Source organism: Calliphora vicina, chromosome 1 (genome assembly GCF_958450345.1).
Source record: "Calliphora vicina chromosome 1, idCalVici1.1, whole genome shotgun sequence".
NCBI classification, from domain to species: domain Eukaryota; kingdom Metazoa; phylum Arthropoda; class Insecta; order Diptera; family Calliphoridae; genus Calliphora; species Calliphora vicina.
In genome coordinates, this window is record NC_088780.1 from 59,086,192 (window position 1) to 59,158,280 (window position 72,089).

At 30.1% G+C, this 72,089-nt stretch overlaps 1 protein-coding gene across 1 annotated transcript; it reads right to left on the reverse strand.

Annotated features, from left to right (window-relative positions):
- Positions 1-359: 359 nt before the first annotated feature.
- Positions 360-22,078, reverse strand: nompB (intraflagellar transport protein 88-like protein nompB). The gene is made up of 8 exons (XM_065498612.1): positions 21,953-22,078; positions 21,405-21,604; positions 21,084-21,342; positions 12,667-13,558; positions 5,172-5,371; positions 878-1,805; positions 674-808; positions 360-609 (listed from the first exon to the last, which is right to left on the reverse strand). The coding sequence occupies exons 1-8, from the start codon at positions 22,076-22,078 to the stop codon at positions 488-490; spliced, it is 2,862 nt and encodes a 953-aa protein (XP_065354684.1). The 3' UTR covers positions 360-487.
- Between the last annotated feature and the right edge of the window lie 50,011 nt (positions 22,079-72,089).

Below are 72,089 nucleotides of genomic sequence, written 5' to 3' on the forward strand. Positions count from 1 at the left end.
TATAATGACCCACACTGTTTTTGTTTTTTTCAAATCTCAACAAAATCCTTAAATTTAAATAAACATATGGGTGCAAGAAGTATTTAGTATAAATATTAAAGTAATTGCTTATTTCTAAGTAAATGTTCAAGTACATTTAAATGTTTGCATGTGCAACTATTATGAGTGTAATAATTTATTGTAAGTAATAGATTTTTTTTCTGCAAAAGATTTTATATTTTCATAGTCATTCTTTTTCGTAGGAGTAGAGATTTAGATAAAAGTATGATATACATACACACATAGGTAGATACACACACATACCGGAGAATGATAAATGTACAATTAAGGAAGGAAACACACCTGTATATTATTTGTATGTTGTGTTTGATATTTATTGTGTGTATTATTTGATTAATTAATCATTTAGTAGGTCTTTAATTGTCTTAAGTGAAATAAATTAAAGCGTATTTAAGGCAACAACAAACTAAATATAAATTGAGCAGAACTAAATGGGTAACAAACTTTCAGCATTTATTTCCTCATCATCGGAATCTTGACTAGCATCGTGTTTTATCATACCAGTACGAGGACGTTCAGCTGGGGGTCCTAGAGGATCGGTATGGTGAGCTTTAAGGCAAAATGAAAAGTATTAGTTATTATTAGAATGTTATGTTTATTAGATAATTGTCACCTGAGAAGGCTGTATCGGTAGAGCGAACATAATGATCTCCATTAAAATTGGCTGTGATGGCATTTGATACAACATTGTCAATAGATGAGTCTGGCAATCTGCCCGTAAAACTGTTCTCATTTTGATTACGAAAAGCTTGAAATTAAAAATAAAACTTGTATTGTACACATATGTAATTGGATGAAATTAAATATGTGATTGTACCTCTTAGACGACTACTGCCAATTCTTCCCGATGCTGCTGATGACAAACGTTGCTGCTGATAACGCTGCTCGTTCTCTCGCTCCATTTGGGCCTTGTGCAGTCTAGCATATTCGAGAGAATATTTCTCATTCAATTCAGACATACCCAAACTTTTTGTTACCTGCACCAAAGCTCTTATGCAATTTATATTATCGGGAAACATGGTGTAGATTTTCTCAAACATGCCCAAATATTGCTTGGGTGGCAAATAGGAATTACGGAAACAGCTGGCAATGCGCAACATTAGATTTGGATCATTAGGATCAGCCAAAACGGCCCTTTCATAATAGTACAAGGCTTTTTCAATGGCCTGCAGTTTGATATAATACGATCCTATGGAACTGGCAATATTAATATCACTGGGATTTATACGATACGCCTCATTGTAGTATTGGTTCGCTTCTTGGTGATCATTTAATTGTTCGTAAATTGAACCGACTTTTTCAAACAAATGTGAGTCAATCTCTCCAGCTGATATGCCCAAAACCTGTAAATATGATTGCAGTGCTGTAGAGGTGTTCGTTAATTTAAAGTTACCTCCACCTATGGTGGTTGTATTCATTTTCTCCTGCAACTTGGCCAATTGATAGTAGACATGACTGTGCTGCACCGAGTGCGGAACTATCAATTGTGTCTTTAAATTCTCGAACTGTTCCTCGGCCAATGCGTAATCGCTTTCATTCATTGCCACTAATCCCAAATTGTAATTAGCTTCAAAATTATCCGGTTGTATTTGCAATGCTCTCTCTAATTTATTTCGTGCGGCTGTATAATTTTGCTTTTGATAGTCAATGATGCTGGCATTAACCAAAGCCATCGCGTTGGTGTGTAAAGCTCCAATTTCATTCATTTGTTGAACACAGTGACTGGCCATTTCCAAGTTACCAAGCTGTAAATTTGAATTAAGGTTTTTGTTAAGTGAATTTTTTAATTTTATCTATTTTTATAGTCTCCTGTAAAACAAAACAACTGTAAAAACTGAGATTCACCCAAAAAATTTTGTAGTTGACCTAAAAGGCAGGTCACACGGCATGTATTCCATATGTATTTGAACATGTATTCGATACATATGAAATTCCATGTTTATGTCAAAATTCTTGTTATACATACGATTCATAATTTTCACGTTCATACGTACATATGTAATTGCGTGTGACATAACCTCTATTAGTTTATAGAATTGTTGTTTTTAACTATTTAATAAATTTTTAAATCACAATAAATATCATAACAATTTTGTATAGAAGTAAAAGTCGTATGTAGACTTTTGCAACGCTTCATATGTAGAATATTGCAATAATTTCCATTTTAACAAACAGTGACCATAGTTTTTTAAAAAAATGTATTGCCCTGATAAATATTTACAAGTGGTAATTTTCAAAGATTATTCGCAAATTAATTGAAATGTCGATATCGTATGTAGAGTTTTGCGACTAAGTGTATGTATATTTGGGATTTCATGTCAATTGAACCAACTTTTGAAATCGATGTCAGATGATCCGACCGATATGAAATTTGCACCAAGGTTTTTTCAACAATATCGGTCAAGAACTCTCAGATTTAGAGGGGGTCAAAATTTGACACAAATAGGTGTTTTTTCTCATCCCAAAAAGTTTAGATAAATAGTTATTTCTTCAATATTTCCAAAAAAAATGTTTTTTTCTTGTGATGTTTTGACGAATATCCAAAAATTCGTTCATAGTGGATCGTTTTGGTGAGGGAGGAACGTACAGTTAAACTTTTGGGATGTGAATCAGTCAGTCTGTAACTTTATTATTTTATATAGTACTAGCTGAACCCGGTCCGCGTTGCTGGCCCTTAGAAAACATCTGTTTGATATTGCAAATATTTTAATATACAGTGTCGGACAAAGTCGGTGATCCAACCTTCAATGTTAATACATGTAGTGGCATTTCGGCTGGTTCCAATGAATTAAAAAATTTAGTATGGAAATTTCTTATTCATGCATCTAATATGCAAGAGTAAACAAAATTGTTTATCACAGACCGAAAATCAAAAATCTGACTTTATACTGTTAACCAGGCTTTTTTGAAGATTCCGTGAAAAAAAATTCTTTCGAATAGTTTTCATACAAGTTTGTTCGAATAATTTTTCCTTCGACATCGTGGGCCAGGCGGTTAATTTTGATGTTTACAACAAAAAAACACTCTCACACAAAAAATAATTGACTTTTTTGAAAACTGATAAAACTATATGAAAGATTATAGAACAGTGCATATTTTGTGTTACTCAGTTCAAAAAACACGGATTTTGAGTTATGACAATGTTCCAGAAATTATGCGATATGTTTACAAAAATGATCTCAAATACCTTATTTGCTGTTTTTTTATGTTTTTGTACAAAAAATTTGTTGTTGTATTTTCAATTTAAAATTAAAATAGAATTATTCGGTTAATCGAATTATTTTAAATTAACCGATTATAAATCTAAACTTCGATTAATTATTTGCTCGATTAACCGATTAAACCAGAAACCCGATTAATTGAATACCCTAATATATAGATAGATAGATTATTAAATAAATAAATATATATAAAATGTCTTTATTTGTAGAAATGTGCAAACATGCTTGCTATTCGCGACGTGTCCATTAATATTGGAAATATTATTAATGAATTTGATATAGATTTCAGATTACAATAACGATCAAGCAATGTACATAAATATGTAGTATGTAGTAATTTGTAAGTTTGAGTATTTGTATTTTGTTGGTTATTCAAATAAACTGTGTGTGCAAATCAGTGTTACCTGTTTTGTTTTTTGGAGGCTGTTAGCCTTTTTATTTGAATTAATTAAAAATAATAATTTTTAATTATTAGGACTTATCACCCTGTAATTCGCAATTAAATTTGTATTTTGTTAAAAAGTATTTTTCTGGCAAATTTTTGTATATAACTGCTAGCAACACTGATTAATATATGTATATTAGGGAGATCTAAGTTTACAGTTTTTATATGCTTCCAAGTTGTCTACATTGTTTGATCTAAAAATCAAATGATGACAATTTGAGCAAAATAGGAAAACGTTTAGTTGTTGCACATTTTATTTGAAGTTTCCAATTTTGGGTCAAAGTACCAAAATTTAAAAAAAAAAAAATAATTTAAAATTTATGTTTTTGTATATCATTTACACATTAATGTTTAAACATAAAATATAGAAATTGTATTTTTAAATTTTTTTTAAAACGAAATTTCAAAAAATTTGAATTTGTTTTTGATTTTAACAAAGTTTGATATTCTCCAAACAAAACTTGATTTGGTTTTAAATTGCATTTCATAAACAATTTTATTTGATTCAATAAACATCTTTCATTGTTTTTCCTATTTTTAAAAATAGTTCATAAAACAATAAAAAAAATAAATTTTGGCAACAAAAAATAAAATAACGAGAAATTAAAAATTTTGTAAAATGAAAATAAAATATCGGTTTTCTTATGTATATTGTCAACATATTTTGTGATTCTTCCCAGATTTAAGGAGTTTTATTAGTTTTTCAGGAGGTAAGTTGTGTGAATTATTGTTGCAATATAAACTACATTATAATTATATTTAAAGACATGACCGTTTCAGCAAATCAAACCGGAATCTCTGCCGGAAATTGAACAACAAAAAACAACTGGGACACAATGTGAGTATTTTCTTATTAATTAATTGAATTCTGTCCAAATTTCTAATAAAAACATTCGCAATTTCCAGATGGACTAATGTTGGACAGAGATAAGGAAGACAATCTGATAGGAATCTGCGAATGATATTTTTGTTTTGTAACATGATAAATGTATTATATGAAATTATTAAATATGTCATTAGAAAAACATGTCATTTATAAATAATTGTTGTTTTTTATTTGTTTAAAGAAAGAAACTAAAATATAAATAATTGTTTAATGGAAAAAAATTTAAAACCAAACATTTTGTTCATTGTTTTTATAAAATTAATTGTTTGAAATTTAAATTATTTTCAAATACTCTCTTTCAATAATAGTACAAATATTTTAATAAAGAAAACAAGTTTCTTTTTTCAATAAATAAATTACGTTTTGTTGTGTTTGATTTTACAATTTTTGTGATAGGTCCTATTTCAGTAAAAAATATGTTTGGTTTTATAAATTTTGTGACTGAATACGAATTTAAATTTTTTCTGTGTAAATAACATTTCGTAGCCTATTTTCAGAAAAAAAAGCAGAATAAGAACTCCCCTAATGTATAGTGTGTTTTTTACATACATTTGCTTACATTGATATAAATGAAAGTTAAATTGGTCAAAGCACTTGCTGTCATGGATCCTTCACATTTGCGGTCGTACATTTGCAGCGTTTCAATTGCCTGATTGACATCGTTCTGACGTAAATATACTAGAGCTTTATTTAATTCCAATTCGCTGGCGAGCCATGACAGATTGGATGTTTTAATGACTTCGATGCACCAGTTGTAACCTGAAAATATAAAAACGTATAATCAGGAATGGAAAGAAGAAATGCATATACATATGCAAATATATAACAGGTGATGTTGTCGAATTTCATGCAACTAGGTATCAATTATAATATGTTACATTGATAAAACACGCATTAAGTGACTATGTGCAGAAGGACTGGCTGACTCCACCTCCAGATTGATTTTGAAAATTCCTCCAACATTTTAAGATATTGTTAAAAATGTTATGAAAAAGTTTAGAGGCGATGTAACCTTTACTAATAACAAACATAACGCGCAATTACAGAGTTGTCAAACAGTAAGCTTTTCTTTTCCTTTCACCACATTTCTATCTATCCTCATGAGACCCGAGGTTATTGTTTTCAAAAAATTGTGTGAATTTTAAAATTTAAATAAATTTATAGGTATCTACACAAATTTCATTCCTAATAAGTTTTATATATATGGAAGTAAATCATGTCATGTATAAGTCCCGTGACCGAAAATCACTTTAAAGACCACAAATCTCTTAAATCTCTATAGACATAAATCACACGACCTAATTTAATGGCGATCAGTCCATAATTAGTCATAGCTCCCATATAAGGCCAACTTCCGAAAATCATTCACTAACATATATTACTGAAATTAAAAGAAAAATGTTTTTACTCATTTACTGAGTGTATTCCGGCTTGAACAGTCGCGAATCCAGAGGCGATGAAATAGGATCAAACCCGAAAAGTTTTCAAGTTAAAAAATTGAAAAAATAGAAAAGTGTAGAACAATTTTTTTTCACGGGAATTCCCGGGACGAGAAATCCAGGGAATTCCGCAATATATTCAATACCCTTAAATTTTGCGAGAATTCCCGGGAATTATTTTCCTTAAATTTATTTGATGTTTTTTGAACTTGAGTTTCTCTAAGAGATGCTTAAAGCTCCAAAACAAATGCAGAAGACTCATACAACAAAAAATATTTAACCCAAATAGACCAATAACAATTTCATTATTCAAATTATTCCAAAAACTCGTGAATGCTCAGGGCTGCCACAGAATTCTATTCCGATCGAAAGTGGAATTATTTTAGTATTTTGCTTTTTCACAAAGAGTAATTTTGGAATAAAATCACCTTCGGTTGAAGGTGATTTTTTTCTTCAAGTTTTAATTAGTCTCTTTACCTACAATTTAAAAATAAAAAAATAAAATATTTATCTTTTGCGAATTACCAGAAGGTAGAACAAAATCTAATGGAAATTGAAACTATTCCGATACAAGTGAAAAATTGTGACAGGTTTGTATATAACCAAAATTAGAAATCGATTTTTTTTTTTTGACTAAGCATATTTTTCCAAATTGTTTATTACGCTACTTAAGCACGCTAAAACTATTCGTGTTAATCATTTGGCTCAGTGTGAGAAAAAATGATGTGGGTTTAAACCAGAGTTTAAAATTACTACTATATTAGTCAAAAAATTGCAAAAAAAATCATAATTTTACATGAAAACTGCAACAAATATTTAACAAGATAATATTTCATTGTATACATACTAAAAATATAAATACTATTTACGAATTCCATATATGCACAAGCTTCATGGTAGAAATATTTGTCGCAGTTTTTCCAAAAATATTTTGCCTTACACAATATTTTACGTTGCAGCTAGAAGACAAAATGAAAATTTTTAATTTTTAAAACATTTGCTGCCTAAATATATGTATATTTTTGGTTAGCAAAAACAAATGAAATTGCTTGTGTATAATATACAAAAAAATTACTACAAAAACATCATACATGCAAACAAATTGCAGCGTGAAAACCATAAACTGCAAACGATATGCGCAGAGAAAAATTCAAACAATGAAAATATGGAAGATGCTAAAAGTAGACTGCCAAACCATACGAAGTTGAAAAATGTAAAATACGAAATTGTGCAAAGTTAAAAATGTTTAAAGCGAAAATGTTTATTTTTAAAATATTTCCGCCGCATATATGGTTTTGTTTTGCCGCATATAGTCATTGAGTAGAAAAATGTGAAAAAAACTATGAAGTTGATTTGGGTCTACAAAATAAAAAATTGTATTGAAATGTGTGTTAATAAAGAATTTTAGTGCAATAAAATAGAAGTTTTATTTTTTGAGGTATGTAATTGTATGTATTGTGAAAGATAGCAATGCAGTGAAAATTAAATTAAATAAGATTCTGGACAAAGGATAGCTAGCGGAGGATATTATTATTGAATTTTTTGATTGATTGGCTTTTTTAATACGAATTCAAATGTATTTATGCTGGTGGTAATAGGAGTCCAGAAAAATTAGTAAGAAAAAAAATAATTTTGTATGTAAAGCGGTTAAAAAAGGATATATAATGCAACAACAAAATGTGACAAAAACAAAATACCATAAATAAAAGGATCATTCATTTTATGAATAAAATCTATCATAATAAAGTGTTGTACATTCAAATGTTTCCTTTCGTAAAATTTGTAACAGGAAAACAAACAAAAAAAATAAGCAGCATAGAAAATAATTGTGAAAGAACAATTTTATGTGTAAGATATAATGCAAAAAAGGCACAGGTATAAGTACAACAGGAGCAAAACGAAATTAACTGCAACAACATCAACTTATACACACAAGTAGGTAATTATGATATAAAATTGCTGTTTGTGTGTACATACAACAACAATTTATGCAAAAATCATAAACAAATACATAAATAGGTTCAATCGTGATCGTGAGTGATTTTGTAGCAGGAGAAAAAAGGATAAAGAGGAATGATAGAAAATGTAAGCATCAACAAAAGAAATGAAAAGAGTTAAAAAGGGATAGAAAATGCAACAACCAGATTATGGAAGGACAAATGAATGAAAGCAAGAATAATTTATCACTACAAATGAATACAAAGTGGTTATAAATAACAGGAGATAAGAAATTTAAGAAAGTTCCTGAAAATATAATTCTGCAATGAAGAAAATTTTACTGTATACAAATATCAAGTGAGAGCGTAAATGATCGACTTTGTTTGTGTTTTTAAATGTTCATTCATATGTATCCATTCGTAGTATTTCTAACAGGAGAACAAAAAAACAAATAAGCAACAGAGAACAAATTATGCAACGAAGGCTCAACAAATTTTTTACATAGGCACGAGTGCAGCAGGAGAAAAAGGAAATACAACAACAACTACTTAACTACTACCTCAAGTAATTTTGAAATACAACTGTGGTTTGTATGTCCTCTAGCTGCATAAAGCAACAACAATACATTCAAAAAATAGGAACAAATTAACACACATTTCAATACAATTTTTTATTTTGTACACCCAAATCAACTTCATAGTTTTTTTCACATTTTTCTACTCAATGACTATATGCGGCAAAACAAAACCATATATGCGGCGGAAATATTTTAAAAATAAACATTTTCGCTTTAAACATTTTTAACTTTGCACAATTTCGTATTTTACATTTTTCAACTTCGTATGGTTTGGCAGTCTACTTTTAGCATCTTCCATATTTTCATTGTTTGAATTTTTCTCTGCGCATATCGTTTGCAGTTTATGGTTTTCACGCTGCAATTTGTTTGCATGTATGATGTTTTTGTAGTAATTTTTTTGTATATTATACACAAGCAATTTCATTTGTTTTTGCTAACCAAAAATATACATATATTTAGGCAGCAAATGTTTTAAAAATGAAAAATTTTCATTTTGTCTTCTAGCTGCAACGTAAAATATTTTGTAAGGCAAAATATTTTTGGAAAAACTGCGACAAATATTTCTACCATGAAGCTTGTGCATATATGGCATTGGTTTATAGTTTGTATATTTTCAGTATTTGTGCACATTAATATGAAAACGATTCATATTTATTGCGCAGTCGGTAGTCAAATGTAAAAAACGTTTAACTAATTTTAAACCCTGGTTTAAACTTTAAAGTTAAAACTAAATCTTAAAAAAATAAAGCTATCATAGGCGTATGATTAATATTATTTATTACCTACATCACATTTATAGTTATCATACGCTCTATAAACATAATTTATAAACATAATGTAAAGTGCCAAAAATGGTGACTTTTTTAAATTATTGTATTGGAACCCCCCAGGGGATTCCGCGGGTGTGCAACTACACCATTTTTCATTGAAATTGAGAACATTATACATGATATTGAGAAAATTCCAAATGAAATTGAGAATTTCCATTTCAAATTGAGAAAATTCCAATTGAAATTGAGAATTTCCATTTTAAATTGAGAAAATTCCAAATGAAATTGAGAAATTCCATTTCAAATTGAGAAAATTCTAATTGACATTGAGAATTTCCATTTGAAATTGAGAAAATTTTATTTTACTTTACATAAATAAATATTATAATATACATTAAACAATAGTCTTGGTATATTAATTTTTGACTTCACAATACTTTTGATTTTGGACCAAAATATTTCAATAGGGTTAAGCATTTGTGAATAGGGTCTCAATGGTAAAAGTATTGCTGAAGAGTTGTCGAAAATTTCACGTAAACGACTCTGGCAAGAGGCATTGTCACATACCACAACGAGTTCAGATAACTGATTACCCAACTCTTGCTATCAACACTTTTGACCCATTCGTTGGCGCTTTCGGCAGTGAACAAACCACTGCGACTATCCATTTGAATAATGCCTGCGGTACCAATAGCACCTATCAGGTGGATGTCGGGGCCATGGGTAGTAGGTATCGAAAGAACTTTTCGGGATCCAACACGAGACCAACCATGTTTTCTACGACAAAATAAATTTAAATTGGTCTCTCTATCCAGACCACCACATCTTTCCACATCTGATATAATCGTTAATTTTGTTTTTTTTTTTAATTTGAAATAATTTATATGTTTCTCAATTTTATTTAGAATTTTCCCAATTTCATTTGGAATTTTCTCAATTTCAATTGGAATTTTCCCAATTTCATTTGTAATTTTCTAAATTTCAATTTGAATTTCTCAATTTAATTTGGAATTTTCTCAATTTAAAATTGAATTTCTCAATTTGATTTGGAATTTTCTCAATTTAAAATGGAAATTCTCAATTTCATTTGGAATTTTATCCATTTCAATGAAAAATGGTGTAGTATGGGTGGGTCGGCCCTCCAAAGTTAGTGGGTGTCGGTCATACATTCAGACTCGATTAGGGCACTTAAAATGGGTCGAAGTGGGATTTTTCAAAATTTGACCTTTGGGTCAAAATAAGGAACATTTTAGAGGTATGGTTCCTTTGCAAAGTTTCTTATTTTGATCCCTAGAGTTCGATTTTTATACCCTTCAGCTTCGTGAGAAGGGTATATATAAGTTTGTCATTCCGTTTGTAATTTCTACATTTTTCATTTCCGACCCTATAAAGTATATATATTCTGGATCCTTATAGATAGCGGAGTCGATTAAGCCATGTCCGTCTGTCTGTCTGTCTGTCTGTCTGTCTGTCTGTCTGTCTGTCTGTCTGTCTGTCTGTCTGTCTGTCTGTCTGTCTGTCTGTCTGTCTGTCTGTCTGTCTGTCTGTCTGTCTGTCTGTCTGTCTGTCTGTCTGTCTGTCTGTCTGTCTGTCTGTCTGTCTGTCTGTCTGTCTGTCTGTCTGTCTGTCTGTCTGTCTGTCTGTCTGTCTGTCTGTCTGTCTGTCTGTCTGTCTGTCTGTCTGTCTGTCTGTCTGTCTGTCTGTCTGTCCGTCTGTCTGTCTGTCTGTCTGTTGAAATCAATTTTCTGAAGGCCCCAGATATCTCCGGGATCCAAATCTTCAACAATTCTGTCAGACATGCTTTCGAGAATTTTGCTATTTAAAATCAGCAAAATCCGTCCATAAATAACGGAGATATGAGCAAAAATACGAGACAACCTCTGAAAATTTCATCAAAAAACACAATGTATTGCATGCTTTGACAAAAAAACAACAAAACGTATGGTTGGATGTGCAAGCTATGCGTATTTTGTTTTTTTTTGTGTTTTGTTTCTTTTGGCGTTGTTGTTGTTTTTTATACAACTAACCGTTTGTTTGGTTGTGTGGATGTGCAAGCTTTGCGTATTTTGTTTTTTTTTGTGTTTTGTTTCTTTTGGCGTTGTTGTTGTTTTTTATACAATTAAACGTATGTTTGGTTGTGTGTTGGATTTTTTGACAAAAAATCAACAAATCGTATGTTTGAATGTGCATGCTTTGCGTATTTTGTTTTTCTTTTGTGTTTTGTTTCTTTTGGCGTTGTTGTTGTTTTTTATACAATTAAACGTATGTTTGGATGTGTGTTGGTTTCATTGCCTTGCGTATTTTGTTTTTGTTTTTTCTTTTGGTGTTCTGTTTCGTTTGGCGTTGTTGTTGTTTTTTGTGTTCTTGATAAATTTAGGATGCTGTACGCTGAAAGTGGGCAATGTACATACATATATACTAATTATAAAAAAATAATAATGCATCCACAACAAAGGTGAAGGGTATATAAGATTCGGCATAGCCGAATATAGCACTCTTACTTGTTTCCTTGTCACTTTGGCGATTATTAAATCGACCCGCCCTAATGGATATACACTAGAATGTCCGTTAGAATAAAATTTTTTGAAATGTTGAAACGGTACTCGCTGAGAACTTTCGTAATGACCTAAAATACCACAAAAAAAATGCCCTGAAAACTGAAAAAATTATATTTTTTCAGTTTTTTTTTTTTTTTAATTTTGCCATTAAATAATTACTTTTACAATTTAATTTAAAAAAATCAAAATGTGTACGTAATTGTCATTCTAATAAGATACAAAAGACAAAAATTGGTTAAAAAATGTTAAAGTTATTAAAAAATTGCCAGGCCATTAACGTGTCTCGGGCCACTAGAAAAAGAAATGTAGGAACAAAATTAACTTATTTTGAAAAATATTAAAACAACATTTTATTCTTAATTTGGTGGTATTTTAGGTCATTATGAAAGTTTTCATCGGGTACCGTTTGAACATTTCAAAAAATTTAATTCTAAGGGACACTCTTATATACACCTAAGAAAGCGAAAGTTAAAAAAAATAAAAAATTGTATAAATATGCTGCATAAAACAAGACATTTTCTCAAAAGGTTAATAATATTGGACATAAAGGTATGCACTTTTAAAGTTTTATTCAGAATATATGCTGAAATCAATGGTATTATTTAAATGAATTATTTAAAATTTTTTGTAATTTTTCTAAATACTGAGATTTTGGATACGTGCCAAAACTATAATAAGTGACAATATGAACATAGTGATGAATTGTGACATACTTTTTTACAAAGATTAAGAAACATTCAAACCACCCGCCTGCCACCTAGCTTACACTTACCATCATTGTAGTTCTCCTCAATTATGGGTGAAATTAAATCAACAATCATTGTTATGGCACGTTTTTCGCTATTTTTACGTTGTTTAATATAAATTGCCAACTCGTCGGACTTTAACGACTGAAATATGAATCCATTGCGGTCTGCAGCTCTTGAACCAGTCTTGGGACGTTGTTCGTTTGTTGCACCAGCAACATCACTGTTTCCGCCTCCATCAACAGTGTTAACATTTTCCGACCCTCTATTTTTATTTTCATTCAGATCAAAACTATTGCCGCCAGCACCAGCAACACTGCCAATGCTACTACCATTACCACTATTGATTACTTCAATTTCGGCTGTTGGTGAGTGTTCGAATTCGTCCTGATGCTGTAGCTGACGTTGGGGATGTGTTTGTGGGTGATGCTTTTGTTCACTAACCACATGTTGTTGCAGCTTAAGTATGCTATTTTCGTTGTCCAAATCCTTTTCAGCCTCCATCGGTTGCACATCACATAAATTTCTAAAAGTGCTCTTTATTTTATCCACATCACCCATGGCATAATAGCACAATATCAAGTGGATTCCGCTGCGTATATCCGCACGTTCCGACATGATAAATTCAAAGCTAGCTGCCGCATCAGCATACTGGCCCATGCGCACAAAAATTATGCCAATGTTTTGGGTGATTTTAAGGCGTAATTGTTTTAAATTATTGGGCACCGAATCCAATGCCATGCGATACATTTTTATCGCCTTTGGATAAATGCCCATGCGATAGTAAATGTTTCCCATATTCAGTTTTAGCTGATTCACATGTGGAAACATTTTATTCTTTGTCATGATGCTGTATGTGTTGAGGGCCTCAATGTGCATGTCATTCCGTTCGTATTGTTCGGCCAGATTAAAGAAAACCTGCAAAGAGAATGTGTTTGTGTGCATGTTAAGTGAGTCAGTTTCTTTTCAATTTATTTTAATTTTTTCTATGGATATTCCTTGGACTCTTTTTTTTACCCCTTACAGTTGTATGAAAACGAAAGTAGAATAACAAAAGCAGAACTATTGCTAAGCAGAAAAGTTTCTCCTTCAGTTTCGTTCTTATCATGCATGGGAATATTTAATGATTTTATAAATCTTAAAGGCCATTTTTAAATTATGTATTTAAATTTTAATAGATTTAAATAGATTTTTTTAGTATTTTTTTAAAGCTCTATTGGGAATCTCATTCAAACTATATACAGGCAAATCATGTCAGTTATCTTGGTATTCATATCAAATCTAAAGTAACACAAATGAAATTAAAATCTGTTCAAATGCACTGGCTCATTATTCCACGGTCAGCCACATTAAGGCAGTTATAAAACCAGTAACAGTAACAGATTATTTTTTATACCATTCACCTTCGTGAGAGGGGTATATATAAGTTTGTCATTCCGTTTGTAATTTCTACATTTTTCATATCCGACCCTATAAAGTATATATATTCTGGATCCTTATAGATGTCCGTCTGTCTGTTGAAATCAATTTTCTGAAGACCCCAGATATCTTCGGGATCCAAATCTTCAATAATTATGTCAGACATGCTTTCGAGAAGTTTTCTATTTAAAATCAGCAAAAACGGTCCACGAATGGCTGAGATATGAGAGAATAAACCAGGACAACCTCGATTTTTTACCTATATCTGGATTACTAAGTCATTAATTACCCATATTATGTATGTCGTTGTCGATGTCGACATCACTTTGTAGTCGTTGTCACTTCGAGTCGACATCGACATCACCTCAACGCTAAATCGGTATTTACTAACAATGTTGTGTTTATATCGACTTGTTATCGATAATTTAAAAGAAATAAGTATCATGCCTATGCATTACGTGACAGGTGTTGAATTTTATTTATTATTCGTATAAAAAATGCCTTTTTCTATTGGATTCCAGCGAAACAAACAAATCCTTAAGCTTCAATGTAATGAAAAGAAGCTTTGATTTGAATATTTCGAACAGCGCCTTCGCCAGTAAATATTTCATATGCAGCCGGCACTCGGCCGGGCGAAATAAGTTTTTACACTATGGTAGTACGTGGCAGGATAATTTTTTTTATTCTTTTTTTACAATAGATAACTCCGCTAATAGCAACATTTTTTAAGTGATTTGAAAAGTGTCAATGAGTTCATCCAAACCATGTTTAAAATTAATTGAAAAAAATAAAATATAAATAAATTCCAGCTCTACGTTCTGCCATTACGGTTTCAAATTGCTTCCCATTGTTGATTTTATTTTTTTTTAATTTCTCTAATAGCAACTATTTTTAATTTTTGTATGAGTCGTTGTCAAATCGTGTCGACAGGAAAGACTCGTTTTCTGCCAATGTCGACTTTAACGCGCCTTATAAAATTGCAAATTGCTGTCAATAGTGAACAATTGTTATCGATATTGACTTCGCAAATACAATTTTAACGCCGTCGTCGACGTTTCTTAATGTCGACAACGACATACATAATAGGGTTGAATATGGATAGATATTTCAAAGACCTTTGCAATGACGTATATAAAACCATAGTAAGTTGGACCTACAATGGGTCAAAATCGGAAAAAATATTTTTCAACCCGATTTTTTTTCACCAAAAGTTTTTTTTCGCTAAATATTAAAAAAAGAAATTTAAAAACAAAAAAAAAATTTAAATTTAAAAAATTTAAATAAAAAACAATTCGATTTTTTTTTTCCAAAAAACTGCAAAAAAAAATAAATTTTGTTTACCTAAAAATATTTAAAATTTTTATTTTGAAGTATAATTTGGTGAAGGGTATATAAGATTCGGCACAGCCTAATATAGCTCTTTTACTTGTTTTAAATCGAAAACCCTTAAGAATAATAACATGTGTTCCTTGGTACATTCGAATTTGTAACATCCATAGAGATATCAATGTTCCTACAATAATCTACTTCAAACTATATTGAAAAATTACTAGATCATTCAATTCCCCTTGCGAGGGAATATCAATCCTTTGAAGAATGGAAACTTTGGAAATACCCAGATAATCTTTTAATGAATACTCTTTGTTGGATATTACATTATTTATAATTTAGATATTATCAGAGAACGTTTTACAAGCTTTTTGCTATAAAAATTAAGCTACTTATACATGGTTGTCAGAAATATGCTCAACATTAGCTATGTTCAATAACTAAAAGTTGTTACTAGTTAGTAACAATTGTTACTGGAAAAGCGTTCATTAACTCCAAAAACTTGCAAGTAGAGAAAAAATCAAATTTTAGAGAATGTTCTCTCGTTGCAAACTATTACAAGTTCTATTTTGAACTCGTAATAGTTAGCATCTTATATTTCATATGTTTTGTGTTATTGTTTATTTATTTACAATTTTATTTTTGTGCTGAAAGAATGTAAAAAAAAGAATTTTCAATAAAATTTAAGAAAATGTGAGAATTTATACATTTTAAAAGGAATAAAATAAGAAAATTGTGTGTATAAAACAATTGTTACTGGAAAATCGTTCATTTACTTTTTACTATTTTTGAGAATTTAAGAGAGTAATTTTGTAAATTTTGATATTATTCTCTCGTTGCAAGTATTTACTGGGAAAGTAAATGAACAGACCTATTAACACAACCATGAGAACTTATGTTGAAACATATGGTTGTTAATCATTTATTGAACATTTTCTGACAACTTTGTAAGAATATGACAACCGTGTATTTGATGCCTTAGTGTATTTTATATTTCAGGTATTTTGTGCACTTCGATAATAATTGCTTTAAGAAAATATAACTAGTGATATCGCAAATACAATATTTTTCAATGTTAAGGTAGGATCACACGATTGCCGCAATGCACCAATTATTGGTCTATTTTATACGTCAATCGTGTGATTTCACAACTTATTGGCTCATATGTCAAACCACAACAATATTGTGCTTATTTGGCCCAATCAAATGCAACCCTGGTACGGCAATCATGTGAATGCTTGATAGGCAACATGCACCAATAAAAAAGTTAAAAATACACCAATATTTATTGTGTTCTAGTGCGGCAATCAAAGAAGACAATTAGCGCCAATATTAATTTTTGTAAATGAAATATTGTTTTTGTGAGCCACTCTCTGACCCACATACATCTTTTAACATTTCTTTATTAATTTTTTTATATGATAATTAAGGCCGACGCAATTTTCTTTTTTTATTTAACAAATATTTTTTTCAAAAACAGATTGGTTTTACATTTATGTAAACAAAACAAAATTTAACATCTAGCACAACAGCTGTTTCTCTGAGTTGCCGTAAACTAGAACAATCGTGTGACTGAAATGCGACAATTATTGCCACTAAATCGCTTTGCGCCAATTTACGACAATCAAATTTATATAAAATGAAGCAATCATGTGACTGCAGAGAATTTGATTGGGACAATTTCTTTATTAGGCCCCAATTCAGCACAATAAAAATTGTATTAAATTGGTTCATTGCGGCAATCGTGTGATCCTACCTTTACACACGAAAGGACAAACTGTTGGAGGATATAAAAAGTAATGTAGAAGTTTTTTTAATAAGAGGCTTATTACAAATATATTATTTCAGTAAATTTATTTCTCTCCTGCTTTCAATGACACTCCTGACATTTGTTCAGATCTCAGTACAAATTATCTTGACCAACAAATGGATTCATAATTTACATCAGATCTCAGTTTTATGATTTACTAAGAAAATAATTTTGCAAAGTATGTATAAAACTTAAAAACTTCTGATTCCGAATTATTCGTTAGGAAACAAATTTGGTTAGTGAAACGAATCCACTCAAGTTTTTTATTTAGACTACACAGAATTTTTCCCGGGAAATATCGGGAATTCTTGTAAGGTTCTAATGTTCAGATTCATTGTGATCACCAAATTTGTTGAAAACAACAGACAAGAACAAAGAATAATTGCGATTCAAATAAATTAATAATTGTCATTTACTATATGTAGATTTCGGTCGATATCAATGCCGTAATTTTTCCCCTTGGTTTTTCGTTTAATCTAGTATTAAAAATGCAAAAATTACTTTATTATTGTATTTTCCGGAAATGGAAAAAGTCCGTTAAATTCGGACCCCTAATATAGACTAATGTGATAATTTACGATTTTAATTTCACTAGTAAAAAGCAATTCCCATGTGTGCTTAAAAAGAGTAGAATTTAAAATGGTATCAGTTGCTTAACAAGCACACTTCACATTTCTTTATTTAGCTTTTTTGAAAAATAATGGATAGACAGACGTACAGACAGATGAAAAATGAAATTACAAAAAGTTTTCGCTTAAGAAAAGTTTTAATGAAAGTGAAATAAATAGAATAGAATTAAATAAATTTTACGTGTAAAATGTAAGAAAACCCCATGAATGGAAGACGCAATTGTAATCAAACGAAATCGTGGAACTTTTGCTTCTTTTTTTTCTACTTTTGGTTTCTTCTTTCTACAAAAAGGTGTTGATAATTGCAAGTTGCATCGTTAGTACCGATTGTGTGTGCACTCATTAGAAATTTGTATAGTTTTCCATGCAGAAATCTTTAATTAATTATTTTTTACTTATAAATGTATAAACGTTCTCTGTTGAAATGCAATCCATAGGAATTTAAAAACAATACAGTTTAATTAATTTTCACTGATGGATCATTTAATGAACCATTTGAAAGGTTCATTAAAATTCGGCCGTTTATTTAATTAATTCTCACTTAAAGTTCAGTTGTAATGTTTATTGTTTAAATATTAGAATGGTAACAATTATCGTGTTAAACAATTTCGTTTACTAAATTATGTTGATAGATTAAAAACACTTAAACACTGCACTATGGCCGAATTTTCAAATTTTGCGCCAAAAAGTCGATTTTCAACATCATATTTTTAAAAATTTGTTTGATGGCAAGTTGACAACCCATAATTAGACATAAAATGCTGACAATATGTAAATTTATTCTCATTTGTGTTATCAATTGTGAAGCAATATATTTTTTTATTAAATAAAACGTTGTTTTACAAAATATACTTTCAATTAAATAAATCTTTGAATATGGATTCTATTACTCGAGGTAAATTGTATCGATTGTAAAGATATTTTGTAAATATTTGTACTAAATTTATTTAGATGTTTTTACTGAGTCATCGTCTTTTGTGAGGTATAACTCCCGTGGATAACAATCGATAAAGGAGTATCATACATGCAGTTGTTCGTGGAAGACTAAGGTTTAGAGTTTTTCACGGGAATTCCCGGGACTGGAAATCCCGGAAATTCCGCAAAATTTTCAATCCCGGGAAATTGTGCGAGAATTCCCGGGAATTATCGTCTTTAGTTTAATGTGATGTTTTTTGAACTTGGCTTTTTCTAAAAGATGATTACAGCTCCAAAACAAATGCAGAAGATTCATACAACAAAAAAGATTTAACCCAAATAGTCTAATAACAAGTGCATTATTCAAAATATTACAAAAACTCGTGAATATTTTGCTTTTTCACAAAGAGTAAAACGAAAATTTTTGGTATAAAACCATTATTGGGTTTTCTTCAACTTAATTTTTGATTTAATAAGCAAAACAAATGACATATTGTGACAGGTCTGTATATAACCAAAATTAGAAATCGAGTCAGTTTATCTCTTTATATTAAATTTTTGTTGGATTTTTATTTGTATCCAATTACATTTTAAAACCAGACATTGTTTTAGATTTTTAACGAAGTGAAATGAAAAAGAAAAACTCTACTACGGTTTAATGCCGTGTAAAATTTGTTTGCAAATAATTGCAAACTCATGGTGCTTTTACAAAAGGTATGTTCATATGGGAGCCCTACGAAAAAACTGATACGACTTTCATAATTTTGTTTAAGGTTTATAGAAATGTATCTATCAAATTATAAAGGGGGAGTTTTAGAGAATAAGAATTATTTTTTTTTTTTTTCGAAAATGGGCTGCCAACGAAAAGAGGGGGCATGGACCGCCCATTTTTACTGAAATCGAATATTTTGACAATAGAAGACTGAATACCAAATTTGGAGTGTCTGGCTTGTTTTTGCCATCTCTTTTACTTATTGACTATTAATAACCTTACAATTATAATTTGGTGAAGATTTTGAAAAAACTTTTGCTTCACATTATATAATAATTATCTAAACCTAACAATACTTATAAGTAAAATATTATACAAAACTATTTAAAAAATATTGTAAATATTAAACCGATTAACGGTTAATTGAATACCCTAACTGTTAGTATTTTCGTTTACATAATATCTTTCGTACAAGAAAGTAATATAACAATTAGAGCATCTCACTTTATATGGAACTTTGGTTTGTTTTATAATGTTTCCCAGATTATTTTCGTTATAGTTTTACCCCCATATGCATAAACAATTTTTAAATTTGTCAAAGGTTTATAAAACAAATTTTGAATGGAAATTTTGTTTTATAAACCTTTGATAAATTTAAAAATTTTTTATGCATATGGAAGTTACACTTTGCTGATCTGAACTATTTTAGGGAAATATTTAAAAATAGTTGTAGGTACTTTTTAAACGATAAATATGGTACTTTTTCCTGCTAATTCCATGTAAATATATAGATGTCTTTGTAAGTTTGGTAGTTTGTTTCACAATCACGCCTAAACGGCTGAACCGATTTTATTGAAATTTGGAAAACAGATAGATCCTTATTTGGAAGAATCAATAAGCTATATCCTTTTTCATAACTTGAACCATAAAGGAACAAAAACCGGAAAAGTTGGTGCATTTAGTTTTTAAACATTAAGCTCACTATAGTCACCAAAATATGCATTTAGAAAGTACCTATTCCAAAGTCTACCTTAAAGGGGGTAATGTTACCTTTGAAAAGTATGTCAGTTATTATGTTTAATATCAATTATGTTCATTTGTTGTTAATCTGATTAAAAAGAGTGACGAGAAAAAAGTGAGTACTAAAATTATTAAACAAAACCCAAAACTTGGTCGTACAAAAAGTTGGCCAAACAATCAAAGGCCTGCCATCAAACTTATTTCAATGTTATTAAATAATATCGGGAGAACTTGTCAGTTGAGAGAAAACCTGGTTCATGTAAAAGGAATGGTCCACATGATGTTTCTATTGCCAATAAATAGAAACATTTTCAAAAGTGCTCCCAACATATCCGGTAGGAAAGCAGTCCGGTTATCAATATAATTTTGTCGAAGATGGGTGTTAGGGCAATATTTTAGCACGTTACAAACATCAGCACTAACCCAATATACCCTCCCCACAATGGTGGTGTAAGATATAATAAAGAGAACAAATTCTAAATGAGAATTCATTGTTTGCTTGACATATTCCAGCTTTGAATTTAGTTACGTAAGAAAAAACAATATTCTAGAAATTTGGTAATAGATATCTTACATAGAAAGATTTTAATAATTTAAGCATAAACTTACAGCATACGTCAGATCGAAATTGTGAAATATGTTTTCGCCATGTTGATCGCGAAACCGATGCAAAGTACGATCTAGAGAAAAAGCTTCTTTCGCTTTGTTGAGCGCCTCAGACAATGTTGCTTTATGCTCAGCTGATGAACTCTCCTCTATGGATGATATTCCAAGCTTTTCTGAAGTGGTTGCCTTAGCCGCTATAACAATTGATGATTCCAATAGTTTTACAATTTTTGCTTCAAGATTTTTGTATTTTATCTGGGGACTAAATTAATAAATTTAATGTAGTAACTATTTAGTAAAAACAATTGCAGCCATTCAACTTACCTCACTTCTTTGGTGGCAACGATGGCTGCATTGGCTGAGGACAATGTTTGTTGTCTGGCCTTTTCCACAAAAAATTGATCAAAACGTTGGCCAGCGGAGCCGCTGTTATTGGCTGCATAACCCACGGCACGTACAGCCGTTGAGGGACGTGCTAGTGCCGTTTTATCGCCTCCCAAGCGGCTGCTCACTAAATTTCCGCGCTAATAAAAACATTTTTTTGGCAATTTAGTTTTGGCCAATTCATTTAAAATACTTACAATAAAATTTGCATGCAAGTGTGAATGTGTGGGAGTTGAAATGTTTCTGTATGTGATTGAAAGTTTGTCAGTGTTTAAAATTGAAATGTATGCTTGTTGGACAAAGGAGTTGTATAAAGTCCCTAAACAACTTTCGTTGTTATTTAATTTTTCGTCCTTTTTTTAATACCATACAAATTCAAACAAATATACGGATGTATGTTTGTATGCATACATTTCAAAAAACTCATACTCACACACAAGAGCACACAACCACGCACAAAAGGAATTTATTGTGTGTTTATAACCTACCGAAAAAAGTAATGATGTCGGCGGACGACCGGCAGCTGTTGGCGGTGGGGGTGGTGCCTGATTACGATTCGAAACGGCTATGGATGTGGAATTTCCAGAGGCATCTTTCGAAATTTCCGCACTCATTGCAACAGCATTAATTAAATTTTAGTTGAAATAAAGCTTAAGTTACAAACTACGTGCCACCAAAAACTAAAAACAAAAAATACCGAAAATAAACTAACGAACGAAAACAATGGTTAGCAGCCACAACTTTTGCAACAAATGCCAGCGTTCGTACAAATGTACAAATGTTTGGAATGTTGAATAAAATGAGATACAACTTTATGAAATTTTATTTGACTGTTTCTGCTGTTTTATGCTTTTGTACTTTTGTTGCAATGGAAATACCACGGCGTAGTGCTCTATACGTTTCGGTTTTTCACAGTGGGTCCGTGTTCTTCAACAAAATTAAACGGGTTGTTTCTATTTCTCCATTAAAATTGCAATACTTATTTGCAACAATACAACTAAAATGTTAAATTATGTACATTTTTTTGTTTCTTATTTTTATACGAATTAATGCCACTGGCAGAATTTGTTTGGCCTTTTTTAATTTCACCAACAATAACGACAGCAGCAACAACCACATACAATTATAACAACGATTTAACACCACGGCCACCACTTTAGTTCCACTCTAGGAGACGACTGTTTATGTTCCAAATAATTTATTTTATTTTTTTCCTTTTTGTTTTTATTATTACTCGCCCGCTCGCATTGTAGTGGCATGTGGCATGGCATAGTAGTTAGCAGTTGTTAAGGGTAGAACTTGTGTTTTTTTTTGGTTTTCTGTTGCTGGCTGTTCCATGAACTCGGTTGCCATGGAAATAAGGCCTATACAAAGGTAATGTCAAAATATGTATATGTTTCTGTTGTTATTATTAGATAAATATAATTTACATGTCTGTGAAATTTGTAAACAATTGTAATAGAACAAAAATACGGAAAAATTTAAATTGTTTGCATTCATTCCCCAATAAAATGAATTTCTATTTCGAAAACACTCGAAATAAGTACGAGTAGAAATGAACAGGAAAAAAATTGTGAACTAATTTTGGATAATTAAAATTTGTAGAAACTTTCGCGTTGAGTTTAGTTTGTTTCTATTGTTGTTTAACAAATTATGAAATTGGAGTATAGTAATCACAAAATGTTTAGACAGTTCCTGGTCATAATCTACAAAAACTTATACACATTGAGGGGCTCATTCAGAAACACGAAACGAAAACAATTTTCAAATTTTTGTATGAAAAACCTTCATAGCACCTATGGTTAATAAATGTAGCTGCCATAAAGGCCCACTTCCTAAAATATCTAAAAATATTTTAAATATATTGACACCAAGTAAGTTTCTATCTTATGCGTAAAGGGACATTCACATCCCCAAGCGACGATATCGAATTTGATAGATGAATGGGCGTTAAGAGAGACGGAACTCAGGTGGTCAAATTTCACTTACCTTGGGTAGTGGATAGGACCAGGACTCGTTTTCTCTTGGCAGACATTCTCGACTATCTCAGAGTTGTTGATTCTCACGGGGACCACAGGGGTCACAAAGTCATCAGAATTATGGAGGGCGATCATTCTCTTATCATGTATGATTCTCAGCATACGAGAACATTTTATAATGGTATCACAACGGGTCACGAGGCTTCCGAGTGAATTCGTTAAATTGCGAACAAACAAAGTATGAAATCTAAGAACTAAAATTCAACACAATTCTGTTTCTTGAAAAAATAAATCACATAAAATGAGCAATGTGTTTTAAACAACTATATTATTTACGAATTACAGACACTCAAGCTTTATTTGTAAAAATATCAAAGCATAAACTCTATAGCTTGATTTGTATAATATCTTTAGTTTTTCTAAAGCCTTTTGGGAGAAGGTTTCTTGATGATCTGGCATAAGCAACCAGTGAAATGCGCATAGGAACTAGCTTATCCCCCAACAATAAGGCCCTAATTTTATAAAACGCAACGCCTGAATTTTCTTTGCGTTGCATTAAATTACAGTTTTCAAATCACTGCGTTCCAGCAAGTGACTGCTCGCGTTGTAACAGCTGATTCATACGTTATTGTGAATGCAATTGTTTGAAATTGTATATTTTATAAAACGCAACGCCGGCTTTTTTTGTCACTTTGATTGTCAAATTTAACGCTTCAATTTTTTTGGCGTTAGTTTAAAAAGTGGTCAAATATTGCTAAATAAAAAAACAAATATTTAAACGAATTGTTTAACATAACGATGTAAGTAAATATAACCATTTGTAATAAAGTATATGTATATAAAGTATTAATACTATTACAATTTTTCTTAGGGCAAAAAACGAGTTGCTAGTGTCAGAAATGGAGAAGCATCCAGAAGTGGCACACGGAATGCCTAATTTTGGCAGTACAAATGCAAGTGTTGAAAATGTTTGGGAGAGCACTTCAAAACTGCTGAATGCAATTGGCCCACAAATTAGAATATCCGCGAAATGGAGGAAGGTGGGTTGAAAACATTTTTTAAATATAATTGATTTTGAAATTTTTGAAAATTATTGAATAGATAATTTTCGTAATTGAAACACAAAAAATAACAAAAATGTGTTTTCAATTACGAAAATTATATATTCAATAATTTTTGTATTTGAAATTCAACCAATAACGAAAATTGTATATTCAATTGTCAAAATAATCAAATTCAATAGAAAATATCAAGAAATTTAGTTTTTGAGCAAATGAATACTTGATTTAATTATGAAATAATTGAAACCAGTTCAATATGTGACAAATATTTGAATTGAAACGGTTTAAGAAATAGTTTTTTCTGTGTAGTGAATTAACACCAATTGAACTAGCAGTTGGTATTATTGTTATTACTAATGTGGCTGCTAATCCATCTGGCATTTTCTACGGTGTAAAGGTTGGAAATGCAAACGAACCACATAACCCTGTAGTCGCTTTGTCGCCACCACTCGTATCAGTTATAGCATCAAATGACTGCCATGAGCTTCCAGATGCTCAGAGTCTTCATCATCCGAAGAAGACGACATATCCATTAGCGCGAACATATTTGTATCACTTGTTTACTTTTATGTTTTTAACATTTATTTTGTTAAAAATATTTTATGGATTAAAAAGTAAATAAAAGCCACACAGCTGTTTGGCTTACAGCATTGCCAACATTATATAAGTACATATTTTTGCAAGTTTTTATTTTAAATTTTAGTATCAACTTATACAATGGCAACCACGGCTACGTAGATATTTGACAATAGAAGTGACATCGTAATATTTCGGCGTTGACTAAACGCAATGACGTAGTGATTAATAAAATTTGATATTTTTTGTTACGCGTTCACAACAGCTTTGGTGAAGCGTTTAACGCAAGTGATTTACACAATTAGGGCCTAAATGTCAGTGAATTTATCAATAATTGGTAAATTTAGCACAATTCTTTCCATAATATTAATTTTGTATTCCCGTATAACTCTTAATAATGTATTTTTCTAAGGTTTATTGCACTTAATTTATTGACAACGCTCTAAATTTTATGAATCTAAAAAATTTTGGTGATTTTTTTGCGAGATTTAATATTTCTCTCCGTTGAAAGTGGAGTTACATATGTTTATATTTCATATAATGTGTTTACATAGTCAGAAAAGAAAACTTAAATTTATCTAAAAAGTTATTCGCGATATTGTGACAAAAGTATCCAAAAACCCTACAAACATTAAATTTTATCTTATTTTCTACCAAATTAAATAATAAAAGCTGAGAAAATATAAGCCCATTAAAAAATTCCTGAAGAATACTTTTTTGACCTTTTCAAAACAGACATTTTTAAAAAAATACTTTTTCACGTAGACTTTTAGTTGTTTGGCCCTCATCTGCCCACTACATGTTTTACATCAAATTGTAGGTTTTTTACCCCTCTTTAAATTAAAAAAAATATTGTGGCCACGGGTTTTTGCATATTTTCGCATATGGATGTGATTTACATAGACATCTGACGAAAAATAATGAAAATCGCATTTTGCCAACATACCATTTTTTGAGTACTTTGTTCACTTATCGTACAAATTAGAGCTAAAAAAAATGGAACAACAGAAAGAACGAAAAGTCAAGTGTTTTGAAGAGAAAACAATATATTCAGCAACGATTTCGGGCCTAAATGTTACTTTTGGAAGATAGGCTAAAAGAAGGTGGTTGCAAAAATTCGAACTTTGGAACATAGTGAAATTTATATTTTTCTTTTATTAATAAATACATATACATATGGGAAAATCCCAGAAACAGTCTACCAACAAAAAAATGTTTAAATGTATCAAACTCGAAATTTTTAATTGTAATGTTAGACTAGATATGTGTATTATATTTTATATATAAACAAAATGGATTTCTATGGTCATTCATACAAAAATGATTACCAAATCAAACACTAGCGCAGATATCTTAATTTTATACAAAAACAAGTAAGAGTACTATATTCGGCCGTGCCGAATCTTAAATACCCTCCACCTAAATATGATGGTATAACAACTGAAATAATATAACAATTGTCAGAAAGACTAGTTTACGCAGAAGATATTTTATTTCAAATGTACAAACAATTGTTTCTAATTCAGCAATTTATAACTAAAATTCCTGTTTGAACGTATGAATTTTAACAATTTATATACTTAATAATTAGTTAATACATTTGGATCAACATTTTTCCCTTTTAACATCAAGAGAAGAAACAGAGTATAAAAAAGGGTATACAAATATATTTAGACAAATTTCAAAATATTTGGTTGTGGGACTTATGTGGAAGCTATGACCTATTATCGTTCCATTGTCATAAAATATTTTAACGTGATTTTTATGTATTTATATGAGAGCTGTGGCCAATTATGGACCAATATTCACAAAATTCAGTATTATGATTTTTGAATACAAATTACGGATCTGTGTACTATTTTGGTTTAATATATGGATGCTATGACCTATTATGGTCTTAAATATTTGAGGGCTATTTTTGTAGAATTTCATATAAACAACGCTGCTAACAAGTGTGGACTTTATATGGGAGCTATGCCGAATTATGGACCAATATTTAAAAAATCTTGTAGTACGATTCTTGGGTACAAATTACTGATCGGTGTAAAATTTTGGTTCAGTATAGATTTTTATGGATATTTGTGCAGGTTAATGTGTTTTCCTGAAGTGGATCTTATACGGAGGTTATTACCAATTATGAGCCTATCATCATAAAATTTGGTACATAGATTTTTGTATATATTGAATAAATTTGTTTTGAATTTCAACCTGATAACTATATTTGTAAGAAATTTATGAGGATATTAGTGATTTTCGGGAGTGGACCTTATATGGGAGCTATGGTTAAATATGGACCGATATTCACAAAATCCAGAGGTATGATTACTGGATACAAATTACTGATCTGTGTGTAATTTCATTTTGTACTTTATATGGGGGCTATGGTCAAATATGGGCCGATCCACGAAAAATTTTGTAATATAATTTTTTTTACCACGAAACTTATTTTTGCTGAATTTTATATGGATATTCCTATTCTGTAGGCATTTATAGACAATAGAACCATATTTCGGGAAGAAATTTGTATGGGGGCTAGGAGAAATTATGGACCGATTCTTATAATTTTCACCAGAGTTACTCCTTTTATCATAAAAGTAACGAGTGCAAAATTTTATGATATTAGCTACAATATATTTACAAAAAATGTCCAAAAATATGTGAAAATTGTCAATTTTTTTTTAAGGTTGTCCCACATTTTGATTCATAACTTTGGTTCCACTATACCGATTTTGCTGATTTTCAATACCAAACTGCTTAGGACAATAATAAACATTTTTCTTGCAACTATACTTAGTTTGTTTGGGTATTTTGGACGTGAGCGTGTTTTACACAGACAGACAGACGGACAGAAAGACGGACATGGCTCAATCGACTTAGAATTTCATAAGGATCAATAATATATATACTTTGTTGGGTCTCAGATGAATATTTCTCAATGTTACACACGGAATGACAAACTTATATATACCCTCATTCACCACTTATGGTGGTGGAGGGTATAAAAATTAATTGTTTAATGTGTTTTTATCATTACTTAAATGTTAACATGATGGTTCGATTGACAACTATATTTTTGACCATTCAATTTAAATACAAATAAATTTTGAGTAATTTCACTTTGAATGGAATTTTTCGTCACTTCTCACGGAAAAGGAGATACTTTTCAAGCATCTGCAAATGTTCTCGGATTTTTATAAAAACGGCAAATGTTTGTTCATGCAAATAAGTTATATTAGAATTCTCTTTCATTCATCTTTCTTTTAGGAATAAGATTTTGTGTGCTTTATTATGCCAAATTCCAAATAAACACTTCAACTTTTAATGTTACTTCCACTTTTTGTAACGTGCGTCACAAAACTTTGCGATCAATTATTTCGCAAGAAATGGCAATTAAAAGGTAATATCTTATGCCATTTAGAATTGCACTTAAATCTCACTATAGCGTATTGTATACGTTGGAGGTATCTTATTTGAAAAACCAAAAAATTTTCATATTTAAATATGAAAACGTGTACGAATGAAACGTTCGTCACGCAGGATTTGCCCATATGTATTTCAAATATTTTCTCTCTTTATAGTGCATATTATAAGCTCATATTTTAAATATTTTAGTGCATGAAAGGATTTTCTTGGTGATGGTAATAATTCATTTATATCAGATTTTATGTAATTTTTAAAGATTGCGATTTTTGGGCACAAAAAAAGTATCTTAAATAACTTACCTTATTTAAGAATGTTCAGATGATATTTCGAAATAAAATTTTTATACGGGCCGATATAAAAAGATTTCTGTTAACATTTCCTATTTTGTTAAAGCTTTATTTCAATGAAATTTGAACTAAAAAACACTAAAAAACTATAATTTTGATTTCCTATGAAAATATGTATGGATATTCTTTTATATTGCAAAAGTCAAGTACACAGAAAAAATTATGACCAAAATATCAGATTTGTATTTTATTATTTATTTTATTTGGTTTTATAAATATTTTAATTGGTTTTAAATTGTATGGTTAACAATGCTAACAACTTTTTTAATAATTAGAAACATCTATTTGTTTTATAAATCTTTTAACATAATATACATTAGGGTGGCCTTAAATAAACGAAAGTTGGATTTTTGCCATTCTCACTCCCCAGTTTGGTGAACATTAGTAAAAAAATCATCCTGAAAAAATGCTAGGTAAATTGGTTGGGGTTAAGACGTGCCGCAAGTCCTCTGAAGTTTTGAGATGCATTTATAAGGGGAAAAAATGCATTTTTTTCAGTTTTTGTAAAAATTTTGCCATTAGAAAATTACTTTTGTTATTTAATTTAAAAGAATCGTAATGTGTACGTAATTGTCGTTCTAATGAGACATAAAAAACAGAAATTGGTAAAAAAATATTAAAGTTATTAAAAATTCGCCGGTCATTAACGTGTCTCAGGCCACTAGAACAAGAAATGTAGGAACAAAATTAACATATTTTGATAAATATTAAATAAAAGCTCATTTTGACTTAAAATATATCCATATTTACTTGTATATGAGTTTTGTCTTCGTAGGATATCGTTAACCTATTCGCAGGTATGACCAAAAAAATAAAATTTTTTAACGGCATTTTCAAAATTCCATTTTCAAATTTTTAAAAATTTTGTTAAACAAATTTCAGAATTTTCTGATCATCTCATTGGGATTTATTGAGAATATAATAGGGAATATAAATGTGAACAAATTATGAAAATAGCTCTAATAGTTTTTCCGTACTTGCGATTTAAATTTTGAAATTTTCGAGAAAAACTAATTTTTTGGTCATATTTTGACGAATGAGCCCAATTTCGTTAGTATTATTAATTTTAAGTAATAGCTGTTCAGAATTTTATAGTTCAGGAAGTTTTAAATATAGTCTGAAAGTTTTTCTAAAATCGGAAAACGTTAACCCTTAAATCGTGAAGGTCAAATGTCAAATTTTTCAATATTTGGAATTTCTCTTTGAAAGATAGGGGGTGAGAATGACCAAAATCCAAATTTCGTTTATTAAGGGCCACCCTAATATACATACTTAAAACCAAGTACGTTTTCGTTTTGTGATACATTTTTATAATATTAAAAATAATAGACAACACTTGTACACAACAAAATATTTTCTTTGAATTTTTTTATAAAATCAAATATTTTTTTAAATAATTGAAAAACTGTTGGTTTACTTTGAAACAAAAACAAATTTTGATAAACAGCTGTAAAATAAAAATTAATTATACATATATTTTGAAAAAAAAAATATTTACATACACAATTTTTATGTTTTGGTCTTTATGAAACAGACTAGGAGTTCAAGGGCTCAATAACTCCCCACGTTTCAAGATTGGTAAGTATGTATGAACTTCGTTATTATATTATTGTTAAACCTTCCGGTATACTTGCAGACGTTGTTAGCTTCCTATGACAGAAATTTGGAGGAATACGACATAGATGGTAAGACGATTGATTTTCAATTAAGATGAATGTGAAAACTGGTTTATCTTTCCACAGGTGAACAATATCCGTATAACTTGGTTTCCCGTTTGCTGGAAAGTCCGAAAGTTTTGCAGAAACTAATTCATATTTTGTATGACAGTATTTTATATAGAAAATATAGTGTATAACAGTATTTTCTTTAGAAACTATTGTGTATAATAGTGTTTATCTATAGATAATATTGTGTATAATAATATTTTGTTTAGAAATATAATATGTAATATATATAATATAGTGTATTTTATATAGAAAATATTGTGTATAACAGTATTTTCTTTAGAAACTTTAGCATAGCTCTATTTTATATAGAAAATATTGTGTATATCAGTATTTTCTATAGAAAATATTGTTTATAATATTATAATATTCAATTAAAATATTTATTGATTTTGAATTTAAATGTTATTAATAATTTAATTGATTTAATAATAAATATTGTTTGAATATCTATTCAAAACAAACTATTTGATTATATGCTTTTATTAAAACTATTGTTTGATTTATGTGGAATTTCAAATAATATTTTTCATTGATAGTTAAAATATTTTAATAAGAAAAGAATATTTTTTTTCAATAAAATATTTACAAATTTTGTTGTTTGATTTTGTGATTTTTGTGATTGGTCCCATTTCAATAAAATATTCGAGCCTTTTACTCGATGCCGAACTAATTCTCTCGTTTCATTTAATCCGCTTCAATGCGAACGATGACAACAAGGCAAAGGAAAGAATGTTTACACAATATTTAGTAGTTCGTTGTTTAAAGCAGCGAACGTAAATTTACTTACTGTTCTGTTTTCCAGCCAATCAATTCAATCGATTTCGATGGAATAACATTTAGCATACTGTTAAATTTTTACAAATTAATTGTCCTAGCGTAAATTGAACCGTGCAACAGCCATTAATACAGATGAAAAATCGATATTTACGCGAAATTTGAAACCTTTGTACTCAGTTTTTCTTCATCTGGTTAAATTTCAAATGATAAACAATTTTCAAAAAGTTATATAAAATAATTTTATAAAATATTTGATAGTAATATGGGTATCAAATTAAAGCCAAGAAGTTTGGCAGTCTAAACTAAATTTAAGTTTAACAGAATTAAAAAATAAGAAAAGGTATTTTTAAGACAAATGTTATATATCTACTTGTTCTATGAAACAGAACAATCAATATCAATATTCCAACAATCAAATTAATTAGAGTTTAAGAAGTAAATAAATTCTGTCAATATTCTGTAATAATTTGTTCATTATAATTATTTTGCAATTTTTTATGGCTGCAAGATATTTTTCTATTGTGGTAATTAGAATCACAAAATGTTGTATTGTCTCATATAATGTAAATGAAAATACGTATGTATTTAAATATTTCTAATGTGTTGCTATAGCAATGTGTTTCAAAGGCATTTTAAATTATTTCACTAAAATAACACTGTACAACACAAACAAAAATTACAAGTTACGACCAATAAATTTTGATAGAGGAGACAAAAAAAAGACTCGTGTATCGGCGTTTTGAAAGTTTACATCTGAATTTCATTTGAGGGTGGGTTAAACTTTCCTAACTCTAGCACAATCATATTGTTAATCGGCATAATAAACCATGTGGTCCTTACAATTTAGGTATAAAATGAGTTCAGCAAATGTATGTAATATGTTACGGAGAACATTTTTATAGGATATGTCAACCCTCTAAATCCCCAAGGATTGGGTCGTTTTTGTCCTTCTTTTAAAAAAAGAGCAAAATGTTAAAATGTTCCGCAAAAATAATATCCGTGAAATTTTACTATAAGTCCCTGAATACACCAAGACAGACAATTCAACCAGAAAGACAGAAATAAGACACAGCAAAAGAGAGCTTAGGGTTAATTTCGCAAAGATTGAAGAAAGAGCTATCTAAACTATTTGGGACACATTTTGCTAAGAACAATAGGTAATAAGTTACATGGACAAGAAAAAACACCTGTTTGACCAAAATGTCAAAATTTGACCCCCTATAACTCAGAGAGTTCTCGACCGATCTTGTTGAAAAATTATGTCTGAGTTACTATCCAATAGAACTAACCTTGGTGCAAATTTCATCCCGAGCGGAAGACATCGATTTCAAAAGTTGGTTCACTTGACATGAAATGCCCCATATAAATTGTTAAATTTCATATGTTCTAGTAGGAATTTCAATTATAAATTGCTGAATTAGATACGATTTGTTTGTACATTTGAAATAAAATATCTTCTGCGTAAACTAGTCTTACTAACAATTGTTATATTATTTCAGTTGTTATACCATATTTAGGTGGAGGGTATTTAAGATTCGGCACGGCCGAGTATAGTACTCTTACTTGTTTTACAATTTATTTTAATATTATTTGTATCATTCAACAGGGTAACAAAATCGAAAAAATTTCGGAGGATAGTAGTACAAATATGGTCCCAATTTTAAATTCTATGGAGAAGTTTTTTTTTAAATTTTTGTTTGTAAAATTGTGAATTTTTTTAGATGTTTGTCCACATAATATATGATAACTCAAAAAGGGTTAGTCCGATATTATTGAAGTAAACTTAGAAAAGTTCAAATTTACATAGCCTTTAATCCGTTTATATATTACATTTTAATCGGCTCAGTAGTTTCGAAGTTATAATAACAAATTGAAGCAAAAAAATATATTTTTTTTACGTGAAAATAGCAAATTTTTGTGTTTTAAAAAACTCATGAAAAATCAAAAACGGCAAAAATTGTTCAGGTTTATTACTTTGTCACAAAGCCGGATATACTAGCAACAAAATGAGATATTGATCATAAATATCGATATATTCTTTGTTGTCGATGTGAAGAAGTTACGTAGAGTATCTCCAATGTTTGTTATTTATGATATTTAGACATTTGTTTTGAATTATCTGAAGTTTTCTCAGATGAGTTTTTGCAGCTTTATACCAAATGGGACTTGCATATGTCAAGGTTGGTCTAATCACACTTTTAAATATTAAATTTTTGTTTTTTGCGTTAAGTGTTGAGCGGTTACTTAGTATTGCCTCCGCATGCTCTACCTCTGGGATCTTTGATATTATATATTACGTATCCGTTTATTCAAAAATGAACTTCTGGACTTCAAATGAGTTTCAGAAACCAGCGTTACATCAATTTGTTGGTTTCCGTCTGTCTGTTGAAATCAACTTTCGGAAGCCCCCAAATAACATACATACTCGATTCATACATCAATATCTCCGAAATTCTTCGGAGAAAATCCGTCTACAAATAGTTGAGATATAAGGAAAAAACCAGGACAACCTCGATTTTTGACCTATATCTTGATTACTAAGTTATTAATATAGACAACTAGATGACCGCCCCGGCTTCGCTATTTACTAATGCAGTTCTTCAAGTTTCTCCAAAAAATGTCTCTTATTAAGAAGAGTGAGAAGTGAAAATAAGGCAATATATTAAAAATTAAAATTTCCGAATTTTTTTTTTCCTTTACAAACCATCTCCTGAAAATTTCGAATCGAATATTTATATTTTAAATTTCAGCTCAGTCGGATCATACTTGGATTTTTGGCGACTTTTTTGAAAATGTAAGACCTGAGGTGGCGTCTATTTTTGCTAATTAAGTGTGAAGAACTTTATTTACAACTTTGGTATCTTTGGTGAACACCTCTGAAATTTTCCGACAATCATTTTACGTAGAATATTTTAATCCTCAAATATCCCTTTTGAAAGGACATTTTTTGATTTTCTCAAAAAAAGGTTCAAATTGACCTCTAAAGAGAGGAGCTAGAGAGATAAGATCTTCCACAAAAATTATCCCTATAAATTTCCACAATATAACTCTGACAATTAGAATTATCTCAGACATTAACTTACAAAATTTTTTTCATTTAGTATAATGGTCCCTTCGATCAAATAATTAAAACTTTGACACACTAAAACAAAATTCAGACCAACTGGACTATAAGTTTATTCTACAAAAAAGATCTACTCAACATCGCCTTTTAGAATTATAGGGTCGCTAATCTGTTCCAATCAAAAAGTCTCAACTTGTTGGACAGTGTAATTGAACACAAATTTGTTTGAAATATGCATAAATTCATACTGGATTTAGTGACTGTCGATCCACATCCGGAAAATGCAGTGCTCTCCACAATAATCTATTTTTTTTTGTTATTCCGTACACTCACTAAAATGTATATAATCTGAGTCCTTATGAATTTCTATGACGATGTAGCTATGTACGTCTGTCGTTAGGATCTAGAGCAAAGATTTGGCACAGCTTGTTCGATAATAATGTTAGAAATATGATTTTACGCAGTATATAAATACGATTCCTTGAGTTTGTAGATCGAAACAATATTTTTGTAGTTAGTTTACAATGTTATCAGTTGTTTATTTCTTATTTTAGAGGCAGATCTACTGTACACACTTTCATTATTTTATGTTTCGATAAAAATGTATGAGTTTTTTAAATGTATATTTAAAGATGTTCTTTTCTTTCGTCTTAAATGCCTAAAAAAATATTTACATTTATGGTTTTACACATATTTTCCTCAAATTTATTTTATCTAACATTCAACGATGAATAATAAATTAGTATTTTACACCGCAGTGGTTTTATACAAACTTTATAGACATACATCCATTCATACATAAATAAATATATATTTGAATAACAGTTGCAGCGCAGTAGCATCAACACCAAAAGCAGTATCATCAGTAATAAAAATAACAACAACAATAATCACAATAAGAAAATGAATGAATATCTTGTCTTAAGGCAAAATGTATTTACAAATTGTACGCGATTTCCTTTATGTTTTTGTTGCTGTCTTATTAATATTGCTAAAGATGTTGTTCATTCATATAAACGACATTTTTTTGAATTCTCGCCAATGAATGTCTGTCTACATTAAATATTTTTATACATTTTCCTTCCTAGACAATTTGCCTTTAATACTTAATATAGGATAATTATGTTAGAAACTCGGGAAAGAAACTTGAATGAAACTGTTAAGGTAAGGTCACAAATGACAAATATTTGACGAAAAATACGTAACCGCTAAATAAAATACATTTGAATTCATTTATTTATTTATTTCAAAAACTTATTTTATTTAGGATGATGCTGTTTGATTTTACAAAATATTTGTAAGAGTAAACACGTCAAACTAATTTGTGCTAAAAGTGGTTACGCTTTTTTGAGCAAATATTTGCCATGTGTGACCCTACCTTTAGAAATATACTGAGATATTTGGACATTTCTAAGAACCAACACGCTGAAGTCTCTCCAAACTCTAACTCGAACCGACTTTGATGATAGGATTATAATTTGGATTACCCAGCAGATAATTTTACCTAAAAGGTAACTTGACATTAATTTCAAATCAATATCTACGGGTAAAAATTAACAAATAGTTTTACTTCATAAGTAACTAAGTAATGATAGATATCTATTGACATCAAGGGAAATTTATAGATACTTGGTGAAAATGCATTCATTTTTGATGGGCTACTGAATCTGGACTTAATGTGATTGCAGGTAAAACTGATGTACCTAGACATCGTCGACAGAAGCTCAAGAAGTAATAAAATGAATAGCATAATGTACGTCATTCCGATTTAATGACAGTTAAGGAAAGAGATTGTATAATTATAGAAGTAAACTCAATGCTCAACCATTTCACCGAAGGTTCAAAAATGTTAGAGGACACAGGTTGTGCAGTTTACTTCCAGGAGCTTGAAGTAGAGCAATTTTTTGACTTAAGAAAAATATAACATGAAGTCTAGTATTTACAATAACAGTACAAAAATGGAAATTAACCCTTAAGAGCACTTGGGGTCCAAATGACCCTGAACTTTTAAGATCACGAAAAACATTCATTTGACCCCAAGTACTCTTAAGGGTTAATTTCCATTTTTGTACTGTTATTGTAAATACTAGAATTCATGTTATATTTTTCTTAAGCCAAAAAATTGCTCTACTTCAAGCTCCTGGAAGTAAACTGCACAACTTGTGTCCTCTAACATTTCATGTTATATTTTTCTTAAGTTTCATCAAAATCAGCCAAAAAATAACATCTTTCCATTAGAAATTCCAAATATTGAAAAATTTTACTTTTGACCTTCATGATTTAAGGGTTAACGTTTTCCGATTTTAGGAAAACTTTCAGACTATATTTAAAATTACCGGGACTATAATATTCTGAACAGATTTTATTTAAAATTAATAACAGTAAGGAAATTGGGTTCATTCGCCAAAATATGGCCAACAAATTAGTTTTCTCGAAAATCGCAAAATTTATATCGCAGTTACGGAAAAACTATAGGAGGTATTGACACATTTTTTTCACATTTTTATTCCCTATTATGTTGTAGAAAAATCCCCATGTGATAATCAAAAAATTCTTAAATTTGTTTAACAAAATTTTAAAAAATTTTAAATTGGAGTTTTGAAACTGCCGTTAAAAAAATATTATTTTTGGTTGTACCTGCGAATAGGTTAACTGTATCCTATGAAGATAAATACTCATATAAAAGTAAATATGGATATATTTTAATTAAAAATAAACTTTGGTTTTAATATTTCTCAAAATATGTTAATTTTGTTCCTACATTTCTTGTTCTAGTGGCCTGAGACACGTAATGGGCTGGCGATTTTTTAATAACTTTAACACTTTTTAACCAATTTTTGTCTTTTATATGTAGGTTATCTCTATTTGTTGAAGAGATATTTAGGTTTATTGATTTATTTTTTTTTATTTTGCTCGATCTTTTTTTGATTTTTTAGTTATCGCGAGCCAACGGAGGGTCGAAATTTTTTTTTTTACAAAATCAGCTATATTGACAACTTGCTAAGAGTCATGTCGTCTCTATAAAAACTTACACTCATCCAAATTTGGAACATGTAAAAAGTCCGTATTTTTTACGTTTTTTTTACCAAAAAAGTGCGTATATTTTTTCTTTTGTAGAAAAAAATGTTCTTCGGAACTATATACAATTTGTATATGATCCGGAAAGAGAACTTAGTAGAAAAGCGTGTAAACTAAAATTTGGCTCACTTAAGCGGACATAACACTCCCCAGAACTATCCAAACTTGGCCAATTTAAAAAAAAAAAAAAATTTGGTTTGAGTAAAAAAATTTAAAAAGGCAAAGCATCGATCCTCGAAATAGCCCCCTATTTGTATAGCTCTATATGTTTCTTAAATACTAGCAAAGTTTTTTTTACTATCACACGGTAAATAACGTCACAGTAGGCAGTTTTCTAAAAAAAACTGAGTTTTTGGAACACATTTTCCCCGTTTCAGGAATTTCGGTATTTGAAAATAAAAATGTCAAAAATTATAATGCCATTGATTTAAGGACATTTGAGTCTATATCAGTTCCAAATTTTGTTATGATATCTTTAACCGTTTAAATTTTACATTAATTCAAATTTTATATTTTTCTTCATGGAAAATCACCATATTATAATTTTTTTTTTAGTTTTTACATTTTCTAACTTTGGATGCATGTAACTTTTTATAGGGATGACATAACTGTCTCCAAGTTGTTTCTATTTTATTTAGAATTTTATCGCCAATATGGCTGACGCTGTTAAAAAAAATTTCGACCCTTCGTTGGCCCGCCATATCTAAAAAACCAAAACAAGATCGAGCAAAATTCAAAAAAAATAAATCAATAAACCTAAATATCTCTTCAACTAATATAGATAACCTACAAGTCTAAGCGTGTTTTTAGTAGATCTTCTCAAGTACTATTTATATTTAAAATTTCAGCTTATTCGGATCATAAATGGATTTTTGGCGATTTTTTTTAAAAATTTGAGACCCGAGGTGACCAAATTTGAGGGGCCACGTACTGGCCCCCATTAGCCTTAGGAAGCAGAACAACTACGAATCGACTCGAAAACACCTCAGCTCCAACCATGTGAAATTTCGTAATAATATCTCTAATAGTTCCCGAGATACCGAATTATTTTTAAAAAAAAAGCTGTTATTGCATGCGCAATAACATGCTTGTGAAGCTAATTTTCCCTACCTTTTTTTTGTTTTTTGTACCGGAATTGCTTAGGGGCCAAAACGGGCAGCTGAATTTTTAATAAATCGTTAGCTGAGACTTCAGGCTTTAATTCGATATAAGTCTCGGGCTAGAGGTCGTTGGAGATCAATAGGTACAATCCATAGAATTTGGAGAAAATAAATATTTTTAGACAATTTATAGTATTAATTTTTTTTTAATTTTCAAACATTTTTTTATTTGCATATATATCATTTATAACATCCAATTCTATAAAAAAAAATCATTATAGTGTCATTACAAGAATATTTTAACAGCATGAAGCGATAAAAGGTAGCATATATAATACGGTCATTTCAAACGCATTCACTTAGGTCACCTTTGAATGTCTGTGGACAAAAAAGTAATAAAGATATATGCCTAATATTTTTGGTACATAATAATTAGATTGTTTATTACAAACTGTGAAAAAATCAGGTAGATCAGAAGACATGAAAAAAATTAATTAATGACGCCCTTGAACCAGTGTGCGCCACTTGAATTCATATATCAACCTCTTTTGCAATTCCGCTTTATTGCCAGCTGTAGGCAACTCCAACTTACTCAGTTCTTTCTTGAGTTGTTCAACTTTTAGTTCTTCATACTTCATGCTTATTATTTTGCAATCCCACTTCTGACACCAATTGTTACGTTTATTTTCTTTAAATAAACCGGATAATGTTGATTGCAAATAAAAGCCGTTTAGATGTTTAAAAATTGTAACAACTCTTTATTTTGTATTCATGGTTACAACATTTTTTCGTCCTGCACTGGCTGGACTAATTAAATAATAATTATTAGATATACGATTTGAACCACTTATTGTTAGTTCATTAAATAATGAAGATACAATAAATAAATGATGATAAAAAAATAAAAACTCTTTATTTATTTGTAAAACAACAACAATTTAAATTGTCACTACCCTGCAAATAATATTGAACTACGTGATCCATTTTAGATGAAATGGAATAATAATGGACTAATTATTTCCCGAGAAATAGTAATGAAAAATTTCATTTCCCGGGATTCCCAAGAATTTATTTTTCAATTCAAAAAATAACACTGTGCTAGTTGAAAAACTGTCAAGCGGGGCACTAATTGCGGTACTAGCAGTTTTTTTTAGGATAACTCGTATTTTCGTTAGTAGTATACACCAAAAATTATTTGATTTTTTTAAGATAATGAAAATTCTAAAATTTATCCTTCGATTAAAATTTTAAAGTTTTGGTTTGTTGGAGATTGGGTTGAATAATAGATTCGGTTGTGAAAAAAAAGATTTAAGTCGGACTATAATGATTTTCATGATCTTAAAAAAATCAAAAAAATCGCTGGTGTTTACTCACTTTTGAGGCTGTGTGTATATTCGCGTAACTCAAAAACGGTTTAGTTTCTTGAATAAACTGAAAAAAAAGAAATTCCGAAATAGAATGGCTTTGAAAAAAGGCTTAACATGTTTTTAATCTTCGCAATCGTTATAAAAATATAAATTTTTTTTTTGACAAACAAAAAATGTTTTTTAAGTAAAATTTTTAAATTTTTCTTATTTAAAACGTAAGCGTATAAAACAAAACAAGCTCTAAATGATTAAAATATGTCTACAACTTCTGATTTTATAAACAAAAGATAAAGCAAATATCTCCTTATAATTTTAACATTTTGTCCCATATTTTTACAAAAAGTCTTCTATCAATTTTTTAATTTTTAAAAATTGTATACATTTTTGAAAAGAAGACACAATTTCCTATTCGTTGAAATAAAATTTATATATCTTATTTTTTCCGTTAGTCAAACCACATGGATTCAAAATCAACAACAACAAACTGAAAATTTACAGAATCTTGCCGTTTTGTAAAAACGGCACTGCATTGCCGACTATTGCAGTACTAAACATGGAAGAACACTACACAATGTAGCTAATTACAACGAGTTATGTATCTAATCTTTTGTGAATAAAATTAAAAGTTGTGGACAGATTTTAATCACTCATGGCTTGTTTTATTTGGCTCTTCTTTGGATCTATATGTGTGAAAAAAATTAAGAGCGTATATGCATTTATTATGCCAAAAAAAATTTATATTTCTAAAACGGCTGCGAAGATTAAAAACGTGTTAAGCCTTGCTTAAAGGTAATTTTATTGCGGAATTTTCCATTTTATTCAAGAAACTAAACCGTTTTTGAGTTGAGCGAGGAATCACTATCGGATTGAATAACTCATATGATAAATTTCACGACTTTATGACACTCCACCGTAAAATCTATTAACTTTCTGAGGAATCACTATCACTAAACCATCAATATATATAAGTCTTGTGAACTTACTTTGTTAACTATATAATCTTTTCTGTAACGTAAACTACTAGAAGTTGTGTATAGGGTATATTATATGGTCTGGCTTAACCGAAACTATTTTCTCACTTGCATTGTATGTAAGAAGATATTTTTATTGCATAGCATATTACTATGTAGGCGGTTGTGGGCTTCGGAATAAATCTATGAAGGTAAACTGGGAATGGGAAGTGAAATCTATAAGTAATTTGTCATTCTTGTCTCTGTTCATTTCTTAGGAAATTCTGTAACTCAGTAAATACACTTGCTCACACACAAACAAACACACACAAGAAGAAGTACAGATGCTTTTTTGAAATTTCTGTCACAAGACTCTCGCCTGCTGTCTTGTTGCAAAAGTAGGAAAAACGCATTAATTACAAATTCACGAGCGAACATTGTCTTCCACTCGAATTGGTTTTTAATTAAAAATTGCACAACGCCAAAGAATTGAAAATGTAACTACAACATCAACAAATTCTCGCTCGTTCTTCTAGTATTTATATTAAAAATGAAATGAAAACAAAATTTCAATATTTCAGATACATAGTACTGAAGGTTCGTAGTAATGATTTTTGTAATAGCAACAATAAGTAAGACTGCTGTAGTTTCTATATTTATGCTAGTATACTGCAGTATTTAAAGCATTTCTTTTTGAATATGATGAATGATTTAAACAGGCAAATTATTTTTCCGTCAAATTTGTAAACATGTAATAAAAAGACGCGGCAGAACTCCGTTATGATAATTTGTTATACTTAATTGTTGACTGCGGATGATTCAGATTAATCGAAAGCAATTTTCCGTATTTATAATTTATTAAATTAAAATTCTCTAAGAATAGCAAGTTCGCTTTTGGTTAAATTTGATTTGTTTTCAATTTTAAAAATGAATTTGCATACAGGTATTGCAGCGACTTGGTTTAATGAAATCGGAATATCCGTTTGGAAGTTACTAATTTATTTCCACTTATTACTGCAGAAAGAATTTTTATTTCCCTTATGTTATAGATGCTAGAATCTTAAAAAAAATAATACCAAAGTGTTCATATGTGGTACCTTGTAAATCACCTTTTATTTAGAAAATAGGCCAAAGGCTATTTTCACTTTAAAAAAAATATAAGTACACATCTACAAGGTGGCGCAAAAGTAATCCTATCAGTTCTGTTTTGACATTTGTGTAGTAAACACATGCGAAATACACGTTAATAAACAATGTTACGCTACACTGCTCCAGAACGCGGAATGTTGCTGACTATTTATTTGACCAATAACACAGTGCAACAATGAAAAAAACACACGATCATGACTATATAGGTTCGACTCTACTACCAAAGTGTAGTAAAACCCTGTACTCAGTTTGTCCAGTTTCTGAAAATCAGTGGGGCCTCTAAAAAAGGTGTCATCAGTTTTTGGTTAACAGCTAATTCACACTTTGTGATACGGCTTAACTTTATATGGCAATAATATAGCTAAGAGTCCGTCAAATAAATTTTGTTAACATTTTTTTTAAAAAAAATAGCTTTTTCGTGCACTTTTGTTGAAAAAATATAGGAAGAAAAATTTTTACTTTTTTTAGAATAAATTCCAGGGTCTCCTAATTTTTCACTAACAATATTTAGCAATGTTGTAGCTAAAGTTGAACAACTCTTGAGAACATATCAATGCATTCTGAACGTGTCTAGTCACTCTAAATAGCACATAAAGACTTCTTCGTAGCTTAACATTTTCGTTTTTACTATTTTTTGACTCTAAAACAAAGATTTTATGTTAAAATAGTATGATCAAGTCCACACTTCTATGTTGTGCCGTATTATCTACTCGGCTGATGTGTTCGGAATGGGGATCAGTAAGTGGACCCTCAATGTCACACATTTAAAAAAAAATCGCCAAAAAGCCATTTGTGATCCGAATGAGCTGAAATTAAAAATATAGATAGTCCTTGAGAGGGTGTGCAAAAATATGCTTTTATCTGTAGGTTATCTCTTTTAGTTCAAGAGATATTTAGGTTTAATTTTTTTTTAAATTTTGCTCGATCTTTTTTTTGTATTTTATATATGATGGACCTACGAAAGGTCGAAATTTGTTTTTTATATATGACGTATATTTGCGATAAAATTCTAAAGAAAATAAAACAAATCTGATAACAATTTCGTCCCTATAAAAAGTAACACGCATCCAAAGTTGAAGCTTCTTTTTATATATTTCAACTTTGTATGCGTGTGTTTTTTTAAGTTTTTTCCCAAAAAATTCCCCATATTTTTCTTTTATAAAAAACGAATTTTCTTCGTGGCTATATACATTTTTTTATGATTTGGAAAGAGAACTTAACGCAAAAACGTATAAAGTAAAGTTTGACTAAGTTAAGCGGACATTGTACCCCCAGCCCTATCCAAACTTGGCCAATTTTGAAACAAAATTTTAGGTTTGAGTAAAAAATTCTAAAACCGCAAAGCACCGATCTTCAGAAACTCGACATATTTGAATATCCCTATATGTTGTTTTTATTATCATACTGTAAATATCGTCAAAGTGGGCTATTTTCTAAAAAAACTCAGTTTTTGGAACACATTTTCCCCGTTTTAGGAATTTCGATGTTTGAACACAAAGAATGGCAACATTAGTGATGCCATTGACTTAAGAACATTTAGATCTATATTACTTCCAAATTTTTTTGTGATATCTGTAACTGTTCAAATTTTTCATTAATTCAAAGTTTTTATTTTTCTTGATGGAAAATCACCATTTTATAATATTGTTAGTTTTTAAGGTAAAATACGTCCGAAAAAACACAAAATTAATTCATTACACTAAAATGTCAATCATAAGATTTCCACCGATATCAAAAACTTATATAAAAAGCTCATATTTACTCTTCAGAAGCTCCACAAACCATGCCCACTTTCAAAAATTTTAATGTTTTTTCATATCTTGCATTAAGCCGGTCTTGCGTGATCAATATTGGACAAAGTGATGCCCGGATCATACCGATATTGATTTGCCCATTCTTCGTTATTAAAGCACAATAGAGAAGTATACACTCGAACATAAATTTTTAACAAAAAATGTTTGTTTTAGAGTCAAAAAATAGTAAAAAACTAAAATTTTTATGCTACAAAGTGATTTTTGACAGCTATTTAGAATGCCTAGATATGTTCGGATTGCATTGATATGTTCACAAGAGTTATTCAGATTTACCGTAGCTACAACTTTGCAAAATATTGTTATTGAAAAATTAGGAGTCCCTGGAAGTTATTCTAAAAAAAGTAAAAAAAAATTTTCTTCCTATTATTTTTCAACAAAAGTGCACGAAAAAGATTTCGTTTGGAAAAAAATTTTAACAAAATTTATTTGGCGGACTCTTAGCTATATTATTGCCATATATAGTTAAACCGTATAACAAAGTCTGAATTAGCTGTTAACCAAAAACTGATGACACCTTTTTTAGAGGCCCCACTGATTTTCAGAAACTTTGGGCCCATAAAAAAAATCGGTTACCAAAATGGACAAACTGAGTACAGGGTTTTACTACCCTTTGGTAGTAGAGTCGAACCTATACTGTCATGATCTTGTGTTTTTCCAAAAGTCTTTATTTGTTGCATAGTGTAATCGGTCGGTGACTTCATCAAAAATAATCATCGGAACTTTTTTCTTCGAAGACGTCGCGGGCCAAACGGTTACTGTGAATGGTGAGCGCAGCAATTTATTTAAGTGCCTACTATTTATGTAATTTATGGAAATTTTTACTAGATGTTTACTATCTCGAGATCTCCTCATGGTGCCACTCGGATTTTCATATTTGTTGTTAATAATCCATTGGTTTAATGGAAGTTATACTTTATTCAAGGATTATTTTTTTTTAAATTTCCTTTCTTCAATTACTACCAATATTATTAAAATTGGATAAGCGCTTTAAAAGTTATATATGTATATTTTACACCGTTGTTATATAAACTTTAAATCTCTTTAAAATCCAAACCATAGCTAATTTAAAAATGTTTATGAACTTCAAAATTCGTATTAGCACAGAGAACCCGTGATCTAAATTTCAATAAATTTGGAAGTGGTAAGGTAAAATGTCTTGTGGAAAAATGTTGTTGCCGAATTTATTTTAAATATATTGTTACGAAGTTTCATTAACGATTGGAATATAACGGTCTGTAACGGATGTTTGTAACATTCAGCATGTTTATAAATGTAAAATCTCTTAACTAAAACATTTTTGACTTTTTGTTGAACTTTTTTACTTGGCAAAGAACAGCTGATGTTGTTGTTAAATGAGTTAAAAACAGCTTCAGCTAGTTTTATATTTATAGTCGACTTTAACGTCAAAAGTATACTTTAACTTGTCTATTTGAACCCTAAAGTCCACTCTTAAGTAAAGACGTCTTTATTTCTCTTATTATATTAAACTTTATTTTTGACTATGATTATGGGCCAATGGTTTTAACATAAACATATAAATTAATACAATATGAACAAAAAACAAGTAAGAGTGCTATATTCGGCTATGCCGAATCTTATATACCCTTCACCTTTGTTGTGGATGCATTATTATTTTTTATAATTAGTATATGGGGCATTTCATGTCAAGTGAACCAACTTTTGAAATCGATGTCTTCCGATCGGGATGAAATTTGCACCAAGGTTAGCTCTATTGGATAGTAACTCAGACACAATTTTTCAACAACATCGGTCGAGAACTCTCTGAGTTATAGGGGGTAAAATTTTGACAATTTGGTCAAACAGGGGTTTTTTCTTATCCATGTAACTTATTACCTATTGTTCTTAGCAAAATGTGTCCCAAATAGTATAGATAGCTATTTCTTCGATCTTTCGAAAAAAAATATTTAAAAAAAAAAATAAAAAATTTTTAATATTTTTTTTCCGAAATCAAAAACTTTTTTTTAAAATGGGTCCTTTTTTTTTTTTTTTTTTTTTTTTTCTTAAAATAAAGTTTAGATATTTTCCTTGAACACCTACTTGGTCGCTTAGTGGGATGCGAGTGGGATATCTATCAAAATAAATATTTTGTAACTCAAAACATAAAATTTTTGACTTTTTTTGCAAAATCAAAAACTTTGTTGACTTTTTTTTTTCAAAATGGACCCTTTTTTAATCTTTTTTTTAGGTCAAACAAAAGCTTAGATATTATCCTTGAAGACCCTTTTGGTCGCTTAGTGGGATGCGAGTGGGATATCTATCAAAATAAATATTTTTTAACTCAAGACTTACAATTTTTGACTTTTTTTTTTGCAAATACGATTTTTTTTCCAAATGGGCCCTTTTTTTAAAATTTTTTTTGTAGTCAAAAGAAAGCTTAGGTCCATTCCTTTAAGATATTTTTAGTCCCTTAGTGGGATGCGAGTGGGATATCTATCAAAATAAATATTTTGTAACGCAAGACATACAATTTTTTAATTTTTTTTTGCAAAATCAAAATTTTTTTCCAATATGGGCCCTTTTTTAATTTTTTTTTTTGCTCAAAAGAAAGCCTAGGTCCATTCCTTTAAGATATTTTTAGTCCCTTAGTGGGATGCGAGTGGGATATCTATCAAAATAAATATTTTGTAACAATTTTTTAATTTTTTTTTGCAAAATCGAAATTTTTTTCCAATATGGGACTTTTTTTTAAAAATTTTTTTTTGCTCAAAAGAAAGCTTAGGTCTTTTCCTTTAAGACCTATTTTATCACTTGGGAAGATGTGAGTAGGATATATATTAAAATAAAAATGTTGTAACTCAAGACATTCAATTATTGACTTTTTTTTTGCAAATTCGAATTTTTTTTCAAAATGGGCCCTTTTTTAAAAATTTTTTTTTAGTCAAAAGAAAGCTTAGGTCCATTCCTTTAAGATATTTTAGGTCCCTTAGTGGGATACGAGTGGGATATCTATCAAAATAAATATTTTGTAACTCAAGATATACAATTTTTGATTTTTTGGCAAAATCAAAAACTTTTTTGACTTTTTTTTAAAATGGGCCCTTTTTGTAATTTTTTTTTTTGCTATAAAGAAAGCTTAGGCCTATTCCTTTAAGATGGTTTTGATCGCTTAGTGGGATGCGAGTGGGATATATATCAAAATAAATGTTTTGTAACTCAAGACATACAATTTTTGTGTTAAAACATTTATTTTGATAGATATCCCACTCGCATCCCACTAAGGGACTAAAAATATCTTAAAGGAATGGACCTAGGCTTTCTTTTGAGCAAAAAAAAAAATTAAAAAAGGGCCCATATTGGAAAAAAATTTTGATTTTGCAAAAAAAAATTAAAAAATTGTATGTCTTGCGTTACAAAATATTTATTTTGATAGATATCCCACTCGCATCCCACTAAGGGACTAAAAATATCTTAAAGGAATGGACCTAAGCTTTCTTTTGACTACAAAAAAAATTTTAAAAAAAGGGCCCATTTGGAAAAAAAATCGTATTTGCAAAAAAAAAAGTCAAAAATTGTAAGTCTTGAGTTAAAAAATATTTATTTTGATAGATATCCCACTCGCATCCCACTAAGCGACCAAAAGGGTCTTCAAGGATAATATCTAAGCTTTTGTTTGACCTAAAAAAAAAGATTAAAAAAGGGTCCATTTTGAAAAAAAAAAGTCAACAAAGTTTTTGATTTTGCAAAAAAAGTCAAAAATTTTATGTTTTGAGTTACAAAATATTTATTTTGATAGATATCCCACTCGCATCCCACTAAGCGACCAAGTAGGTGTTCAAGGAAAATATCTAAACTTTATTTTAAGAAAAAAAAAAAAAAAAAAAAAAAAAAGGACCCATTTTAAAAAAAAGTCAAAAAAGTTTTTGATTTCGGAAAAAAAATATTAAAAATTTTTATTTTTTTTTTAAAATATTTTTTTTCGAAAGATCGAAGAAATAGCTATCTATACTATTTCGGACACATTTTGCTAAGAACAATAGGTAATAAGTTACATGGATAAGAAAAAACCCCTGTTTGACCAAATTGTCAAAATTTTACCCCCTATAACTCAGAGAGTTCTCGACCGATGTTGTTGAAAAATTGTGTCTGAGTTACTATCCAATAGAGCTAACCTTGGTGCAAATTTCATCCCGATCGGAAGACATCGATTTCAAAAGTTGGTTCACTTGACATGAAATGCCCCATATATGTATGTACATTGCCCACTTTCAGCGTACAGCATCCTAAATTTATCAAGAACACAAAAAACAACAACAACGCCAAACGAAACAAAACACCAAAAGAAAAAACAAAATACGCAAGGCAGTGAAACCAACACACATCCAAACATACGTTTAATTGTATAAAAAACAACAACAACGCCAAAAGAAACAAAATACGCAAAGCATGCACATTCAAACATACGATTTGTTGTTTTTTTGTCAAAAAAACCAACACACAACCAAACTAAACTTTAGTTGTATAAAAAACAACAACAACGCCAAAAGAAACAAAACACAAAAAAAAACAAAATACACAAAGCTTGCACATCCAAGCATACGTTTTGTTGTTGTTTTGTCAAAGCATGCAATACATTGTGTTTTTTGATTAAATTTTCAGAGGTTGTCTCGGATTTTTGCTCATATCTCCGTTATTTATGGACGGATTTTGCTGATTTTAAATAGCAAAATTCTCGAAAGTATGTCTGGCAGAATTGTTGAAGATTTGGATCCCGGAGATATCTGGGGCCTTCAGAAAATTGATTTCAACAGACAGACGGACAGACAGACAGACAGACAGACAGACAGACAGACAGACAGACAGACAGACAGACAGACAGACAGACAGACAGACAGACAGACAGACAGACAGACAGACAGACAGACAGACAGACAGACAGACAGACAGACAGACAGACAGACAGACAGACAGACAGACAGCAGACAGCAGACAGACAGACAGACAGACAGACAGACAGACAGACAGACAGACAGACAGACAGACAGACAGACAGACAGACAGACAGACAGACAGACAGACAGACAGACAGACAGACAGACAGACAGACAGACAGACAGACAGACAGACAGACAGACAGACAGACAGACAGACAGACAGACAGACAGACAGACAGACAGACAGACAGACAGACAGACAGACAGACAGACAGACAGACAGACAGACAGACAGACAGACAGACAGACAGACAGACAGACAGACAGACAGACAGACAGACAGACAGACAGACAGACAGACAGACAGACAGACAGACAGACAGACAGACAGACAGACAGACAGACAGACAGACAGACAGACAGACAGACAGACAGACAGACAGACAGACAGACAGACAGACAGACAGACAGACAGACAGACAGACAGACAGACAGACAGACAGACAGACAGACAGACAGACAGACAGACAGACAGACAGACAGACAGACAGACAGACAGACAGACAGACAGACAGACAGACAGACAGACAGACAGACAGACAGACAGACAGACAGACAGACAGACAGACAGACAGACAGACAGACAGACAGACAGACAGACAGACAGACAGACAGACAGACAGACAGACAGACAGACAGACAGACAGACAGACAGACAGACAGACAGACAGACAGACAGACAGACAGACAGACAGACAGACAGACAGACAGACAGACAGACAGACAGACAGACAGACAGACAGACAGACAGACAGACGGACATGGCTTAATCGACTCCGCTATCTATAAGGATCCAGAATATATATACTTTATAGGGTCGGAAATGAAAAATGTAGAAATTACAAACGGAATGACAAACTTATATATACCCTTCTCACGAAGCTGAAGGGTATAACAAGTGAGAGAGCTGTATTCGGCTGTGCCGAATCTTATATACCCTTCACCAAATTATACTTCAAAATAAAAATTTTAAATATTTTTAGGTAAACTAAATTTATTTTTTTTTTTGCAGTTTTTTAATTTTAAAAATCGAGTTAAAAAATATTTTTCCGATTTTGACCCATTTTAGGTCCAACTTACTATGGTTTTATATACGTCATTGCAAATATCTTTGAAATATCTATCATTAGATATCCATATTGTCTATATTAATGACATAGTAATCCAGAATAATGACATAGTAATCCAGATAGAAGATATCTGGGTTCTTCAGAAAATTGATTTTTTAAAAAAAAAGAGAAGTAACACACAGGCAATTAATATGCCTATATATATTTGTGTTACTTACTTTGGAAAGGGGATATAGTGTGGAAGAAAATTTGTTATTAGTGTAGGTTTGCAGCGCCTCTGGTGGTGAGATGGCGCATTAGTCAAGCCAACAACCTTTATTTAATTATTTTACTTCGGTGGCGTTTTAGTGTTATACCACCGAAGGAGGGCGCTGTGAAAATATTAGTTATTAGTTAGACAGACAGACAAATGAAAAATGTAGAAATTACAAACGGAATAACAAACTTATATATACCCTTCACACGAAGGGTAAGGGTATTAAAATAATGGCTTCGACTGATGTTAAACCACAGTACTTAGATCTAATTTAATTAATATAAACAGAAAAAAACATATAAAAATATACTCGTAATCAGTTACTGGGATCTTTATTTGTTCCAAAAATTTTATAAAAATAAGATTATCAAAAAAAATTGGATATTATGACACTTTCAAAAGACAATACCAAAAGTGACATAATGTCACTTCGTGCTGTGTCATAATGTCCATGGACACTGAGACATGCCACCGTTTAAACAGTATTATTTAAATACAACAATTTTTTAAGAAAGCAAAACAAGTACCATTATTTACCCAATTTTACAAGTTTCAATCGCTTTCCGACACGGCTTCTACTTATCCAATTCCACTTAAATTTAGAAATAGTTAGTTAAAGCTACTAACGAACAAAGTAAGACCCACCCAAAGCAATTCCATTTTAAGGGGCATGTCTAATGTACACAGGTGTTACTCTATGTTTTTTTGTTAACTGCTAAAATGTTTCACACACCGTTTTGGTAGGAAAATTGACAGTTTTTTTTATCAAGCCTTCCAGACTTTCGATGCCATTTACAATTTCAAGTACCGAAGTGACCACCAAGCAAATCCTTTGAAAATTACACAATTTCCAATTGTATTTCAGAAATTTCTAATTATATTTCAGAAAATTCCAACACAATTTTACATTTATATTTCAGAAATTTCCAATTATATTTCAGAATTTTCTAATTGAATATCAGAATATTCCAATCATATTTCAGAATTTTTCATTTATATTTCCGAAATTTCCATTTGTATTTCAGAATTTTTAATTTATACTTAAAAAGTTTATAATTGTATTTCAGAATTTTCCAATTGTATTTCACAAATTTTCATTGGTATTGCTATTAGAATTTTCTGAAACACAAATGGAAATTTCGGAAATATAAATGAAAATTTCTGAAATACAATTAGAAATGTCTGAAATACATTTGGAAATGGTGCAGATCATAAATAAGTTTCTGGAATCTCATATTTAAGGTTGACAGTATAAAACTCACCGATTATTTAGTGGGTTACAACGTTTTATAAAGAATTGGTATTTGTAGTTGTTGCTAAATTGAAGTCATAAAGAGCAAATGAAAAATATGTTTTATATTCAAAGTTTGTGTCTGCATTAACAACAGAACACTCACAACATCATCATTCCCAGACTGCGGCATCAACAAACAAAATGTTGTACGAGTTTTGTGTGCGAGTACATGGAACAAGGATTTTTCATATGGTTTGTTTGCACTAACTATTATGTATTATTGTTCCAAGTTATTGTTGTTTTTGCTGTAAGTATACAGTATACAGTATGCATATGTGTGTTTTTGTTGCACATGTACAATATGAAGACATACCACATATTTGCCATTTTGGTGCATGCTACTTGCAACACAAATTTCATTCGAAAAGGAAAATAGAATGAAAGAAAAACGCAGGAAGACAAAAAAATTAAAACAGATAAAAAACAGAAATGTTTGTACGTGTGTATAAACATGCATGGATGTATAAAATATCCAGCTTGAAAGGAGCAATATCCTGAAATGCGTGTGCGACATGTTCTGTGTTTCTTTTGCTCTTGCAAAAAAAAGAATAAATTTATGATAGAACAAGCTGTATTGGCTTGGTGCTCGGTTGTAGTTTAAATAAAAATTCAAACAGAATAATATAAAATTTGTTTGAGCTCTAAGCGCAACACAGGCAACCACATGATTACGACTAGTTCATACGTAAAAATGTTCAAATATTAAAAGGACGAAGGAGTACAAATTTTACAAGCACATGTTTTTTGTGTTGTTATTTTTAGTATTTAGTATATGTGAATGTGTATATTTATATTAGTACTCCTTGTTGGAGTAAGTTTCCCATCTTTGTTTCTATGTGTGTACATATATGTTGAAGGATGTTTGTATAGATTGGTATTTGCGTTTTTTTATGGTTTTGTTTTCCTTTTGTTTAGTATTCTTGGAATCCTTTGTTAATAAATGAAATTTTGATTTGTTGTTTTGAGCTTTGGTGAGCACACTTGCTACGCACATTTTCCCTATTTTGTGGCATTCAAGTCACGTTATTCCGCCAGTTTGCTGGAAAAACAAAACAAGAGCAAAAAAAAAAACAACAATAATATATACTATGCACACAATATAACTCAATTTTTTATCAACCTTCGAAAGTATTATTATTAAGAACTGAAACGTATAAACATTAGACCGGTCCTCCTTAAAAAATAGACTTACTCTTGGTGGGTCATAGTTTTTGTTCTTTAGTAGCTGAAAGTAATTTTGAATCGCAGTATTTATGTAAAATTCATTATTAAAATAAATTAAAATACTATATTTTATTACGATCGGCCCATATTTGACCATAGTCCATTTAAATTTTAATTTAAAATTACTCAAATGCTTGTAAATCTTTTATAAATACTAGTGGATAGGCCCGGTTTTTAATAACCGGTTATAACCGTTTTTTTTGGTCAGGTCGGTTACGGTTTTTGTTAAAAGTTCACATTTCGAATATCGAAGTGTGTTTTTAGGAGTTTTAGTGTATTAAAAACTTTAACTTTAAAAAATTGATATACTCCAAAGCATTTAAAATGTGTTTTATTCCTAAGAGATTATTTTAGCCTTCATAAGGGATTAAAATTTACTGACGTTAACGATCTTCGGGTCCAATTGACATTTGAAATTAAATAAAAGTCATAAAATATCAAAAATACCAACTACTCACTTTTTGAAAAAATTAAATTTTAATTTAAAAATGGGTCAAATTTGACCCGAAGACCGTATGAAGGATAAGAAAAACATAGCTTTCTAACCGGGGAAACTCAGTTTTCATACAAGTATGTATAATGTTCAGCAGGTATGATGAAAAGAGACAGATATATATTAGTGCTACCAAAGCTCTGAAAACATTTAACTTAATTGTGCGTAACAAAAATTCAACATTTTTGATCCAGGTCAAATATGACCCAAAGACCTTAAGTCCAAAAAAATGGATAGATATTTTTGAAAATTTGTTTTTCAATAAATCTATCGTTGTTGTTGACATTTGAACTTAAAAATAACTCATAAAATATCAAAAATATCGAATTTTAGAAAAAATTTAATTTTAATTTAAAAATGGGTCAAATTGGACCCGAAAACATTGTGAAGGCTAAAAAAGTAATCAAAATTAGAATTTTATTTTTTGTTATTAGAATACATGTATTCTTTATCATAATTATATGATCTCTTTTTGCATTTGTTATGTTTTTCCATGAACTGTTTTTGTTTTAATAACTATTATTTTAATAAATAAATAAAACTTTTTTCCTCTTATTTCTATGCGTTTTAATATTTTGCCAAAAAAACCGGTTAACCTGTTATTATTAAAAAACCGAAACCGGTTTGTATTAAATTGCAATTTTTCGAAGAAACCGAAAACCGGTTCCAAAAAAATTTCGAAGAATCGATCTCCCTAATAAATACAGTTTTCAGCGGTAATTATTACATATCAGTTATAGTATATATACAGAATCATTCTACGGGATTTTGTGGATATTTATCCAATACGAATAAATCTCTTAAAATTTTCACTATCAAATTAAAATTCGTACCAATTAATCCTCATGTACATATATAAAAAGAAAGATCGGCACAAAACTGATAATACCTAACATGTTAGGACCACTTCAGAAAAAGACCACATAAATATCGTTTTCGAAAAATCATTTTACACAGATCAATGATTTGTATCCAGATATAATACTAACGGATTTAGTGTATATCGGCCTATAATTTGGTATAAATAGGGTTCCAAAATTAATATAAATGCACGTGAATATTTTATGAATATCGATATAGAGATAAAATTCAACACAAATTTGTTTCATTTATAGAGCAACTAGCATTTTGTACTCTAGCATTTGGTATTTGCCCTGACAAATGCTCGAGCGATGTTAATATCTTGAGATTCATTTTCTAACAAGTGGTCTAAACTTCTTGACATAGCTAGGTTTGTAAAACCAATTCCGATAGCCAACTATCATAATACTGTGATACATTTTATAACAAATGATCATAGTAGGATAATGATAATGCTATAACTGCAAAGCAAAAACTTACATTGAAAAGTAATGAGTTAAAAAGCTAATATAGTACCTACTATTCACTACTTACACAATAGCTTTTTAACTCATTATTTTAACACGGTGATGTCATTGGAGGCAAGTACTTACCACCCTCACTTACAAATAGGCAGTTAAATAAGTTGTTTTGTTGTAGAGCTATTTATAGAATTTTGTATTTGCAAACAAAAATTAAAAAAAAAAATAAGTCGCAGCCAAGAGTCGAACCAATAACTATCCGTTTGCTAGTCTGCTGTTCTACTCACTACACCACTGCTTAGTTATTTTATTGTGTATCAAATAATGGTTTTCACTCAGTAGAGTAAGTTCGGGTAATGTGGTATAGGCGGGTATGTGGTATAGCTGCTTTTCTCTAAAACTAAGAGCATAGGAGTAGCGGCACCAAGCTTAAGAGTTTTATGATCACAGAAAATTCACATTGGGTGAGTGTACTTCATTTTTGCAGGTTATGGAAATAGTCAGATGGTAAAAATCAGTATTATCTTATGGAAGACTTTTTTTGTGATCTGTTAAAATTTTTTTTTCTACAATCACGTATTTTAAACTTTATTAATTTAATTTCGAAGTCAAATGGGAATATTTTTCTATTGAAGAACATATGTAACAATATAGTATATTTAGTGTATATGTTTAATTTTATAATAATTTCATTAAACCACGCGCCGGCTAATGTGGTATAGCTAAACAATTTCAAGCAAATAATATGCCAAAGAAATGTGAAGTATGAAAGTGCTATTAGAAACAACAAATGGACATTTTTTCGCATCAGTCATTCAATGTCTCCTACAAAGCGAAGAATGTATTGAGCAGCTTCTGGTAAGCTTGGTCAGCCGCCAACTTTAACCGCATCCATTAAAAATGATTTAATTAAACGCAACTCATTTACAAATTAAAATACTATGTATCGGTTATGCGGTTTGGTATACAATATTAAAAGAAGATGGTGTACCACATTACCCGCCAATTTTTTCAACGTATTGTTTATGGGTGTTTTTCCCATTTTCCAAAATTTATCTGAAACTTGAACTTAAAAGACTTTTTTTACTTTCATGGATGTAAACCTAACGCTTACAGTAAAACACCAGCTGAAAACTGTTCTAATCGAATTAAGATTCTAAAAATTATAGTCAAATAAAAAATAGGTATACCACATTACCCGAACTTACTCTAGTACAGTAATTTTGACCTACCTGCACAACCAACATTGCACGATATTTTGTGCAGGTAAGATAAAAATGCAGTTAACCTTAATGCACTTACGTGCTCATTGATGCTGGTAAGTGCATTTAAGTTTACTGCCCAAAAAAAGCAGCTAACGGTAAATAATTTACACGAAGCTTTGTGATTTTTCCGTCTAAACATAACGACAAATTTGTTATTTTAGCTACGTTTCAAATTATTAAGAAGTTGCAAACTTTTCATTTTTTCAAAATCGTATTTTCCTTATTTTGTTTTGATTTAATTTTGTATTAGGCAGCTAAATGAAATTTTTTCATGAAAACCAGTTACAGCTTCCAAAAGTATTATGCACTTATCTAAAATGTGCAGGTATGAACAATGCACTTAAATTAACGAATTTATATGGAGTTTGGTAAATAAATATACAAAACACAAGTTTTGTGCACTTATATGCAAAATGCTCTTAAGTGAAAGGCAGGTAAGTCAAAACTACTGTATTATATTATTTTCTGTTTTTCTAAAAATAAACATGCAATATAATAAATGGGCAAATTGAAAAAAAGTAACTGATTATTTGTTTTGTTTGTTTTTTTAGACTTTAGCTCATAAACAAGTACTTATGTATCAGATTACATGCCAGCCATTACTTAACTACTTATATGTAATGCAGGTGATATGTAGTAGTCACTGAAAAGTAAGCTGTTCAGTAATTGCAAGTCATTACCAAGTTTTTGCTGGGTGGCGATATATTTTATAACAAATGGTCGCCTAGTGATAGCACATTCTTTATCTCTCTTCACAGAAAAATATAGTGAAGAGCTATTCATCGATTTTAAAAATTGGTTCACTTGAACTCCCACCATGATGCAGAATATTATTTGAATAAAATTTTACCACCACTATGGGGATAAAAAAGGTACCAAAAAGGGGATAAAATCGGGAAAATACATTTTATTTGAAATTATTAAGCCAATTTTGATAATTTTTTTAACATTGGCTCCTGGATTATTACAAAAATGAACTAACAGGGTGTTATTTGGAACTCGAGTGAATAGGTGTATATTGGGCCAAATCCGGGTAAACATTTTGGTATTTTTTTAAAACATATTTTTTCTTGGGCAAAATGGAGTATTTTTAAATTTCAAGCTTTAGGGGTGTTCAAGGAGGAAATGGGAAATTGGTAATCTTCTCCTAATGGTACTTTTTTAATATTTTAAATTATTTCACTTATCGACATTAAAGTTAGCTGATATGCATCTGAGAGAATTTAATGTTAGGAATAGGGGATAATATTTAGGTACCAAAATTTGAGAACTGAACTATAGGTACTTTTTGTTTATTCTAATGGTACTTTTTTAATTTTCTATAACAATGGACTTAGAAACATAAAATTAAGAATATATTGTCCTAAGTGAGTGAGAATTCTAGGGGGAGACTTTTTGGTATTTTTTCTTATTCGAATGGTACCTTTTTGTTATTTCTTGACCAATGAACCTAGAAACATGAAATAAAGGCTATATGGACCCGAGTGAGTGTGAAACCACAAGTGGCGGCTTTTTGGTACTTTTTCTATATTCTAATGATACTTTTTGAATTTTCTGCAATAATGGACATAGAAATATGAAATTAGGCGTATATGGTCCTAAGTGAGTGAAAATTCAAGGGCATATTTTACGGTACTTTTTCTTTATTCTCATGGGTCCTTTTTTGAATTTTCTATGATAATGAACCTATAAACATAAAATTAAGCATATATGGTTCTATGTGAGTGAGAATTCAAAGAGGGACTTTGTGGTACTTTTTATTTATTCGAATGGTACTTCTTTTATTTTCATCAACAATGAAACATTATGCTAAGTAGTGACATTATGAAATTTTTATACCCTACACCACCATAGTGGGGAGGGTATTATGCGTTTGTGCAGATGTTTGTAACTCCCAAAAATATTAGTCTAACACCCACCTTACACCTACCGATCGACTTAGAATCACTTTCTGAGTCGATTAAGCGATGTCCGTCCGTCTGGTTGGCTGTCCATGTAAACCTTGTGCGCAGAGTACAGGTCGCAATTTTGAAGATATTTCGATGAAATTTGATACATATTATTTTTTCGGCTCAAGAACCAAGCTGAAATCGGTCCATTATTTCACCTAGCCCCCATACAAATGTCCTCCCGAAATTGGACTTTATCGGTCATAAATGTTTAATTTATATATGTATCTCCACAAATTCCACTCCAAATAAGTTTTATATACACAAAATTCATGTCACCAAATTTTGTTACGATCGGTCCATAAGTAGTCATAGCTCCCATATAGACCCGCTTCCGAAAATCACTTTAACGTGCATAAATCGCTTAAAAATGTTGGTAAACACACAAAATTCAACATAGTTAACTTTAATATATACATAAATCACACGACCTAATTTCATGGTGATCGGTCCATAATTGGTTATAGCCCCCATATAAGGCCCACTTCCGAAAATCACTCAAAAATATAAATTATTTAAATTTTAAAAGAAAAATTTTGTTTGCTCTTTTACTTAGTGTAGGGTATTATATGAAATTTGATACATACTTTCTTACTTGTTTTTTTTAAAATTTTTTTCTAAAATGCTGTGTTTTTATGTATTAATAACACGATGGTACGATGGAAAATAACTTGGAAAACGACCTAGCGTAGGTTATAGGGCTTGCTGACTACATTAGAAATTGTGTCAAAAAATTTCCAAAACACCCTCAAATTCAGAAGATATTCTGAAAAAACCGTTTTCAGTTATGTCCGTGAACTTATCGATTTGTAACTCAGTCAGTCTCCGTCCGACTTTAAAACGGAGTTAAAAAGAAAACTGATTACTCTTTAAAATGACGTCCATTTTTTGATACATTTGTTAGTTATAAGTATTGTTTTTGTTAAGAATATCTAAAAGAAAATCAAAATTTATCAACTGTTTTGATTTTAATCGCTTTTCATTGCTTATTTTGATACGGAAGCTTATACAAATTTATACCAATGTATTAAGGAAATTTAGTTCTTAGCAAACCATCGTTTTAATAATTCAAATCGGATGAAAATTGTAAGTTATTCAACTTTTCACTAACACCCTTTTTAATATTTTCGCCCATATGAATAAAAAAAAAACAAAAAACTATTAAAAAAAAATTTTCTATAATTTTTAATTTACAAGGTAAATTTTGGTGGAACTTTTTTGAAAAAGTTTAATAACTTTTGCAAGTATAAACCGTTTTTGTCTACATAAAAGTTTCTATTAATTACTATTAGGGTTTCATAGACAAAAATTAAAATAACTATTGTTGAATTGGAAAAATTAGGAAAAATAAAAAAGAAAGCCAAACTATTTATAAAAACTTAAACAATTTCTAGGAATATAGATCTTATACATACATTTTATGATAGCTTAATTCTTTACCTAACTATAATTGCTTAACATTTTTAAATCGGTCTAAAAATGTGTGAGTTAGAGGTACTAAAGTACTACAACCTACCCTAAAACAGTTTTTTTAAAATAATTAAAAATTTTGAGGGTGTTTCAAAATCTTTGAAAACGGTTTTAGTACGTCCTCACCTAGGCCTACAACCTCCACTTGGTGGCTTTTCAAGTTCTGACAAAAACTGTCATTTTGTAGCAGAGTGTAATTATTCATTACTAAAAAATTATAATATTCTCTTTAGTGACTTTTTTGAAAAAAATTTCATATTTATACAATTTAGTGTAAAACAAAAATTGAATTTTAAATTAAATTAATACTAATATAAATACATACAATAAATTTATAATTTGCATATTTTAATAACACATTAAGCATGCTTTAATTTTCAATTTTATTCAATAATTTATAGCTTTCCATTCCAAAGTTACAGCATAAATTGTGAACAAAGGTCTTTTTTCCAAAAAACAATAATGCACTTAAAGGGTTAAAACAAATTTTTTTTATTAAAATGCTGTGTTTTTATGTTCTTATAATAACTCATCAATAAAACATATTATATTTTAAAACTACGGCTTTTATGAATTAATAGCCTCTTTGGGTATCATCCAACCCACTGTGCAGCGTAACAAAAACTGCTAGCTCGACGGGATAGTCCGACTAGACAGTTTGACTGGTTGGTTAGAATGTACAACAACACATTCTAACCAACCAGTCAAATACACTGTATGAAGCTACAGTCAGCGTCAAAAGAAAGTGTACAACTTGTTTTTACATTTAAAACGTTTTATTTACATATTAAAAAACAATTTTTTCTCCAGTTCTAGTATATTTAACAAAACACTTAATTGTTCTCTTGCAATATATAAACAAAAAACTAAACTATTTCAACTGCAACAAAAACAGTAACAACAAAACCAAAAATACTCCATTTTTAACGCGTCAGAAAAAAGTGTACACATTTAGAATTGCAATAAGATTTTTCTAGCTACATACAAAAATATATTGTTATTCTTTATTTTTGCCTAGATTATAATTTTTTGTGGATCTTGCTGCTAGTCTCATGAGATTTTAAGATAGTAGCTTTTCTTGTTTGATCGCGAGAATTTTAAAACCAAAATGGGAAAACAAACTGCAATTGAAACAAGAAAGTAAGTCATAAAATTTAAAAATGAAGGCAAATCGTCACGTGAAATCTCCTCTATAATAGGAAGAAGCCATAATACTGTAAAAAAAATTATAGACAAACAAAAAAATTTAGAATTTTAGAATATCAGCAACGTGCCGGAACACCAAAACGCCTTAACAACCTTGAAATACGATCGATTGTGAGAGCAGTGAAGAAAGTATTCACAGTAAGTGCAGTAAAATTATGCGAAGAATTAACAGATTCGTCTGGATTGAGAGTTAGTAACAGTACGGTTCGCCGAGCGCTACACCCAAATGCTCTATATGGTGGAGTTCCGAGAGAATAACCCCACATTTCCAAACGAAATAAAGAGCGACTTCGAGAATTCGCAAACAGGTATAAAAACCAAGAAAATTGTTTTGGAATAATGTGCTGTTTACGGACGAAAGCAAGTTTGAGATTTTCGGAAGTAAAAAAAGGAGTAAAACTTGGAGAAGCAAAAATCAAGAGTTCGACCAAAAAATGTACTATCCACCATAAAGCATGGTGGTGGTTAGGTGATGGTGTGGGGGTGTATGTCGGCAAGTGGAATGGGAAAACTCATATTTATTGATAGTTTGATGAGCAAAACCGATTACCTAAACATTCTTATAGAAAATATGGAACCCATCATTAGAAAATTAAATCTAGACCGAACCTGGATCTTCCAACAGGACAACTTACCTGAAGCATACTTCTTAACTTGTTAAAGAATGGTTGTTGTATCATACACCGAAACAACTGGAACAACCCCCACAGTCACCGAACATTAATTCCATTGAACATCTGTGGTAGCATTTGGACAGACAGATCAGAAAATGAAATATTACCAGCAATGACCCTCTACACGAAATCCTGCAGGAAGAGTGGTTCAACATCCCAACATCGGTGACATCAAAATTGGTAGAAACAATGCCAAGGAGGCTTGAAACTGTTTTAAAACCCAAAAGATGTCAAATAAAATACTAAACACGTTTTTTCTTCTAATTTCCCTAAACTGTACACTTTCTTTTGACGCGTTAAAAATGGAGTATTTTTGGTTTTGTTGTTACTATTTTTGTTGCAGTTGAACTAGTTTAGTTTTTTGTTTATATATTGCAAGAGAACAATTAAATGTTTTGTTAAATATACTAGAACTGGAGAACAAATAGTTTTTTAATATGCAAATAAAATGTTTTAAATGTAAAAACAAGTTGTACACTTTCTTTAGACGCTGACTGTATGTTGAATCGTGATTTTTTGGTTTTTGTGTTTACATATCACAGATGAAATTTAAATGTTATTATTGTTAATAGAAATAAAAAGGAAATTCTTATATTTTATCTTAATTAAGATTACTTCTTATTAAAAAATAAATTTAATAAAAAAAATTATTTATATTTTTTTATTATATTTTATATTGGAATATATTTCCTAATTTTTTGGAATATATTTCCTAATTGATACATGATAAATATGCAACCATTTTTAATTTGTAAAAGTAAAACCACATACATACATATATAATAAAATGTAATGCTTTATTAAAACTTAATTAAAAACTTAAATGTCATTTACCTATTTAGTATATGGTGGAATAAAATAATCACTGAAATTTACATTAAAATGTACCACAAAAATTATTGGCGAATTTCGAACGACCCTCTGAATTGTTCTTTGGATTGCAAAAACATGTTCTTAAAAATGTTAAGTTGATAGATTAAGTTACTTTGTTTTTGGAGGGAAAATGTGTATTTTTCCGTTTTAGCAAACATTTCTTCGTTAAATAAGTATGTTTGTATTTTAATGTAAATTAATCGTAATGAAAACGCAATGTTCGTTCTAAAGAAATATAAAAAGCCAAACTCAATAAAATAAATTGTAAAGATATTACATATTCCCTAGGCCACTTAAATAAGAAATGTAGGAAAAACTTAACATATTTTGAGAAAAATTCTGGAAACGGTTAACATTTTAAAAACCCACCACTTTCAAATATATACATTAGACCTGTAATTAAAAAATTGATTTGCTTTGGATGGATCTTGTTTATTAGTAGCTAAAACTAACTACTGCAAAATTTAAGTGCAATCGGATAACTACACAGAAAAAACTATTTCTTAAACCGTTTCAATTCAAATATTTGTCACATATTGAACTGGTTTCAATTATTTCATAATTAAATCAATTATTCATTTGCTCAAAAACTAAATTTCTTGATATTTTCTATTGAATTTTGAAACACAAAAAATAACAAAAATGTGTTTTCAATTACGAAAATTATCTATTCAATAATTTTTGTATTTGAAATTCAATAACGAAAATTGTATATTCAATTGTCAAAATAATCAAATTCAATAGAAAATATCAAGAAATTTTGTTTTTGAGCAAATGAATACTTGATTTAATTATGAAATAATTGAAACCAGTTCAATATGGGATAAATGTTTGAATTGAAATATAATTTTTTCTGTGTAGAACACGTGCCGGAGATCGATTAAAAGTTGTAAAATTGGATAAAAATTGGTACTTTTTTCGATATCTTGAAAAAATTCCCTATATAAATACTGTTTTTTTAAATATCTGCAATAAACCTAGAGACAATTATATTTCTAACAAGGTATAAAACAATAATTTCGAATTAAAAATAACAAAGTTATACGAGTTCTATCTGACCAAATATTGAGCAAAAAGTGCTAGTTTACGCATATTTTACTCGCATTTCTATTGTTGACATAGTTGTTTACATAACTTTTGCATGCAAAACAGTGAGTAAATAATACAAAAATTTCGTTTTTCTTGAATATATGACGTAGAGAAATGCTAATAACATAGTTATTTTTAACACGATGTTCATATTCAAAGATGCCTAGAATGCGCATGTGCCCAACCAGATCTCCCGGCATTACATGGAATATGCACTCCTATAGGCCTCCTCCATTACCAATAAGTGTAAGGGTAGTATGTGTAGGATTGCACCCAGAGCATAAGTGGGACAGGTCCTAATGGAGACACAGATGAGGCGATATACCTTGTCAAGTAATGCTCTCGCGGTCACCTGTTCTACCTTCTTCCACCATGACAATGCAGTATATGTAATTATTGGCCTAATTTCCGTAATAAAATACCAGTAAATCCGGCCGGAATATTGGCCTTTTTGATAGTGTTGGTTAAATGAGAATTCCAAGTGAGAGTCCTACTAAGTGTAACCCCAAGATATTTTACCTCCTTAGAAAACCCTATGAGTCTAATAACTCATCGTTTCATAAATGGTACTATAATTGTCTTGGCTGGGTTAATGGTAAGCCCCCTTTAAAAGCACCACTTGGTGGTTATATTCAGAGCAATCTGCATCCTTTCCGATATCGTTACGTCATCCCACCCAGTAACAGAGATTACTAAGTCGTCGGCGTAACCATATGTGCGGAAACCTAAGTTGTTGAGGTTTTCCAGAAGTTCATCGATGACAAGAGTTCACAAAAGAGGCTTATGGACATCCTCTGGTTGCCCTAATTATCTTCTATGTTCCTCCTAAGTCCAACTTAATAACCCTGGATGATAGGATTTCCAAAATCCATTTCCTTAATATAAGGAACCCCTTTTCTATGCAGTGCTAGATCAATAGCACAAAGCGATATGTAATTTGCACCAATTTTTATAACCTACACCACCATAGTGGGGAGGGTATAATGCCATGGTAGGCGTTCATATTGTTCAGGTTACGATGATTTTCGTCAAACAACCCGAATGTGAACAAAAGAGCGTAATAGAGCGTAAAAATACACACAATTCATTCAGTTTCTTGTTGTTGTTGTGGATATTTTATTTTTTACCCAAAAGAGCACACAAATTAAATGCCTCTTTTTGCCTACCAATGGTATAATGCGTTTTTGCAGATGTTTGTAACGCCCAAAAATATTAGTCTAACTCCCACCTTAAAATATACCGATCGACTTAGAATCACTTTCTGAGTCGATTAAACGATGTCCGTCCGTCTGTCCATGTAAACCTTGTGCGCAAAGTACAGGTCGCAATTTATAAGATATTTCGATCCAATGGGGGGTGTGGAAACAAAGGCTGCAATCTCCACTTTTGTTGTTTTTTTGTATTTCCAAAGAAACTTAAATTTTATAATTAAATGTTTTGCTAATATAGAAGAAAAAGACAAATATGTCAACCAAGTTTGATCCATATCCTCACTGAGGTTTGCGGGTAAATACGACCTGAAATTTGGAGATTGCTGTGTTTGTTTCACAAAGTGGACATTGCTGCCTTTGAAATAACCAATTTAGGAGATAGTATACTTTGTTATAAAATAATAAATACCAAATCGATTTTTGTTGAAATTAATTATTTTTAATGATAATACGAAGAAAATATTTATAAAAATACTTATATTTATTATGTAATATACATTAGAGTTAATTTCAAAAATTTGATTTGCGGGTATCATAATTTTTCCAATGGTTTTTGCGTAAATAAAAATAATGGCGTCCTTTTTTTTGGAAAATTTTCACTCCTTGTGGTGGTTCAACACACCTAAAGACGCGGATTTTGAGCACATTTTTCTGTAGAGCAAAAGCTGATGAATATATTGCAAATCTGATTTCACCAATGGATTCTGCATCAACAATTAATACAATTGATGTTTTTTGAATCCTTAAAACTAGTTTCACTAACCCACAACAGGGGGCGCAAATCTCATAAAAAAACAATTAGTTTTTTTAAACATGCACGATGAAAAGGCATTTTAAGCTTAGCAAAACGGCTAAGACCAAAAGTTAACTTATCTAAACAAAAAAATTAGTTCAGAATAAATGTGGATCAAATTGGTCCTAATATTTGCAATCCTATTAAAATGTTGATACTAATTTTAGTTTTAGTAACAGAACTCAATGAAATTTTCAACGTTTTTTAAAATTGTCATTCTAAATAACAAAATGTAAAAAAACTTGTCAAAAGGGCCATAATTATTATATGTTATTGTATGTAAATAAAAAAGAAAGTAACAGTTATTAAGAAGAAGAACAAATGAATTGTTTATCTCACACCAAACCATTAAAAAACAACAAAAACGAATAAAGGTCATACCAAACCATTTAAATAAAAATCATTTTATAACTGTTATTTTCAGTGATTTATTCTTATCACAAAAATATAAATCACAATTTGGGTTTTTTGGTATATGGACGAGTTATTTTCGATCTCTGAACAAATGTAACCAAACGGCACACAGTGGGGGAACTAAAAAAAAGTGGAAATAAATCTGTAACTTCTAAACGAATAGCCCGAGGGGGGCCGAGCCACACCAAGGGGGGCCGAGCCACAAATCTACTAGACGAGATCTACAAAAAGTTTGATCTAAATCCAGTAACATATAAATACACTATTTATCTTTTTCTTATTTTCTGCACAGAAAAAACAGATTCTTGATAGAAACCGAATTTGTTGCCAATCGAATGATTCTACCTTAGTGACCGAATTTTACAGTTGTGGCTACAAAATTTTGGAAGTTTCAACAAAAGTTTGGCTGCTTCAACCAAAATTCTTCTTTATCAACTAACTTTCTGTTGATAGAACAGATTGTCTGATGAAAGAGTAGATTCGTCTAAGACTTATCCTTGATAGCTCATCTAAGCATGATAGGAATGGTATTCCGAAGATGCGTTTCCTCAGGTTTATCAGAGCCGGGCATTGGCAGAATAGGTGTGACACCGTCTCATCCTCTTCTTCATTATGGCAGCTCCTACAGTAGTCATTATACCGTAGGCCCAATCTCCTAGCATGTGTCCCAATTATACTGTGTCCTGTAATGAAGGAGACAATTAGCCTTATTTGCTCACGACGAAATTCCATAAGTAGATTCGTCCTGCTGGCATCATATACGGGCCAAGTAGACCTCTTTGTAACACAGGAAGACTCATTGGTCCACCTGCTTTGTGCAGATTCATGTAGTGTCCGCTGAACAGCCATCTTGCATATAGCAAGGGAGATACCAGCAAAGGGGTCAATCTTATCATCATCCATAATCGCACCCATTTTGGCCAGTTCGTCAGCTATACAATTACCCTGATTACCATCGTGTCCAGGGACCCATATAAGCGTTATCCTAGAATGTCTCGCTATCTCATTAAGAGATACCCGGCATTCCTCGGTTAACCTAGATGTCGTAAAGACACCCGCTATTCTGTTAACGGCAGCCTTGCTATCGGTAAATATACATATATCACCCGATATTTGATAAAACCTCAGCCAGTTGGATGCACGTACAAAAAAAAGTTAGGTAGTCTGAAATAGGATTTAATCCCATAGTTCTCAATAAAGAAACCACCACCGACCCTATTGCCCCGCTTTGAGCCATCAGTAAATACCCTTATGACATCATCAGGGGGTAAGAGTCCGCGCTGCCATGAATCCCTATTCGGGATCTTAATATGGAAATGCCTATCGAAAAATGGTTTTGCGATGCAGTAATCGACATTACTATGTAAGTACCCATAGTAGTTCAGTATCTTAGAGTGCCCATGATCCTTACCAGACCACGAACATCCAGCATGCAGTCTCACAGCAGAGTTGAGAGCCATTTGTATCACCATCAAACATATATATAAATCTTTCAAATCGGATCGCAAACAAAAATTTGGCATCATTTTTAATTTTTGATATACCCTAGGTGCCCCTGAATATTTCATAACAATACAATGATGAAATGGTGGTGAGTTTCTGACATCTGAATAAAATCAATTAAAATTAATTGAAATAAAATTCTAGAAAACAAAATACATACATCAGAAAATAGAAAATATATGTACATAAAAAGTTGATTAATATTTTGATATATGAGAGTAAATATGTAATTCCATTATCTTGAAATGCACCCAGAGAAAAAACAACTTAAAATCAATAAAACTCATATATATTAGTAATGTTGACATTTTTTATTTCAATATGGAGCAATATTAATTTAATGTTGTAAATTATTGATTTATCGTATTTCAATATATCCCAAAAACTCCTTAAAGTATACCGATCGACTCAGAATCACGACCAAATTTCATGGCGAGCGGTGCATAATTAGTCAAAGCTCCCATATAAGACGCACTTCCGAAAATCGCTCACGAATATAAATTATCGAAATTTAAAAAGAAAATGCTTTTGCTCATTTACTTTAAGTGTAGGGTATTATATTATTGGTAAAAAAAAGAAGAATCAATTTTACCGCAAATACCGCGTTACAATAGAATAAAAAAACAGACAACAAACGTAAGCTGTCAAAAACATGTGGTAGTTTATACAACTTAAATAGATTTTAAATAACCAACGTTGGCTAATTATCATTTAAAAAAACACTGAAAAACTCATTTTCATATTTAAATAGAACTTACAAATAACACTGTGATACACTCAAAACTAACTTGGCAAATGACCTAGTGCAGATTGTTGGTCTAGCTGATTGCATCACAAATCAGGTTTTAAAAGTTCCAATACTTCCGAAATATAGGCAAAAGTATATAACTTTGTCAATTTTAAACCAACCTAATGTTTGTTTAACTCAGAAGAAGACTGGCTTTAAGATTGTTGTTGTTTAAAAAAATGATCTGAAAAAAACACTCGTAATAGTTGAAAAAGTTTAAAAAAAACTTAAAAATTGTGATATTATTCGAAAAATCTCTATATATATTTTTTTTAATAGTGAAAGCATATATTCTTGGAAAAACCTCATTGGCACCCTTTCAATGCCTTTTAAGAATTTAAAATCGGTTATACATATAATGAATGAGTTAAGAATGTTTTAATTTGCAGGTCCAAAAAAAAATATAATTTTTCCTATATCTCAACCTAATGTTTGTTTAACTCAGAAGAAGACTGGCTTTAAGATTGTTGTTGTTTAAAAAAATGATCTGAAAAAAACACTCGTAATAGTTGAAAAAGTTTAAAAAAAACTTAAAAATTGTGATATTATTCGAAAAATCTCTATATATATTTTTTTTAATAGTGAAAGCATATATTCTTGGAAAAACCTCATTGGCACCCTTTCAATGCCTTTTAAGAATTTAAAATCGGTTATACATATAATGAATGAGTTAAGAATGTTTTAATTTGCAGGTCCAAAAAAAAATATAATTTTTCCTATATCTCAGAAATTTGAGGGTGTATTGGAACTTTAATGTTTTGGGAAGCTACTTTAAAATGGAAAATCAAAAATGAAGCATGAATGAAGCTGGAAGAATCCTTTAAGAGCCAGTGTGGAATGTGCCATCCCTAGAAAACCTGAAGCACAAGAAGTTTCCAAAGAATTATATACTTCTAATAAGTAGGGGGATTTTCATGCATTTATGATAGGAAAATATGCGCCTAAAAAATGCATAAAAAATCAAAATATGACATAAAAATTTAATAAAATAATTAATTATGATCGCACAAAATTATACCAGGAATTAAATAGCTACATAGTTTTAAAATTATAATTGTTCTTCTGAGAAAACGATAGATATATTAATTATAATAAATTGTTATGAATAACTACTTTAAAAGGCTAGTCTTTGCGACTTGCCTTTTAAAATCGTCAATATTTTTATCGTGATGTAAAGTAGCATCCAACCTTAATTTTGATCTCGTAATAACCCAGTAGTTAAGAAAGTAGAAAATGTATCCTATATAGACAGTAATTGTCACTAATGTCTGATCACTTAGCTGACTCCAAATTATATATTTTGGCTTACTGCTGGGAAATGTCTGTAAGGAGCGGTAACTGGGTATGTTGAGTTAAAAAATCGTTCGATAAGGAAATTTCTTATAAATCGGAATTGCTATGAAACAATTATGAATATTTTGGATACATTTAATGAATTTTTGATACTTTGAAAAGATACTTGAGATACTTTGAGCTACTTTGAGAAAAAAATATTTCGATAACGAAATCTCTTATAATTCGTAATTGCTATGAAACAATTATGAAAGTTTTTAATACATTTAGAGGAAGTTCGGGTAATGTGGTATACATATTTTTTATTTGACTACAATTTTTGGAATCTTAATTCGATTGGAACAGTATATCCTTATTATATATATTTCTTTACAATGAAATACAAATATTATTATTAAAATTGAATTATATTATCTAAATTGTAGTCAGGACTGCCAGATGGGTTTGAGAAAAAATCGTCAATATCCCGATAAAAAAGAAAAAAATCGTCATTTCCAATTTTAAAAATCAGAAAATTAAAAAGGTCAAGATTTCTAATAGAAATTTTAAATTTCTATTTAAAAAGTGAACGAAATCATCACATTTATCAAAAAACATTTCTTAAAATTTAAGTTTATAAATATGGGATCACTAAAATAAAAAAGTAAAGCTCAATTTAATTATAATATAAGGTTCATTCAGAAGTTTTATTAATTTTAAATAAAATACATAAAATAGAATTTAATATCTAAATCTTTATTATGACCCGAAAGAACAATCTCTGACATTACTTTTTAAAGATAATTTCATTAAAATATAGCACCACGCTGTAGGTTGTCCATTCGGAAGGTAATATTGCCTGAGATTAAAGCATAAATTCAAGCTTGGCGGCTTCAATTGAATGGGGTATTTTCATTATATTCTGAATAAATTTTGTCAAAATAGAAAAAGTTGCTTTAGAATTTTCCCGTTTTATTTCAGTAATTTATTTACAAAAATTTATTTAAAATCTAAAAATTTTAATGGACAAAATTCTAAATCTAAATATTGCTTTTCGTATTCACCAACAAAGTAATTTAAATTTGTAAAAAGAAAAAGTAATTTAAATTTGTGAAATACTTAAATTTTTTTTTTTAAATTTACAAGAAATATTCAAATACACTCAAAGTTGATCATATTTATTTTAGTAAAATTGTTCCCAATTTTTAATTTGATAAATTCACTGAAATTTATTGTTGGGGGATAGTTCTAGTTCATATGCGCATTTCACTGGTTGCTTAGGCCAGATCATCAGGAAACCTTTTCCCAAAAGGCTTTAGAAAAACTAAATTATACAAATAAAACTATAGAGTGTTTGAGAATTACAGACACTCAAGCTTTATTTGCTATTTACTATCTTTATATATATAATTCTTCTGTACGTGTGTTAGTAACTGAACTCCTCATTAACGGCTGGGTCGATTTCGATGAAATTTTTTGTGTTTGTTGGAGTGGTTTCCCGTATGGTTTAGATTCACAATTCACTTATATAGGTACAATGGGCGTGGCACCTTCCATACGAAGTAGAAATTTATTATTGCATATCTGGAGTAATATTATAGTTAGAGTCTTCAAAACTTTGTGTGAGTTATGGCAGAACGTTTGCCGGGACAGCTAGTTTTCTTATATATTATTACTTAAATTTATATATGTATATCATTTCTATTACATTTAATTAATTTGTTACTACTTAGGCCCTAATTTTGTAAATCACGTCACCAAAGTGATATTTATATGGAAAGCAAAAACAAAATTTCAAAACTTTTAAAAATTTGTTTTTGTTTTATATACAAAATTTTCAAATTATGAAAGACAAATCAACGTTTGAATTTTGGTGCGTTTGTTCTGTTAAGAATTTGTATATAAAACAAAAACAAATTTTTAAAATATTTGAAATTTTGTTTTTGCTTTCCATATAAATATCACTTTGTGAAGTGATTTATAAAATTAGGGCCTTAATTATCTATTATACTTTTTTGAAAATGATGTAAAATATTATACTTAACAACGAATGGTTATAAATATGTATATATTTTTACATGTTAACTAAATTATTTATATAGTTTAATTAGTATCTAGGCTTGTTTAATTAGTATCTAGGCTACACTAAAATATGTATTATTTACAAAATTTCTACAACTTCAACAACAAAATCATCACGTCACATATATCCCAGCATTGATGGGCCTACCAATCTGAACAATATAAAACGAAACATCAGTATACAAAAACATAAAATTTTGTATGTAATATTATTCATAATTTAATTAATTTGGAATTTTGAAACGCATACCCTCTATTTTTTTATATATAGTATATAAAACTATAGTTAAATATGAAATTTTGACTTTCTATCATGATTGCAACCCGTGCCGACTTGCGATTTAGTTTTGAGTTGCATTACAAGGGGAAAAAATGAAAGTTTTCATTTTTTGTAAAAATTTTGACATTAAATAATTACTTTTGCACTTTAATTTAAAAGAATCGAAATGTGTACGTAATTGTCGTTCTAATAAGATATAAAACACAAAAATTGGTTAAAATATGTTAAAGTTATTAAAAAATCGCCAGGCCATTAACGTGTCTTAGGCCACTAGAACAAAATGTGTAGGAACAAAATTTACATATTTTGAGATATATTACAACAAAAGCTTATTTTTACTTAAAATATATCCGTATTTACTTGTATATGAGTTTTTGTATTCGTAGGATACCGTTAACCTATTCGCAGGTATAACCAATAAAAAATATTTTTTTTAACTGCAATTTCAAAACTACATTTTCAAATTTTTAAAAATTTTGTTAAACAATTTTATTTTAAACAATTATTTATTGAGAACATAATAGGGAAAAAAATATGAAAAAAGTATGACAATACCTCCTATAGTTTTTCCGTACCTGTGATTTAAATTTTGTGATTTTCGAGAAAAACTAATTTTTTGGAAGATAGCGAAATGTTATATATTTTTGGGTCAATTTTGATGAAACTTAAGAAAAATGAGTTTCATCAATAAGTTTAATTTGTAAATATGAAATCTCACTATGGTGCAGATCTTG

Bases quoted from the DNA above. Each gene is read 5' to 3' on its own strand.
- nompB (XM_065498612.1), bottom strand. From the start codon at position 22,078: ATGAGTGCGGAAATTTCGAAAGATGCCTCTGGAAATTCCACATCCATA. The intron at 21,343-21,404 runs GTAAGTTGAATG...TTATTAATTTAG, and splicing joins GTTGCCACCAAAGAAGTGAG to TCCCCAGATAAAATACAAAA. The intron at 1,806-5,171 runs GTAAGCAAATGT...TCAAATTTACAG, and splicing joins TAACTTTCATTTATATCAAT to CTTGGTAACTTGGAAATGGC.